Here is a 64,376-nt window from a genome sequence, read left to right as displayed (position 1 = left end):
GGTTTAGTATACGGGTTCGAATTACAGAACAGCACTCCCTCGGTTATCGCGGTTATTGGGAATTAAACCCCACGCAAAAAAGCTCCCAAGGGTCAGACTTACCTTGAGATTATGTTATCGCTGACTGAGAGTATACGACAAAATAACAACTGTATATCTACAAAAACACAGACGTGCAGTTGAATAATTGGTCTTTATTGTCATTGTACAAAAGTACACTAAAATTGAAGGGCGTTCCCTTTCAGTGCAAGAACAATAAAGAGATTCACAGAGTGGTTGGCAAGCTGCAAGCTAGCATTAGGTATCCTCAGATTGAGCCAGGTTTAAAATACTACCGTCTTGTATGTAGCGGTTTTCCACGTGTTGTAGCTTCAGGTCATCTGTTTCATTTAACACAGTAAACAATATTATACATGAGTAAGACATCCATCCATTAATTGCGCTGCTTATCCTCAGTAGGGTTGCGGGGGTGCTGGAGCCCATGCCAGCTATCTTTTGGCAGTGGGCAGGGGACACCCTAAACTGGTTGCCAGCTAGTCGCAGGGCACACAGAGACAAACAACCATTCAACCATTCACTCGCACCTAAGGACAATTTGAACCAGTCAATTAACTTGACAAGCATGTTTTTGCTAATCCCTTTGCTGTCCTGATCCGGCCATTTTCCCATTCCCTGTTGAAGAAAACCTCAGAGCATGATGCTGCCAGCACCATGTTAGACAGTGGGGATGGTGTTTTCAGGTTGATGTGCAGTGTTACTCTTACACCAAACATAACGCTTTGCAGTCAGCCCAAAAACTTCAAGTTTGGTCTCATCTGACCAGAGCATCTTTTTCCACGTGTTTTTTGTTACTACCAAACAGGCCTTTTAATGGTGTTCTTCCAAAAAGGACCTTTTCCCGACACTCTTCCATGAAGGGCATATTTATGCAGAGTATGACTAATAGTTGTCCTATGCACAGATTGTCCCACCTTAGCTCTGTCATCCAATGTGGTCGTGGGCCTCTTGGTTGCTTCTCTAATTTGTTTTCTCCTTGGTCTGTTTTCGTAGGTTGGCTGAGGTTTTATGCTCTCTTCATAATGATATTAACTGATACATGATAACACACAGGTGAACTCTGTCATCGTTAGTTATTTAGGTCGACATTGAATCACTCAGACACCATCGGGGAACTTCTGAAGTCAGTTGGCTGAGCTCAGGGAACAGGGGGGTTATACTTTGCCAAAACTTTCTTTTTATTTTCTTCCGGTGTAAATATAATATAAAAAGTGGAAATAATTTGGTTCCACTTCATGGTAGTGTCTCATATGTTGTTTATTCTTGGATAATATTTTCAGTTTATTTAGCTTTAAGTTTAAATCCAGAAATGTGGCAATATGACAAAAAGTTCTTGGGGGGCCTTAACTTTCGCAAGGCACTGTATTTTCTGCTGTCATGTGATGAGAATAAACGAGCCAAGACTTAAATTGTGGTTCTTATACCAGCTTCATGAAAGCCAAAACAACCTCAAAGGAACCCAAATTGCTGTTTTGGGGAAGGGGAGGTCTGGAGGAACATGAAGGGCGGATTTTCAAGCCTCGGGCTATTCAGTCTGCGGTGGCGTCCGATCCAGACATATGTGGCGATCTGCTTGAGATTAGTGCCAATATCTCTTCTGGTTTTCGATTTTGGGGGGAGATCCACGGCCTCCAACTTATGCTGGCGACTTAAAATTGATGCAGGTCAAAACTTAAAACCCTCAGACGACAATCAACCACACACTTAGAAGTTACCGTCTCTTTAGTCTGCGTTTGTGATGTTCCGAGTGACGGATTTCCCCGTCTGTGACTTTGAAGCATCAAGGACAGAGCCTCTTTGATGCTGTTTCCTTTGATTAGAAGGAAAGAACCTTCAGTAGGCATCTAAGGGGTTTTGGACTTTTTCGAAATGACCCCTACCCCCTTTGCCCCTGGCAACATTTACTTAATGAGTGTCGGAAGCAAGAGGACCTTTAGTTATGTAATGACAAGGCTCTCTGGACGCTGAGCCGGACGAGGGAAGCGGGCTCTATCTTTCAAGTTGAATAAGAAGTAGACCCTTGGGTTTTGTGGCCCCGAGCTTACGATATATTCACTCTGTTTTTTTGGCCCCTCGTTACAGCATTAGAGTTCAAACTTTGTAGTGTTTGTGCGCATGATTCCGCGAGTTACGTCTCTGAGATGCCTGTATGATATTCTGCTATTTTTCGCACACCACTGGTGCTTGAAATCTTTGAAAATGCTTGAATTTTAAGATTGTGTTTTCCAGCATTGAAAACTCCTTGAGTTTTGTGTGAAGTGCTGCCTGAAATTATTACCATGTGTCAGAACCAGAACAGGAGGAGGACCCAGATGGGTAACGTTTTCAAACAAGCTTCATTTTTCGGGAATGGAGCAGTCATGTGCGTGAACAAAAATGCCAGTGATTCGGCAATCGCTGGGCGGAAGAAGTAAGACAGAACCGGTGTGGAAAAACAGGAAGCCAGAGGCCAACGAGATCAATACCAGATACACAAGCAGATACCGGACAGACGGGGTCGATACCGGACAGGGCGGGACAGACAGGATCGATACCAGATACACGAGCAGATACCAGATAGACGGGACCAATACGGGACAGGACGGGACAGACAGGATCGATACCAGATACTGGAGACTGGAGTCAGATAACAGACAGGAAGAGACAGGTGGGATCGATTCCGGATACTGGAGACTGGCGCAAGATATCAGACAGAATGAGACGGACGGAGTTAATACCGGGTACCGTAGCAAGATATCAGACAGGACGAGACAGATGGGATCGATACCAGACACTGGGGACTGGAGTCAGATATCAAACAGGAAGAGATAGACGGGATTGATAACGGACAGGATACACAAGCAGGATACCGGACAGAGTCAAAACACGTCTTGCGGGTGCAGAAGTTCGTTGACGCACTGACAAGCGGTGAGTGAGAGCACTGAGCTTAAATAGGAGGGAAGTCAATCAGGCAACGATCCGCAGCTGGCGCCAAACGGGCGGGGGCAAGTGAGGGCAAGGGCAACCGTGACACCATGTTTCTCTAAGGTCTTCTTTAAAAGGAGGCCTACACTGCCGTTTGGAGGCTTCGCTTTGCCATAGCATTTCTTCTTCCCTGGTGACGAACTACTGCTGGCATTAGTTTGTATGGCATTGTCCTATGACGCTCGATCGCCCCCTACAGGTCAGACAGGTGCATGCTAGACCTAAACACGCCACTATGAAATGTGTATATGTGATAGGATTACGAATCAATTATGGACATTCATTATGGGCCATGCAAAAACAATTAATGTAGCGTATCCCAGAGGTACCTTTTTTGCAAAATGAACTTCCTGCCCCTGAAAATGCAAGTTACATATTACTGTCATTTTTACCCAACACCTATATGAGGAGAGATTTATCTCAAGAATGAATATATTCCCCATTTACTAAAGATAAAAAAAACATGTTTTTCATAAATACACATGCAAGATTAAAAATCACAGATATATTTGTGGCTTTGCAAAATACATGATTCACACTGGATTTTTCTTTGACTGGTACTGGAGAAATTGGAAAATTGGCTTTGAAAGTTCTTTAAAATGTCTTGAATTTGGCTATCAAAAAGTGTACAAACCCTGTAAAAGAAAGAAAAATATTCTCTACAGCAGGGGTCACCAACCTTTTTGAAACTGAGAGCTACTTCACGGTTACTGAATCATACGAAGGGCTACCAGTTTGATACGCTCTTCTGAAATAACAAATTTGCTCAGTTTGCCTTTAGTTATACATTATTTATAATGATTAGTAATACTCACCTATGTAAAGACACTGATCATGTTAATGATTTCTAACAATGATTATCAAAAATGACAACAAGGTGGGAAACAGATATCAATATTCAACACTTTATCTCTATTAATCACAGTATTTGTTACATTTTCAGATGATCACTTACATCACTACATTTTAGCAAAAAATATCCCATTTGCACAAGCCACTGACATGCCCTGTTAACAAATCATGAACTATGTTGCAACATGTTTCAAAAAGTTAACAATTATGTAATGTTAAACAAAATCAACTTACATATTTTTAAATATGTAATACATTTTTTATTTCACATTTTGAACTAATGGCCAAGTCTGTGTTATGTTTAACAAAATTATAACTTTTAAATGTCATGAACACACTTTTAAATTGAACACAATTCTTCAATATTTTAATTCAACTTTGCCATGGCACTACCATGTTGTCACTGACTACATCTGGTATCCGTCCTTGGTTAGTGGGAAGACTGGCATTGCATGCTGTTCACCAGTGTGTTGTAATCTGGTGTGTAACTTGACACTGCAACTGTGAGTGAGTCTCTCAGATGTGCATCAGTGAGGCGTGTTCTGTTTGTTTTTGATGAAGTTCATGTCAGAAAATGCTGATTCACAGAGATAGGTTGAGCCAAACAGGCTGGCAACCTTCATGGCTGCTGTGCATACTCCACTGTACTTCTCTGTGTCAACAAGGCGCCAAAAGTTTGGTGCAGCCTGGTAGGCTTTGAGATGGAGATCATTTTGCAATGTTATAATTTCAATCTCCACCTGTCCAGCATCCAAGTTGAACGTTGCACTTAACTGCTCAGCAAAGCATGTTGTGTCCCCATTCATGAAAGGGTTGGAAATGAAGAACACACATGGTTCAAGCTGATGAAGGTCACAAAACCTATTCTCAAACTCTTGCCCAAGTCTGTTTATTACTTCAATGTACTTTTCTGCCACTTTTTCAAATGTCTCAGATGCAGAAGCATTGTCTTTCAGCACTGACTGCACAGAGGGAAAGTGCAGAACTTTTTTTCTCTGTAAATCTGCAGAGAATGCATTCATTTTGGCTTTAAATGCATTTAAAGCACTTATCATATCGACAACAGTCTTACCTTTGCCTTGCAGCTGGCAGTTCAGGAGGTTTAATTTCCCAGTAATGTCCACCAAAAATGCAAGGTCAAGTGTCCACTCTGTGTCCTCTAGCAGTGAGACATCTTCGCCTTTGGACTGCATGAACTCTTTGATTTCACGCAAAAGAGACAAAAAACGATGCAAAACTCGTCCTCTGCTGAGCCATCTGATTTCTGTGTGTAGCAGTAGGTCCCCATATTCTGCTGACATCTCCTCTAATAGTACCTTGAAAATCCTGTGCTGCTTTGCTTTGGAGCGGATGTTGTTTATGATTTTCACAACGGGAGTCATCACGTGCCCAAAGCCGATCACTTTCGCACACAACGCCTGCTGGTGAATGATGCAATGGTAATGCAGAAATTTGGGGAAGTCTGGGTCACGTTTACAGTGAGCGATGAAACCTGTCTGTCGGCCGACCATAGCAGGAGCCCCGTCTGTTGTCACCGCTACCAGCTTTTCCAATGGCACCTTTTTCTGCACGAAAAACTCCTTCACCGTGTTATAAATGTCAACTCCTCTCGTAGTTGTCTTTAAGGGCAGTAGTGTCAGGAGTTCTTCTTTTGTGGAGAAATCATTAAACACCATCCGGATAAAAACCAATAACTGCGCTGTACTGCTGCTGTCCACGGACTCATCGCACTGGAGGCTAAACCACTTGCACTTCGCCAGATCCTGCTCCAACTGATCGACCAAGTTACTGGACATAGCTGATACTCGTCTTGCCATCGTAGATGCCCCCAGTTGGACGTCGGAAAGAGTGGAGATTAGGTCGCTTCCATTTTTCTCGTCTTTAAATACAGTGTTAGCAATTAATAACATCGCTTCTTTGACAACTTCTCCATCTGTAAATGCCTTTTTTTTCTTGATCAGAAAATGTGTAGCTCTAAACGAGGCTTCGGTTGCTTTTTGTGAGTTTTTGGCCGGCCTCGTAAAAAAAGACTGTTGCTTACCCAGAGCGGTCTTTAGCTCACGGGCTTTTTCTGCCCGTAGGGCGCTTGCAGGTGGATATTTATCATGGTAGCTTTTGTGACACGTATTGAAATGTCTCTCCACATTGTGCCGTTTTGCTGTCGCCACGGTCGTCCCGCAAATCAGACACACGCAGGTTTCTTTTACAGTCGTAAAAAAGAACTCCTCTTCCCATTCACTGTGAAAGAGATACGTTTTCTTTCTTTTTTCTGCCATGTTTTTGGGGTACGAAAGTGCATACAGCGCCCGCTAGCTTACTCTCCACATCCCACAAGCTCTACTTTACTGCCCATAGGTAAATATTGTGCGCGTTAACCTTAAAGTATTTTTAAGATAGTATTTTTTAAATCTATATACATACAAGTGTGATTAAAAAAATAATAGCAACAGAACAAAATTAATTTTTAGACGCAGCTCTCTATGAGATGTGCTATTTTTGGAACAGGCCCGCGGGCGACTCATGTGGTCCTTGCGGGCGACCGGGTGCCCGCGGGCACCGTGTTGGTGACACCTGCTCTACAGGGTAAGAATTTATTTTTTGTGGTGCGAAACTGGACACAAAAGTTTGATAAAGAAAAACTTTCTTCTCATCCTCAAAATATGAGGATTTGTCCTCTTTTTTTTTATAATCACACCTACAGGCTACAATCGTATCACCGCGAAGGCGAGGTAAGATCTTAAGCCCGAGCCTGCTGCCGGCCAGAATCACTCCTCCTCCTCACAAATGAAATATGAAAAATCGGGTTTTCTTCAGGCTCTGTCCCCCAAATCAAGGAAATTGATCTGGTTCGGGCTTTAATACCTGTGGGCCAGGGCAAGGTTGGGCTGGATTTTTTTATCCCCGATTTTACTTCCACTTCGAAGTATCGAGTTCTCTCTGACAAAAGCGTGCAAAACCTTGATCTCCCCCGCAGAGACTCGCATGCTGCAACTCGCCCCCTTCTTTAACTCGGCCAAAAAACCGGGAGCTCAAGACTTGTGATTTCCTCCCACATGTGCAGGTTAAAGTGCTTTCCCCCTCCCAGTATGAGGGCGTGCAAACTGGTCTTTTGGCGCCAGGGCTTGCCAAAATAAGAATTCCATCCTCCCCCGAGCACCAATATGTCCTTGGCTTGCTTTCAGTTTTTGAGATAACTCCTCTGCACAGTCCCTCCCCACCCCCCCTCTCTCGTCCTCCTCTTCACACGTAGATGTTATCTAAGCATTTTCAGCCCACAGTGCCTAGCGAAAGTATTGCCCAACCCAAGTCCTTTTTGCCCTTTTGCCACATTTTAACCTTCAGACTTAAAGCTAAAAAATACATTTTCTAGAAATCAACAACATGTAAGACACAATTGTGAAGTGGAATTGAAGTTCCCTGATGACTTCTCAGTGATCCAATGTCGACTTAAATGATTACAAAGGACTGACAAAGTGCACATGTCTGTCATCAAGTCTCCGTTTAAATGCACAAGGTCTTTGAAAGGGAACGGACAGCATTATGAAGACAAAAGATCACCCCAGGCAATTCCAGGAAAGTTGGGGAATAGTTCAAATCAAAATCGGGGTAGAAAATTTTGTAACACTTACACATCTTCCGGAGCACGGTGCAAGCAATAATATTAAAGCGGAGCGAGCATAAAATCACTGCAAACCTACCAAAACCTGGCTGTCCCTCAAAACCGTAATAGTAACACTGCACATCACCATGAAAACACCAAACATGGTGTTGGCAGTAGCATGCTCTAGAGTTGCTATTCTTCAGCAGGGACTGGGAAGATCATTGGAATCGATGGTAAGATGAATGGAACCAAATACCGGGCGACGATTCTGGCAGAAAATCTGCTGGAGTCTGTGAGAGACCTGAGAATGGGGCGCAGGTTCACCTCCAGACAGGACAACGACTCTAAACATAAATCTAAAACTAACACTCTAATGATGTTAGAATGGCCAAGCCAAAGTCCAGACCTCAATCCTACAGAGCATTGGTGAAACGAACTGAAAAGTTCAGTGGACAAAAAAACACCGTCCAACCTTAAGAAACTTGAGCTGCTTTGTTGGGAAGAAAGCCAGATATTTTTGTTTCAAGAGTGGAACACTTATAAAGATATACCCAAGAGACTTGAGGGTGTGATCGCAGCAAAAAAAGGTACTAACTGAAAGACTTTAGCCCTATATTTTTTTAGCACAATATAAAATGTTGAATACAATTTCTTATTTTTCACTATTGTGTCTCACATGTTGTTGATTCTTGGAAAATATGGCAATATGTCAAAAAGTTCTTGGGGGCCATTACTTTCGCAAGGCACTGTAACCTCTCCGTACAGTCCCCCCTCGTCCTCCTCTTCACACATAGATGTTATCTAAGCTTTTGCAGCCTAAGTGCTGCAGGACAGCCAAGAATGATGCTTGTATTTACTTTGTGTCTAAAACTTGCAGCAGTATGCGATTACAAGGCCTGTCAGAATGTTTTCGGGGGAGGGGGCACGGCTACAAAATGCAGTTCATGTCCGTGACGGGTCTTTTAATTCAATTGTGCGTACGTGCCGGACGAGTTGCAGTGTAATCGGAGCCGATCGGACAGAGTGTTCCGCCGACAGTCAGGTGACCCAAAGTTTATCACAAGAACGTTCTGATACTTTGCTGTGTTCGCGGACAAGTGTGTCCTCGCATGGGGTGAACAAAATGAGGTCAGGATTGTGGGGGCAAAGAAGTTCGCCATTTAAATAGAGCAGTGCTTCTCAACTGATCTGGCTTCGGGACCCACCTCGAAAACAAATGTCCTTTTCTCGATTGTATTGAATAAAAATGTTGTGCATTTTAAACCAGAGATAGTGTAAAATATTCACATTTTGTTGAAAAAAAAACCAAAATGTCCAGCAAAAACAGTGTCTGAAACAACGTCTGCTCTGACACCCGGGGCGTGTATCTTTTACGTCTCTGACCGGGTGGCCGACAACTTTTTCAAGAAAAAGAAATCTTTCGTTGTTTTTTTTTTGTTTGCAAACGTTTGCTTTATTCCGATTTCGGTTTGTAAATTTCGGAATTTGGGTTTGTTTTGCAATTTGCATACTCGGCAGCCAATTAGAAGCCTGCATCGAATAACTTGGTACTTCCGGACTTTCCTGAGCGTTTTAAGGTCGTGCATTTGCATGTCATTTTTCAAAGTTGACGCACAGAGAACACAAGAAAAAATGGAGAAGTGGTTAGGAATCAATCCAAAACCTCAGCCCCAGAAGAAAGATTCAAAAGAAGCTAACAAAATTAATGACGCTACAAAAAGTAAAGATACATTAAAAGCTTCGTGAAAAGAGGAGTTCATATGGCTTGTATCAGACGACGCAACGCAAACATTGCATGAATGAAGATGAGTAAATACAGGTACATACTGATGGCAGATGGAAAACAGTGATGTCATATACATGCAATGAATGTTCTAAGTAGATTTATAATAAACTTAATTTTAAAGTGTTGTTCTGTTATATACTCTGATTATCAATCCTTAATACTTTGCAACAATGTTTTTTTTTGCGATGAGTCGTCTTGTTGTGTTTCAAATTGTGAAAAATGGGGCAGGCAACTTTATGGCTGGGCAGGCAACTTTTCAGAATTGTTTGCCCTGGTGTCTAGTAACTTTTTTTTCATGAGTTTCAGACACTGAGCAAAAACCAAAACAACTTTAAGTACCATATATACTGACCTACATCACCTAAAAGCAACCACCTCAAATTGCTTTGAAATATTAAAAAGTATTCAAAATATTAAAACAACGTTTACGTAAACCACGATAATTATTCAATAATGTAGATGATAGGGATCAATATACTGGTAAAAAACATTTCAAAAAATATTTACTCTACATTCCAGCCGCGCTTTAATGGCACACATACTCCATTTGCTTATCATTTTCAAATAAAACGAGTTGTGGTCCCTCTCAAACCCAACGGCGCCGATTGACTGAACAGGAAGAAGAGATTGAGCAGCGCTTTATCACCACCTACTGTTAAGGAGTAAAATTGACCCTCTGTTTTATCTTCTTCTCAGCATTATTTTGCTACGCGAACCAATTTTAGTGGCTCGCGATCCACTTTTGGTTCCCGACCCACCAGTTGAGAAACACTCAAATAAAAAACCCTCGTTTATTGCGGGAATTATATTCCAAAGAAAATCTGTGATACGCAATATCCGCGAAGTAGAAGCCTCTATTATATTTGAAAGTTCCAGAATTCAGATTCAGATTCAGATTTAGATTCAGATATACTTTATTGTCATTCTTGTACACGTGTATACAGAACGAAATGTCGATACATCTGACCCACACAGTTTCCTTGAATGTACAGATATAAATAAAATGTTGTATTGAGTTGGAGTATTGAAGTACTAATAATATACTGCAATTACTGAAATGCCCTCTTATGTTTACTAAAGACCAGAACTCCCTGTGATATGTGAAAATCTCCTGCCATTTTCAAAAGGGGTTCTGCCAGCCTCTGCTTGCAGCAATAGTCAACCAAGGATAATGGATCGCGACCGCACAGTGCTGGCCATTTTGAAATGAGAGCGCCCCAAAAAAAGGTGCCTCAAAAAACACGAATTTTCACTCTTGACCTTTCGCTCTCCGCAATAGTAGACGGGGAATAATGGATCTTGGCAGTGTGGTTCATTTCAGGCAGGCCACAATGGTAGCTTCAGCGGCCTGATCCAAAAAGAAATACCCTATGTCGACCCCTGTTCCAGGCAATATCTGACTGGGGATAAAGGATTGCGGCACAACTTTCCTTTTTATTCTAGGTGGGCAAGAACTACACGCTTCTCGACAAAAGTGTGGTCTGGCAGTCCCTCCTTGTAGAAATAGTTGGTTCTTTTTAAGACCGGATAAACGGACACAAATTCTCGACCCCTGCTCTCAGCAATAGTCGACTGGGGGTAATGATCATGGTTAAAGAAATGCAGTCCGTTTAAGGTGGGCCACAACATTGAGTTTCAGCGGCCTGAACTCCCCAAAAACGGTAAACCTCCTGGAAAAAATGCCCTTTGCTGGCCCCCGCACCCAGCAATAGTCGACAGGGAATAATAGATTGCGGCCGCACAGTGCAGTTCATTTTAGGTGGATAGAATGGAAAAAAAGAGCCTCCATGCATGACACAAATTCGCCTTCTCGGCCCTCGCTCTCAGCGATAGTCAATAATAGATTCCGACCACAACCATGCATTTCATTTCAGGCGGGCTACAATGCTATGCCCCCCGGACTTGCTCGTAGCAATAGGGGATTGGTGATAAAAGATCTTGGCTGCACAAGGGGAGTCCTTCTTAGGTAGAAACAATTGCAAAAAAAATGGCAGCCAGGGCTCACAGAAAAGTGCTCTGTCAGTCCCTGCTTCCAACTGTATGGGATTGCGGATAATGGATCTTAGGTGCACGAGTGCAGTTCACTTTTCGGTAGACGGAATGGCAAAAAAGAGCATCCAGGCCCCACAAAAGTGTGCTTTACTTGTGCCCGCTTGCGATTAGGGATGATGGAACATGGTTACATGAGTGCAGTACCCTTTTTGCTGGACAGAATGGCAAAAAAGAGCCGACGGGCCTCACAAAAATGTGCTCTGGTTACAGCAATATGTGATTAGGGATAATGGCTTACATCCACATGAGTGCAGTTTTTTTTATTGACGTATTTTACACATAAGTAGTACTTACAATAAGCTATTTTGTTATTTGAAAGTTTTGACCTGGAGTACCTTTGGAACCCATTAGCTAATTACCACAGGTTTCCATCCCGCTTTACAGCAATTTCAGTTTGCGAGCCCCGACTTAAAATGGAGCAATTTTGGTGTTCTCTGTACTTTGTCAATGTGTCCTAGCAGCTAACCCCAATGTTTTATCTCGTGACCTCAAAAATATCTAAAAATGAGATAAAACTTTGACCTAGGTTTTAAATACTAAAATAAAAAGGTGAACTTTGGTTGCGGGCCCCACCAGGGGCCACCGTTTAATTGAAGGCTAAGCACTGGATTGTAATGAGTCGGCTTTCTCCGGCGGGGGGGCTCGAACTAGGAATTTGCAGACTGTAGGGCGTCGCCAGGCCTCCCGCTTCTTTTTAAATGCTGCTATTAACTTTGGAGCCGAGAGCAAGACTATATAATTGAATTGCCAAGTCGGGTTTTACTCGGGCTGCTAACCAGTCAGTGGCCTTGTTGTTGTTTTTAGTCAATTTCGGGCGGGGTTTATCTGCCGGTCAGGTTTTCGATTCCTGCAGCTGCCGACAAAACACTGCGTCAATTGTTCTCCATTATGTCTGAAGGTCGTGACATTGTTAACGACGCTTGAAAATTTTGTGACTTGGCCTAGTGTTACGGGATAAAACACTGGCAGTGTCGTTTTATCCATTTCTTGAAGGCGGCTACGAGGTTTCCAGAAATCAGGGTTCTTTCTCGTGGTTATTCAGCTTTACGCATGCAAAGAGAGAATGTTTCAGACATTGGGCAAGTGGTAGGGTTTTAGAGATAGGTATTAAATTAATTCAAGAGCTTCAAAAGCAGGAAATTTGTTCTTCAAACAACGGTTTTGATTTAGAAGGTGTATTAGGGTTTCAAATTAGGGTTTCAAACTAGGTTTACAATTTAAAGATAGGGTTTAAATCTTCCTTGTGTTTCGAATTGATGGTTTTGAACTTGGATTAGGGTCTCACAGTAGGGTTTCATATTAGTTTCAAGGTTTGAAAGGTCCTTTGAAACGGAAACATTTTAACTTGGGTGACAGTTTCAAAGTACGGTCTAACGCACCGCACCGCGAGTGAAGCTAGCGTAGCCGCTAAAGTGCGATGGTCACGTGAATGCCACGATTTTGGCATCTGTGGGTTTCGAAAAGAAAATAAAGCACGGAGTCAACGTCGCCGTTGACTCGGCGGATTTCTTTCGAAAACCAGTGCAGGAAGGAGGCTGATCCGTCCTGCTTTCCGAGATCGGCCATTGTTGACGCTGGCAAACATGGCGGCGCTGCTTTGTAAAGCGACCAAAGGCCGGGGAAACTAAATCCGGCAAAATAACAACCTGAGAGTCAGAGGGCGATCGGGTGAGGCAATCAGCGGACGATGCCGTAAGAGAAGCGTGGAATTTTCAAGATGCGGAGCAGGGATAAAGAACTCGAGGAAATTAAAAAGTCACTCTGCTTTTTAATGGACAAAATGGATATAGTCACTAAACAACAAGATACAATCATGAGTTTAATGGCTGAAATCAAAGACCTAAAAAACGAAAACATGGAGAAAGACAAGAGGATTATTGCGCTAGAAGGACGCGTAGCAGATCTGCAACAGTACACCAGGATCAATGACATTATTATCACCGGTCTGGACATCAAACCTCGGACCTCTGCCAAGGCTGTGGCAAATAAAAATATTGCAACGGATGTTGATCAAGATTCTGCTGAGCAACAGGTCATTGCTTTTATGAGCAAAAAGGGATATCCATTAATGCTGAGGACATAGAAGCATGCCATCAATTAACAAGAGGTGAGGACTGACCTAAGGCAACCATCGTGAGATTTGTCAACAGGAAACAAAAACATGAAATCCTTAAGCAAGGAAAGAAACTAAAAGGGACAAGTGTGTATTTAAATGAACACTTAAGCAAAAAAAAACTCTGACATTGCAAGACCCTGAAAAGACTGAAATGTTAGTTATTGGTCCTTCTAAGTCCCGTGACTTTTTCTCTAAAATCGCAGTGAACTTGGACAATTGCCACATCACACAGAGTGACTCACTTAAAAATGTAGGTGTCATTTTCGACCCTGATCTGTCCTTTCAAACACATGTGAAGAAAATTACTAGAACCGCTTTCTTCCATCTCCGTAACATTGCTAAAATTCGTCCTATACTTTCTCAGTCGGATGCGGAAATCATAATTCATGCGTTTGTTACCTCCCGTCTCGACTACTGTAATGCACTACTTTCCGGTCTTCCGATGACCAGACTCAAGAGTCTTCAGCTGGTACAAAATGCTGCAGCGAGGCTTTTAACAAGGACAAAAAAGTACGATCACATCACCCCAATTTTGGCTAACCTGCATTGGCTCCCTGTTAGCCTAAGATGCGATTTTAAGGTTCTCCTACTACTATACAAAATCATACATGGACTTTCCCCCTCATATCTTTCAGATGTGATCTCCCCCTATGTCCCGGCCCTAAGCCTTCGTTCCGAGAGCGCCGGTCTCCTGGTGATCCCAAGAGCCAAGAAGTGTTCCGCTGGTTCGAGAGCGTTCTCCATCCGGGCACCGGTGTTGTGGAATGCTCTTCCCCCTGAGATCCGATCTGCAACCTCGGTGGAAATGTTTAAATCTAGGCTTAAAACTCACTTCTACTCTATAGCATACGAGTAACCTAATCTTATATGTAATAACTTGTGAAGCCCTTAGAGACTAATTGTGATTAAGGGCTATACAAATAAAAATGACTTGACTTGACTTGACAAGACAGGCTCGATTTTTGAGGAAACCACACAAGATACAAGGAACTTGGACTTCAAACTGTAGAGTATACATAAAGTTAAACGGCACTCCAGAAGAAGCAAATACAATGGCATCCTGGACTGACAATAAGGACACCTTTATCACAGATCACAATAAAAAAATCCATCATAATATTTTAGGCCATGATCTACCGGAACTGAGCATTGTTGATCACACTGACTCCAATAATTCAAGATTAGATGACTTCGATCCTGATCACAAATTTCTATCAACTAGCTCAGACAATTGCAAATATTATACTGGAAATGAGTATAATACTTTTGTTAAATCTGAAGGGAAATTCTCAATAACACACTTTAACAGTAGAAGCATGTACACAAATTTTGACGACATCACTGAATGCTTACAGCAATTTGAGAACCCATTTAGTGTGATTGCAGTTTCTGAAACGTGGTTCAGTGAGGAAAGGGGTGTTAATTTGGAATTGAAAATTGTAATTTAAATCAAGTTGTGGAGAATTTCAATAGTTATTTTGTAAATGTTGGACCAGAGCTCGCTGCAAATATCCAGAGTGCAGTGGTAAACAATTTGAGTCACTGATAAAAATGAACTCCAAGACCATGTTTTTATCTGGGGTTACGGAATCAGAAATCTTAGATGTGGTTAACAACTGTAAAAACAAAACGTCTATGGATTTTTTTGACATCGATATGGTACTAGTTAAGCAAATTATAAATAGCATTGTGAAACCATTGACCTACATCTGTAATCTATCATTTCTAACAGGCAAATTTCCAAATTAAATGAAAATAGCAAAAGTTATACCAATATACAAAATTGGAAACAAGCACATTTTTACAAACTATAGACCGGTATCTCTGCTTCCTCAGTTCTCTAAAATATTAGAGAGACTTTACAATAATAGACTAGAACAATTTTTAGATAAACATAAATTGATTAATGAAAGTCAAAATGGTTTTAGAGCAAACAGATCAGCAACAATGGCAATTATTGATGCAGTAAAAGAAATCACCCATAGTATAGAAAAGAAGAGATACGCAGTCGGGGTATTTACTGACTTAAAAAAAGCATTTGATACCATTAATCATAATATACTATTAAAACAACTGGAAAGATATGGCATCAGGGAGGAAGTAATATGTAAAAATGGATGAGTTGTCATCTAAATACTTGGACATCTGTTGTGGAGTACCACAGGGTTCTATCCTGGGACCAAAGTTATTTAATTTATATATTAACGATATTTTTAATGTTTTAAAACTATTGAAAATAGTAATATTTGCAGACGACACATTTCAATTCAAATGATAACTGTATTGATTTGGTAACCTGTATTAATCGTGAACTAATTAACCTAAAAGTATGGATGGATATAAATAAAGTATCTTTAAATTATAAATAAAACCAAAGTAATATTCTTTGGTAATCGTAAGGCAAATCAAGATTTAGAAGTAAAAATGGATGGTGTTGCAATAAACATTGTATCAGAAATTAAGTTTTTAGGGGTCATAATAGACAATGAATTAAGTTGGAAAACACACATCAGACACATACAAACTAAGGTATCTAAAAGCATTTAAATAATTAATTAAGCCAAATGTATTTTAAATTACAATACATTGTATTTATTATATTGTTCTCTAGTTCTGCCATATTTAACATATTGTGCAGAAGTCTGGGGCAATGATTACAAAAGTTCACTATAGCCCCTTTTTATCCTTCAAAATTGTGCAATAAGAACCATACACAGGGTAGGATATCGGGATCATACCAATATTTTATTCATGCAGTCCAATAATAAAATGCTCACTTTACAACTGTTACTTAAGGTCAACAAAAACATAGTGCCAGAAAACATACAAAAATTATTCACTCGGAAAGAGGGAAATTATGACTTGACGGGCTGTAGTAAATTCAAAATCCCAAAGGTGAGAACCACCAGGAAAAGTATGTGTGTGTCTGTGTGTGGAGTCAAACTTTGGAATAATTTAAAATATGAGATCATTCAATGTCCAACTATCCATGTGTTCAAATTTAAATACAAAAAAGCATTACTGGCGAAATACAGGGATGAAGAAAATGGAATATGAGTGAGATTAGAAATACTGCGTTTAAAACTATGGTTAACTTGTTGTTATTGTTGCTATTATTATATCAGAACTGTTATTATAAATATTATGTTTATTTTTATTGTTGTTATTATCACTGGTGCCGCAGTGACATTATGCGCATTATGACGTTGAGGGATGGGTATTGCGAAAATTAGTGTATAAAATCTGTGATTATTGTAATTATTATAATTATTGATATCTGACCTATGTAATAAGTATATCCATGAGATTTTGTTATATTAGACATAAGAGAATTTGTAAAATGTATTTAATAGGGAAGATAAAGGAGTAGGAAAAATAAGCATCTCCTTCTGACTACCCCTTTTCGAACATGTTATGTGACATTATTTTGTTGTTGACTCATTGTTTTTGTCCTGTTTTTATTTTAATGTTCGAAATGAAAGTTTTCATTCATTCATTCATTCATTCATTCAATTACATTTTAGGGTTTGAACGGTTGTTTCAAAATGATGGATTATAACCTGTAAGTAGGGTTTCAAACTGGTTGTAGAATTTGAAAGTAGGGTTTGAACCTCCCTTGTGTTGCAAATGGATGGTTTTTACATCTGGTTAAGGTTTTATACTTGGTTTAAGAATTTGAAATTATGGTTTAATCCTACCTTGTGTTTCAGACTGATTGTTTCAAAGCAGGGTTTTAAAGAGTTATAAGAGTTATAACCTGCCCTATGTTTCAAATTGATGGTTTTAAACTTAAGTTTGGGTTTCAAACTTGGTTAAGGGTTGGAAAATAGCCTTTAAACCTGCCTTGTGTTTCAAATTGATGTTTCCTAATTTGGGTTAGGGTTGCAAACTAGGTTTTGGGTTTTAACTTGCCTTGCACCTGACATTTTTTACCCTTGGGTGGGGTTTCAAAGTTTGATAAGGATTTTGAATTAGGGGTTTGACTTTGGTTTAGTTTCAATGTTTTATTGTTTATAACTTTAATTAAGGTTTCAAACTCAGTTTAAGGTTTGGATACAGGGTTTGCAAACTAATCGTTTTAAGCTTAGGTTAGGCTTTCAAACAAGGTTAAGGGTTTGAACCTGCCTTGAACCTGATGGTTTTTCATTTGTGTTATGGTTTGTAAGTATAATTAGGATTTTAAAGTTGGGCTTCAACACATATTCAGTCTTTAGTAGTAGTATTTTATAGATTATAGTTGTACAAATGTGTTTTGGTTTAAGAAAAAAGCTTTAAACTCGAGGTAGGACTCAAAAGTAAGTCAAGTGTTTTGGCTTAAACTTTAACAAGGATTTCATAGGTAGGGTTTGTGGTGTGTTGTGATCTTAAGGTAGAATTTTATCATATATGGGATATGTTGTACTTCTAGGTGTATTTTTAAATCCGTATACTTTTACTTTTACTTGAATACATTTGTGAAGAAAAAAATTGTACTTTTACTCCGCTACATTAGGCAACAATTGAGTCGTTACTTTGTTACTTAATGAATCCCCTCCACATAAGTAGACGTCTGTCTGTCTAAGGCGCATTCATTTCAACGCAGACCTCCGCCAGGCTCTACCACGTTCAACCAATCAAACGTATAAGCCTCGTCATGATCATGTTTAACTTCAGTGGGAGAAAAAGTTATTTACGGAGGATACAGATTGAAAATGTCACTTAGCAATACTGACTATAAAACCCCTGGCCTCACATCAAAAGCATGTTCCCCTTCAAAAGAATGCAAAACACCAGCTTCAATATGTAATTTCTCCTTTGTTCGAGTTCATGGGCTAGCTTGTTATTCTGCTTACAAAGCCTGTTAAGTATTGGGGCTTTAAGTGTGCTATTTGGTGCTATATGTGCTTAATTTTTAGGGGATTTACACTATTTGTATTTTATTGTTTATTAAAGCACTTGAATTTACGTTTATTATTTTAATCTACTTTAAAATATAAAGTATTTTTTGTTTATTGGATAGACTTTGATTATTTGATGATCTGATTGGTAGTTTTAAACATTAATGTCAAGATCAGAACAGAGACGGGACACACTTGCGTACATTTCTCTCAGTTTTATTGGGAAGAAGGGAAAGGATGGCACACACTATCCAATGATCGCTGGTCACGGGGAGCAGGTCACTTTGAACGCGGAAGTGGCACTCCCGTGGGTAGCGATGGCGGTGTCGTGAGCGGAAAAAACAGGTCAATAGCCGGGACAGGAGAGCACAAAACGTGGTCGAGATCAGCATCGTGTCGAAAGCCAGGAGAGGAGAGTATACGTGGTCAAGATCAAAAACGGGTCGAAGCCTGGAAACAGACGGGAGCCAAAGCAGGAGTGAGTCAGGGTCGAAAAGCTTGCTTAGAGTAAACTGAAGTTTGCAGACGGACTGAGAACAGGTGACAGATAGACGAGGGTTTAAATAGTGACAGGGAGCCAATCAGAGTCCGAGGCAGTTGGCGCCACAGGAGCGGGCACAGGTGCCTCGCATCAGTAATCGTGACAATTAACAAATACATTGCTGCTAAAGTTACTCAGTACTTGAGTCATTTTTTTCACCAAGTACTTTTTACCTAAACCCAAGTAAGTATTTGGATGACTACCATATTTTCCGCATTATAAGGCTCACCGGGTTATAGGGCGCACCCCGAAAAAATAGTTTTTGGTCCTATATTTGACATACATAAGACGCACCGGATTATAAGGCGCTACAATGGGAACGTCGACAAAACAGTCAGATAGTTCAGTCAAACTTATTACCCCCTTAACATTCCCAAAGCTTGCAAAGAAGCAAATACGTGTCGTAGACACGTGCGGATGCGGTGTCCGTACGATGTCACTCAAATGCATCGTTCCAAATATCATTCGGAAGGTTAAAGTCTTGGTATTCAAGAAATGCCAACCATTCCTTAGTTTCCATTTTCTTTTTCGCTCGCAACTTTACTGTGCATATGACAATAAACACTTGGAATTGAGTTTAATTTAAAAATAGACACTCCATTCCATCCATTATCTGCACCGCTTATCACAGAAACATCGAGTTCAGTCTGAAACAAGATACTGGGAAAATATATAGCCGGACTAGCTCACCGAAGTCGTTGTGTTCAATAATAATGTGCAACCATGGTCCTCTTATATCCGTGAGTGTAGTTAATCCAGGAGAGTAAAATATTTACAAATACAGTACAGAATAGTAAAATACTGTCATCTCTATGGCGTAGTTCTACCCAACATGCTATTCACAGTCATCTTTTTTGGCCAATTGCAGGCTTTGTTTTGTTCCTTTAGCCTATGCGAGCCAGTAAATGATAAAAAGGATCCGCCCCCTTTACCTCTGAATAACTTTAGCCAATAGTGATTGATTCAACTGATGATTGACACATCTTTTTCGGCCAATTGCAGGCTTTGTTTTGCCCCTTTAGCCTATGCCAGCCTGTAAATGATAAAAAGGATCCGCCCCCTTTAGCTCTGAATAACTTTAGCCAATAGTGATCGATTCAAATGATGATTGACACATTGGTTAGCCAATGAAACACCGGAAAATAAATCCCAGCATACACCGCGGACTACTTTGCGTTCGGCGGTAAATCTAGTCGGCGGTTGCTGCATTAGTTGCAAAACTTTGCGACCTAATATTGATCCATAAATAAGGCGCACTGTATTATAAGGCGCATGGTCAGCTTTTGAAAAAAATAAAGGCTTTTAGGTGCGCCTTATAGTGCGGAAAATACGTTACTTTTACTTCTACTTGAGGAATATTTATCTGAAGTAACGGTACTATTACCTGAGTAAAATCTTTGACAAGTCTACCCACCTCTGCCAGAGGCCTTCTCCAGAAATAGCGCCGACTTTTCCGGGGTGTGTTTGAACGAGACGGCCGGCGCTAAAAGTGGAGGGTGGGCGGTTTGTGAGTCAAATCACGAGCTGAAAGTGCGGTTAATCTATTCTTAGCATAACGTTCCCTGTGTGGAGCTGCTTGTGTGCGATCTTACTTATGTGGACGTCTGGTAGATGGAGACAAGGGGATGCCTGTTTTTTTCCGCCCCCCTACCTATTAATTCTCTTGAGGCTGCCGGGGGGTTTTGGGCAAGCCGCAGCTAAATTGAGCTGTTTGTATATGCAAGCCCAGCAAGGAACCATCCCACATGCGTATGTGTTCATTGTGTGGGAGTGCGAGGGTGTCGAGTATGTGTTTAGGGGTCCAGGAAATACGTTTAAATTATGATAATGACCTTTAAAATACTGACTGTTTTTGTACTTGCAAGTGCGTCATACTACTTTTATGTGTGGGTCAATATTTATATACGAGTAGATATGTTGGTGCCCTGCAACTGGCTGGCAACCAGTTCAGGGTGCCCCCTGCCCACTGCCCGAAGATGGCTGGATGGGCTCCAGCGCCCCCGCGACCCTACTGAGGATAAGCGGTGCAGATAATGGATGGATGAATGGATGGATGGATGGATAGATATATTGGTCTGTAGAGGGGTGGGCGCCAGTAGGTGGTACTGGCCCAAGACACACCACAGGAAATGGGGCCCCTACAACCCTATTTGTTTAGAGATACACCCACCCAGAACGACTGATAATCCATTTTCAAGTAGTAGAAAAAATATATTTATGAAGTTAAATCACTCTGTATTATATAGCGAACCTTAGTAATGTAAGAATATTTCATTCATTAAATAATAACTGATCGATTAACTGTTTAAATTTGGTTGCCGTGGGAGTAGGGTTCCGCCAAGGCTGCCCCTTGTACCCGATTCCATTCATAATTTTTATGGACAGAATTTCTAAGCAGGGGTGGCAGAACCAGAACAAATGGTAGACCCAAACGTTTCACACAAAAGTTTATTGGGATATCAAGGAAACAACGAGCCGGTGCTCGCTGGACAGGGGGAGCAAGCAGCTCACAGGATCGGAGCGTGATCGGAATGCTGAAATGGGTTTGCCGGGGCGTGAGATCGGAGCGTGGTCAAATGGGCAAAACGTGTCGATAGCCGTAGCGGGAGATCAGAGCGTGGGCGGTGGTCAAAAACGGGTCGTTAGTCCGAGCGGGAGATCAGAACGTGGTCGGTGGTCAAAAACGGGTCAATAGCTGGAAACAAACGGGAAATCAAGAACAGAAGAGTAGGATACGGATGAAGACGGGACCGACGGGAGCCAGAGTCAAAGTGCATGCCTTGCGTATGAAGAGGTTCGCTGACGGACTGACAAGGAGTGACTGGCGTACTGGGTATAAATAGGAAGGGAATCAATCGGGCAACTAGCAGCGGCTGTTCACAGCTGAGCGTGAAGCGGCCATTATGCAAATCAACACTTCCAACGGACTATAGTTCTCAGCCGGAAAAGGGAAACATGCTCTTTACTTGTTGGGGATGGGAGTTAGAGGAAAGAACAGGAGATCGACAGCCAGATCAGTGCAGCGTCGTGGTGAAAAATGAGCTGAGCTCTCGATTTACCAGCCGTTCTACCTTTCTACCCGCACCTATGGTCACAAACTGTGGGTCATGACCAAAAGAACAAGCAGCTAAAATGAGGCTGGCTGGGCTTTCCTGTAGAGATAGGGTGAGACACTTGGTCAATCTTTTGCTGGTCTTTTCAGGGTATATCCTGCTCACCCCGTCTTCTGTTGTCGCTCGCGGGCATTAAGAGCAACGTTAATGTCCCGTTGCTGACTGAAATTCATCCTTGCTCACGGAAGAAAATACGGAAGTAGGCTTCTGACTTTTACAAAACAGTATCCTTCAAGCTGTAGTGTGTCCAATGCACATACTCCATTATAATCTTTAGTGATGAACCATTGCAGTGGTGAATCACTTTAATACGATTTGACTGTAAAATTAGGTTGTGGATGTGTTTTGTAAGTTAACAAGGAGTTTTATTGTACTCACTACCACACTCCTATAGCCATCATCAAGCTTTGAATAAGAGCTAAAAGGGATTTTATGAATAAGTCTTGTATACATCATGCGTGTTGATCCAAGTCTTGATTGATTCCACCATAAATGTGTGCAATCACGGTGGTCAACTGTTGTGCAAAGTGAGAATAGAATATCCAATGTCAAGCGCTCATTAGCGCCGCTATCAAATGACCGGCCTGTAGTGTTGCATTGTGCGACGCTGTGTTGTTTTCTCTTTTGAGACCAGGATTGTGGTTGCACATGACCATCTGATACTTAAATCTTTTCCTCAAACTGGTTTACTTGAGGAGAGACAATGACATTACCATCATGAAGGCACAGGTGTCAAAATCACAGCCTAAGGAAATTTACTATAAGTGATGTCACTAGGTTTGGAACACAAACAGGTTACAATTGGAACAAATCCTTTTCTAGAATCATACCAGTCAACCTCAACCAATTGCTTTTTAATGATTGTGATATCCCTTAATAAGCACAAATAAACTTTACAAACAAGACGGCACGTATTTACTCACAGCAAGAAGGACTTAGTGGAACACCACGATAATATGAGCAATCTATGATAATAATTCGGATTAGAGCCGAAACGGGCAAGAATAAATAGCTTTCCCAATGAACATCTTTTTCATTTTTTTTTTAAAAAAGAATCCCGTAAAAAAATGCTATATGCCGTAGACTGAATGATCAAAAGGCATTAGTTGGGAGGTATGAAAATAAATCCAGGTACAAATTGAATTGTTTTTATAATTTTTTTTTGAAGAAATATATGAGAAAGTTATTCCACATTTAATGTAAAATTAGGTTCATTCAGGTACAGTTGGCAAAGCGGAGGACTGTGATAGCTGATGCTGAGATCCTTAGGTCACTGGTTAGACTCCGGCTCGAAGGATGATTTTAAGAAGTCCATAGTTTGCTCAAGACTGAACTCATTCGACTAAATACTGTTTAAAATGTGGATATTTTTCGTGGTGATATGCACCAGTAATATAAGCAAGCAGTACACCCACGATAACTCATTTGGCAGTAGTGCTTGATGCTGACATCCTTAGGTCGCTGGTTCAACTTCGGCTTGAAGGATGCATTTTAGAAGTGTATTATTTTGCTCATGACTGCTTTCGTTCTACTATGCGCTGCATTAACATTTTGGCTATTACTAGTGCCCATAACTCTCAAAAAAATGAAGAGCATGCGCAGCCTTCGATAGCTCAGTTGGCAAAACGGAGGACTGTAGTGACTGATGCTGACATCCTTTGATTGCTGGTTCAGTTCCGACTCGAAGGATGATTTTTAGAAGTCCATAGTTGCTCACGACTGCTTTCGTTCCGCTAAATGCTGCATTTAAATTTTGGCTATTGCTAGTGCCCACAACTCACAGTAAAACGTAGAGAATGTATACCCTTTGATAGCTCAGTTGGCAGAGCAGAGGACTGCAGTGACAGATGCTGATATCCTTAGGTCGCTGGTTCAACTCTGGCTCGAAGGATGCATTTTAGAAGTCCAATATTTTGCTCTCGACTGCTTTTGTTCTGCGAAATGTTATATTTAAATTATGGCTATTACTAGTGCCCTTAAGTCCCAGTAAAACGAAAAGAATGCATACCCTTCGATAGCTCAGTTGGCAGAGCGGAGGACTATAGTGATTGATACTGACATTCTTAGGTCGCTGGTTCAAATCCGGCTCGAAGGATGCATTTTAGAAGTCAAATATTTTGCTCACGACTGCTTTTGTTCTGCTAAATGTTATATTTAAATTATGGCTATTACTAGTGCCCATAACTCCCAGAAAGACAAAATAAATGGTAAACCTTCGATACCTCAGTTGGCAGAACGGAGGACTGTAGTGACTGATGCAGACATCCTCGGGTCGCTGGTTCAATTCCGGCTCGAAGGATGCATTTTGAGAAGACCATAGTTTGCTCACGACTGCTTTTGTTCTTCTAAATGATATATTTAAATTTTAGCTATTAGTAGTGCCCATAACTCACAGTAAAACGAAAAGTATGCATACCCACTTTTCCACTTTCAACATGGCGGCGCATGGATGCATGCATGCGGCTAGTTGCTCTCCAGCTAATCCTCTATTTATTGCCGTTCTCTTGTCTTTTTTGCCTTCACTTTTGGACACATGTGTGGCCAAAAATACTTACAGTAGGGACGAACTTATTCGGTTGGGGTGGCGTCTAAATTTCGACTTTTCGGGCGCTTTTTATACCTCCTATGATATACCGAGCGAACTTCAAAGAGATCCGGCATCCTTGTGGACAGCTATTCCTCCTAATAAACGACGACAACGGCGCCGTAAGGACAGAAAACAGAAGCGTGGTTGCCGTGCAGGTAGATGTGTGAAGCGTGCGAAGTCTAAGCAGCAAGATGGACGCGAAGATGTAACTAATTTCACCATTCATTCCTCGCCGGACAACCGAAGCTTACACTCAGCGCACACGAACAGCCACAACGGCGGCATCTTTTGAAGATCTCTACAAAGACTACAAAGACTTCAGCTAAGTCAAAGGATTCAGCAAAGCTAAAATTTGGTCTTTTAAATATTAGATTGCTTGCTCCTAAAGCTTTACTTGTTGATAACATTATTCGTGATTATAAACTTAACTGTATGGGTCTTTGTGAAACTTGGTTACGCCCGGATGAGTATTTAGCACTAAATTATGCTTCACCCCCTCACTACGCGAGTAGCCATGTAGCACGCACGTTGAAAAAGGGTGGCGGTGTTGCGCTCATTTCTGAAAAATCGCTCAAATTTAATCCTCGTACCTCTAATAATTACAAGGTGTTTGAGGCCCTTGTGATGCGGTCCTCTCTGTTGTCAATTTATGTAATAACTATCTATCGCGCACCTGGGCCATACACAACTTTCTTAGACGAATTTGCTGAACTTTTGTCTGAACTAGTAACCTATGCAGACAAAATTATAATTATGGGGGACTTTAACATTCATATGAACTCCCCACTCAGTTCACTTACTATTGCGTTTAAGTCTCTAATTGATGCATTTGGTTTTAATCAACTGGTTGATTTGCCAACCCATAAAGATGGGAACACGCTAGACTTGATTCTGACTCGAGGAGTTTTAACCTCAAACATTATGTTGTTACCGTGTAGTACCGTTATCTCGGATCATTATTTAGTTACATTTGAGGTGCTAGCTAAATGTAGAGTTAAAAAAGCTGAAGGATTTAGCGGACGCAATATAAGCACTGGCACAGTTTCTGAGCTCTTTGAACTCCTTCCTGGAGCAGTTGCGTCCTTTCCTTCATACAATAGCTCGATTGACTCACTCATGAATGAGTTCAATACCACCCTGACTAGTGTCCTGGATTCAATAGCGCCCATAAAGCTAAAATCACATCCTAAAAGATGCACGCCTTGGTTTACTGATGAAACTAGAACCCTGAAACAAGAATGCAGGAAATTGGAAAGAAAATGGCGTGCTACCAAGCTTGAGGTTTTCCATTAAACCTGGTGTGACAGCTTGTTAAAGTAAAAAGCGGCCCTTGCCTCTGCAAAATCGGCCTACCTTTCGAAGGTGATTGCGTCTCAAAAGAACAATCCTAAAGCCCTTTTTGACACTGTAGCATCGCTTACAAGGCAACAGACTATCGCAGATAGTTCGACGCACTCTGCTCATGACTTAATGGTCTTCTTTACTAAGAAGATTCAATGCATACAGGAAGAAATTGCTAAAGAAATTATTAATACCACACATATTAAAGGGATGAAATCTACAGATGCACGACAGGGTGGCTGTCCTGGGAAATTGTACGGTTTTAGTGAACTGTCACTTGATGATCTCAAACAGGTGGTGAATGCGGCAAAACCGACAACTTGCCAGTTCGACCCGCTCCCAGGTTCACTTATTAAAAGTCTTTTTGGCGTCCTTGGACCTTCAGTTCTAAATATTATAAACATATCACTCTCCTCAGGTGTAGTTCCAGCAGCTTTTAAGTCCGCCGTTATTAAACCCACACTGAAACGACCCAACCTTGATCCAGAAATCTTAAGTAATTATAGACCTGTGCCAAACCTACCTTTCCTCTCTAAAGTACTTGAAAAAGTAGTGGCAGTCGCTGGTTCAACTCCGGCTCGAAGGATGCATTTTAGAAGTCCATAGTTTGCTCACGACTGCTTTTGTTCTGTTAAATGATATGTTTAAATTATGGCTATTACTGGTGCCCTTAAGACCCAGTAAAACGAAGAGAATGCATACTCTTCGATAGCTCAGTTGGCAGAGCGGAGGACTGTAGTGACTGATGCTGATATCCTTAGGTCGCTGGTTCAACTCCGGCTCGAAGGATGCATTTTAGAAGTCCATAGTTTGCTCACGACTGCTTTCGTTCTGCTAAATGCTGCATTTTAAATTTGGGCTATTACTAGTGCCCATAACTCACAGTAAAACGAAAAGAATGCATAGCCTTCGATAGCTCGGTTGGCAGAGCGGAGGACTGTAGTGACTGATGCTGATATCCTTAGGTGGCTGATTCAACTCCGGCTCGAAGGATTTTAGTTGAGAAGTCCAAAGTTTGCTTACAACTGCTTTCGTTCTGCTAAATCCTCTATTTAAAATTTTGGCTGTTACTAGTGCCCATAACTCACAGTAAAACAAAGAGAATACATAGCCTTCGATAGCTCAGTTGGCAGAGCGGAGGATTGTAGTGACTGATGCTGAGATCCTTAGGTCGCTGGTTCAACTCCAGCTCGAAGGATACATTTTAGAAGTCCATAGTTTGCTCACGACTGCTTTCGTTCTGCTAAATGCTGCATTTTAAATTTGGGCTATTACTAGTGCCCATAACTCACAGTAAAACGAAGAGAATGCATAGCCTTCGATAGCTCAGTTGGCAGAGCGGAGGACTGTAGTGACTGATGCTGATATCCTTAGGTCGCTGGTTCAACTCCGGTTCGAAGGATTTTTTTTTAGAAGTCCAAAGTTTGCTTACAACTGCTTTCGTTCTGCTAAATGCTGCATTTAAAATTTTGGCTGTTACTAGTGCCCATAACTCACATTAAAACAGAGAGAATGCATAGCCTTCGATAGCTCAGTTGGCAGGGCGGAGGACTGTAGTGACTGATGCTGATATCCTTAGGTCGCTGGTTCAACTCCGGTTCGAAGGATGCATTTTAGAAGTCCATAGTTTGCTCACGACTGCTTTCGTTCTGCTAAATGCTGCATTTTAAATTTGGGCTATTACTCGTGCCCATAACTCACAGTAAAACGATAAGAACGCATAGCCTTCAATAGCTCAGTTGGCAGAGCGGAGGACTGTAGTGACTGATGCTGATATCCTTAGGTCGCTGGTTCAACTCCGGCTCGAAGGATTCTTTTTTAGAAGTCCAAAGTTTGCTTACAACTGCTTTCGTTCTGCTAAATGCTGCATTTAAAATTTTGGCTGTTACTAGTGCCCATAACTTACATTAAAACAAAGAGAATGCATAGCCTTCGATAGCTCAGTTGGCAGAGCGGAGGACTGTAGTGACTGATGCTGATATCCTTAGGTCGCTGGTTCAACTCCGGCTCGAAGGATGCATTTTAGAAGTCCATAGTTTGCTCACGACTGCTTTCGTTCTGCTAAATGCTGTATTTTAAATTTGGGCTATTACTAGTGCCCATAACTCACAGTAAAACAAAGAGAATGCATAGCGTTCGATAGCTCAGTTGGCAGCGCGGAGGACTGTAGCGACTGATGTTGATATCCTTAGGTTGCTGGTTCAACTCCGGCTCGAAGGATTTTTTTTTAGAAGTCCAAAGTTTGCTTACAACTGCTTTCGTTCTGCTAAATGCTGCATTTAAAATTTTGCCTGTTACTAGTGCCCATAACTCACAGTAAAACAAGCAGAATGCATAGCCTTCGATAGCTCAGTTGGCAAAGCGGAGGACTGTAGTGACTGATGCAGATATCCTTAGGTCGCTGGTTCAACTCCGGCTCGAAGGATGCATTTTAGAAGTCCAAAGTTTGCTCACGACTGCTTTCATTCTGCTAAATGCTGCATTTTAAATTTGGGCTATTACTAGTGCCCATAACTCACAGTAAAACGAAATGAATGCATAGCCTTCGATAGCTCAGTTGGCAGAGCGGAGGACTGTAGTGACTGATGCTGATATCCTTAGGTCGCTGGTTACACTCCGGCTCCAAGGATGCATTTTAGAAGTCCATAGTTTGCTCACGACTGCTTTCGTTCTGCTAAATGCTGCATTTTAAATTTGGGCTATTACTAGTGCCCATAACTCCCAGAAAGACCAAACAAATGTTAAACCTTCGATAGCTCAGTTGGCAGAGTGGAGGACTGTAGTGACTGATGCTGATATCCTTAGGTCGCTGGTTCAACTCCGGCTCGAAGGATGCATTTTAGAAGTCCATAGTCTGCTCACGACTGCTTTCGTTCTGCTAAATGCTGCATTTTAAATTTGGGCTATTACTAGTGCCCATAACTCACAGTAAAACGAAAAGAATGCAAAGCCTTCGATAGCTCAGTTGGCACAGCAGAGGACTGTAGTGACTGATGCTGATATCCTTAGGTCGCTGGTTCAACTCCGGTTCGAAGGATTTTTTTTTAGAAGTCCAAAGTTTGCTCACGACTGCTTTCGTTCTGCTAAATGCTGCATTTTAAATTTGGGCTATTACTAGTGCCCATAACTCACAGTAAAACGAAAAGAATGCATAGCCTTCGATAGCTCAGTTGGCAGAGCGGAGGACTGTAGTGACTGATGCTGATATCCTTAGGTCGCTGGTTCAACTCCGGCTCCAAGGATGCATTTTAGAAGTCCATAGTTTGCTCACGACTGCTTTCGTTCTGCTAAATGCTGCATTTTAAATTTGGGCTATTACTAGTGCCCATAACTCCCAGAAAGACCAAGCAAATGTTAAACCTTCGATAGCTCAATTGGCAGAGCGGAGGACTGTAGTGACTGATGCTGATATCCTTAGGTCGCTGGTTCAACTCCGGCTCGAAGGATGCATTTTAGAAGTCCATAGTTTGCTCACGACTGCTTTCGTTCTGCTAAATGCTGCATTTTAAATTTGGGCTATTACTAGTGCCCATAACTCACAGTAAAACGAAGAGAATGCATAGCCTTCGATAGCTCAGTTGGCAGAGCGGAGGACTGTAGTGACTGATGCTGATATCCTTAGGTCGCTGGTTCAACTCCGGTTCGAAGGATTTTTTTTTAGAAGTCCAAAGTTTGCTTACAACTGCTTTCGTTCTGCTAAATGCTGCATTTAAAATTTTGGCTGTTACTAGTGCCCATAACTCACATTAAAACAGAGAGAATGCATAGCCTTCGATAGCTCAGTTGGCAGGGCGGAGGACTGTAGTGACTGATGCTGATATCCTTAGGTCGCTGGTTCAACTCCGGTTCGAAGGATGCATTTTAGAAGTCCATAGTTTGCTCACGACTGCTTTCGTTCTGCTAAATGCTGCATTTTAAATTTGGGCTATTACTCGTGCCCATAACTCACAGTAAAACGATAAGAACGCATAGCCTTCAATAGCTCAGTTGGCAGAGCGGAGGACTGTAGTGACTGATGCTGATATCCTTAGGTCGCTGGTTCAACTCCGGCTCGAAGGATTCTTTTTTAGAAGTCCAAAGTTTGCTTACAACTGCTTTCGTTCTGCTAAATGCTGCATTTAAAATTTTGGCTGTTACTAGTGCTCATAACTTACATTAAAACAAAGAGAATGCATAGCCTTCGATAGCTCAGTTGGCAGAGCGGAGGACTGTAGTGACTGATGCTGATATCCTTAGGTCGCTGGTTCAACTCCGGCTCGAAGGATGCATTTTAGAAGTCCATAGTTTGCTCACGACTGCTTTCGTTCTGCTAAATGCTGTATTTTAAATTTGGGCTATTACTAGTGCCCATAACTCACAGTAAAACAAAGAGAATGCATAGCGTTCGATAGCTCAGTTGGCAGCGCGGAGGACTGTAGCGACTGATGTTGATATCCTTAGGTTGCTGGTTCAACTCCGGCTCGAAGGATTTTTTTTTAGAAGTCCAAAGTTTGCTTACAACTGCTTTCGTTCTGCTAAATGCTGCATTTAAAATTTTGCCTGTTACTAGTGCCCATAACTCACAGTAAAACAAGCAGAATGCATAGCCTTCGATAGCTCAGTTGGCAAAGCGGAGGACTGTAGTGACTGATGCAGATATCCTTAGGTCGCTGGTTCAACTCCGGCTCGAAGGATGCATTTTAGAAGTCCAAAGTTTGCTCACGACTGCTTTCATTCTGCTAAATGCTGCATTTTAAATTTGGGCTATTACTAGTGCCCATAACTCACAGTAAAACGAAATGAATGCATAGCCTTCGATAGCTCAGTTGGCAGAGCGGAGGACTGTAGTGACTGATGCTGATATCCTTAGGTCGCTGGTTCAACTCCGGCTCGAAGGATGCATTTTAGAAGTCCATAGTTGGCTCACGACTGCTTTCGTTCTGCTAAATGCTGCATTTTAAATTTGGGCTATTACTAGTGCCCATAACTCACAGTAAAACGAAAAGAATGCATAGCCTTCGATAGCTCAGTTGGCAGAGCGGAGGACTGTAGTGACTGATGCTGATATCCTTAGGTCGCTGGTTACACTCCGGCTCCAAGGATGCATTTTAGAAGTCCATAGTTTGCTCACGACTGCTTTCGTTCTGCTAAATGCTGCATTTTAAATTTGGGCTATTACTAGTGCCCATAACTCCCAGAAAGACCAAACAAATGTTAAACCTTCGATAGCTCAGTTGGCAGAGTGGAGGACTGTAGTGACTGATGCTGATATCCTTAGGTCGCTGGTTCAACTCCGGCTCGAAGGATGCATTTTAGAAGTCCATAGTCTGCTCACGACTGCTTTCGTTCTGCTAAATGCTGCATTTTAAATTTGGGCTATTACTAGTGCCCATAACTCACAGTAAAACGAAAAGAATGCAAAGCCTTCGATAGCTCAGTTGGCACAGCAGAGGACTGTAGTGACTGATGCTGATATCCTTAGGTCGCTGGTTCAACTCCGGTTCGAAGGATTTTTTTTTAGAAGTCCAAAGTTTGCTCACGACTGCTTTCGTTCTGCTAAATGCTGCATTTTAAATTTGGGCTATTACTAGTGCCCATAACTCACAGTAAAACGAAAAGAATGCATAGCCTTCGATAGCTCAGTTGGCAGAGCGGAGGACTGTAGTGACTGATGCTGATATCCTTAGGTCGCTGGTTCAACTCCGGCTCCAAGGATGCATTTTAGAAGTCCATAGTTTGCTCACGACTGCTTTCGTTCTGCTAAATGCTGCATTTTAAATTTGGGCTATTACTAGTGCCCATAACTCCCAGAAAGACCAAGCAAATGTTAAACCTTCGATAGCTCAATTGGCAGAGCGGAGGACTGTAGTGACTGATGCTGATATCCTTAGGTCGCTGGTTCAACTCCGGCTCGAAGGATGCATTTTAGAAGTCCATAGTTTGCTCACGACTGCTTTCGTTCTGCTAAATGCTGTATTTTAAATTTGGGCTATTACTAGTGCCCATAACTCACAGTAAAACAAAGAGAATGCATAGCGTTCGATAGCTCAGTTGGCAGCGCGGAGGACTGTAGCGACTGATGTTGATATCCTTAGGTTGCTGGTTCAACTCCGACTCGAAGGATTTTTTTTTAGAAGTCCAAAGTTTGCTTACAACTACTTTCGTTCTGCTAAATGCTGCATTTAAAATTTTGCCTGTTACTAGTGCCCATAACGCACAGTAAAACAAGCAGAATGCATAGCCTTCGATAGCTCAGTTGGCAAAGCGGAGGACTGTAGTGACTGATGCAGATATCCTTAGGTCGCTGGTTCAAATCCGGCTCGAAGGATGCATTTTAGAAGTCCAAAGTTTGCTCACGACTGCTTTCATTCTGCTAAATGCTGCATTTTAAATTTGGGCTATTACTAGTGCCCATAACTCACAGTAAAACGAAATGAATGCATAGCCTTCGATAGCTGAGTTGGCAGAGCGGAGGACTGTAGTGACTGATGCTGATATCCTTAGGTCGCTGGTTCAACTCCGGCTCGAAGGATGCATTTTAGAAGTCCATAGTTGGCTCACGACTGCTTTCGTTCTGCTAAATGCTGCATTTTAAATTTGGGCTATTACTAGTGCCCATAACTCACAGTAAAACAAAGAGAATGCATAGCCTTCGATAGCTCAGTTGGCAGCGCGGAGGACTGTAGCGACTGATGTTGATATCCTTCGGTCGCTGTTGCAACTCTGGCTCGAAGGATTTTTTTTTAGAAGTCCAAAGTTTGCTTACAACTGCTTTCGTTCTGCTAAATGCTGCATTTAAAATTTTGCCTGTTACTAGTGCCCATAACTCACAGTAAAACAAGCAGAATGCATAGCCTTCGATAGCTCAGTTGGCAGAGCGGAGGACTGTAGTGACTGATGCAGACATCCTTAGGTCGCTGGTTCAACTCCGGCTCGAAGGATGCATTTTAGAAGTCCAAAGTTTGCTCACGACTGCTTTCATTCTGCTAAATGCTGCATTTTAAATTTGGGCTATTACTAGTGCCCATAACTCACAGTAATACGAAAAGAATGCATAGCCTTCGATAGCTCAGTTGGCAGAGCGGAGGACTGTAGTGACTGATGCTGATATCCTTAGGTCACTGGTTCAACTCCGGCTCGAAGGATGCATTTTAGAAGTCCAAAGTTTGCTCACGACTGCTTTCGTTCTGCTAAATGCTGCATTTTAAATTTGGGCTATTACTAGTGCCCATAACTCACAGTAAAACGAAGAGAATGCATAGCCTTCGATAGCTCAGTTGGCAGAGCGGAGGACTGTAGTGACTGATGCTGATATCCTTAGGTCGCTGGTTCAACTCCGGCTCGAAGGACGCATTTTAGAAGTCCATAGTTTGCTCACGACTGCTTTCGTTCTGCTAAATGCTGCATTTTAAATTTGGGCTATTACTAGTGCCCATAACTCCCAGAAAGACCAAACAAATGTTAAACCTTCGATAGCTCAGTTGGCAGAGCGGAGGACTGTAGTGACTGATGCTGATATCCTTAGGTCGCTGGTTCAACTCCGGCTCGAAGGATGCATTTTAGAAGTCCAAAGTTTGCTCACGACTGCTTTCGTTCTGCTAAATGCTGCATTTTAAATTTGGGCTATTACTAGTGCCCATAACTCACAGTAAAACGAAGAGAATGCATAGCCTTCGATAGCTCAGTTGGCAGAGCGGAGGACTGTAGTGACTGATGCTGATATCCTTAGGTCGCTGGTTCAACTCCGGCTCGAAGGATGCATTTTAGAAGTCCATAGTTTGCTCACGACTGCTTTCGTTCTGCTAAATGCTGCATTTTAAATTTGGGCTATTACTAGTGCCCATAACTCCCAGAAAGACCAAACAAATGTTAAACCTTCGATAGCTCAGTTGGCAGAGCGGAGGACTGTAGGGACTGATGCTGATATCCTTAGGTCGCTGGTTCAACTCCGGCTCGAAGGATGCATTTTAGAAGTCCATAGTTTGCTCACGACTGCTTTCGTTCTGCTAAATGCTGCATTTTAAATTTGGGCTATTACTAGTGCCCATAACTCCCAGAAAAACCAAACAAATGTTAAACCTTCGATAGCTCAGTTGGCAGAGTGGAGGACTGTAGTGACTGATGCTGATATCCTTAGGTCGCTGGTTACACTCCGGCTCCAAGGATGCATTTTAGAAGTCCATAGTTTGCTCACGACTGCTTTCGTTCTGCTAAATGCTGCATTTTAAATTTGGGCTATTACTAGTGCCCATAACTCCCAGAAAAACCAAACAAATGTTAAACCTTCGATAGCTCAGTTGGCAGAGTGGAGGACTGTAGTGACTGATGCTGATATCCTTAGGTCGTTGGTTCAACTCCGGCTCGAAGGATGCATTTTAGAAGTCCATAGTTTGCTCACGACTGCTTTCGTTCTGCTAAATGCTGCATTTTAAATTTGGGTTATTACTAGTGCCCATAACTCACAGTAAAACGAAAAGAATGCATAGCCTTTGATAGCTCAGTGGGCAGAGCGGAGTACTGTAGTGACTGATGCTGATATCCTTAGGTCGCTGGTTCAACTCCGGCTCGAAAGATATTTTTTAGAAGTCCAAAGTTTGCTTACAACTGCTTTCGTTCTGCTAAATGCTCTATTTAAAATTTTGGCTGTTACTAGTGCCCATAACTCACAGTAAAACAAAGAGAATGCATAGCCTTCGATAGCTCAGTTGGCAGAGCGGAGGACTGTAGTGACTGATGCTGATATCCTTAGGTCGTTGGTTCAACTCCGGCTCGAAGGATGCATTTTAGAAGTCCATAGTTTGCTCACGACTGCTTTCGTTCTGCTAAATGCTGCATTTTAAATTTGGGCTATTACTAGTGCCCATAACTCCCAAAAAAAACAAACAAATGTTAAACCTTCGATAGCTCAGTTGGCAGAGTGGAGGACTGTAGTGACTGATGCTGATATCCTTAGGTCGCTGGTTACACTCCGGCTCCAAGGATGCAATTTAGAAGTCCATAGTTTGCTCACGACTGCTTTCGTTCTGCTAAATGCTGCATTTTAAATTTGGGCTATTACTAGTGCCCATAACTCCCAGAAAAACCAAACAAATGTTAAACCTTCGATAGCTCAGTTGGCAGAGTGGAGGACTGTAGTGACTGATGCTGATATCCTTAGGTCGTTGGTTCAACTCCGGTTCGAAGGATGCATTTTAGAAGTCCATAGTTTGCTCACGACTGCTTTCGTTCTGCTAAATGCTGCATTTTAAATTTGGGTTATTACTAGTGCCCATAACTCACAGTAAAACGAGAAGAATGCATAGCCTTCGATAGCTCAGTGGGCAGAGCGGAGGACTGTAGTGACTGATGCTGATATCCTTAGGTCGCTGGTTCAACTCCGGCTCGAAAGATTTTTTTTAGAAGTCCAAAGTTTGCTTACAACTGCTTTCGTTCTGCTAAATGCTCTATTTAAAATTTTGGCTGTTACTAGTGCCCATAACTCACAGTAAAACAAAGAGAATGCATAGCCTTCGATAGCTCAGTTGGCAGAGCGGAGGACTGTAGTGACTGATGCTGATATCCTTAGGTCGCTGGTTCAACTCCGGTTCGAAGGATTTTTTTTAGAAGTCCAAAGTTTGCTTACTACTGCTTTCGTTCTGCTAAATGCTCTATTTAAAATTTTGGCTGTTACTAGTGCCCATAACTCACAGTAAAACAAAGAGAATGCATAGCCTTCGATAGCTCAGTTGGCAGAGCGGAGGACTGTAGTGACTGATGCAGATATCCTTAGGTCGCTGGTTCAACTCCGGCTCGAAGGATGCATTTTAGAAGTCCATAGTTTGCTCACGACTGCTTTCGTTCTGCTAAATGCTGCATTTTAAATTTGGGCTATTACTAGTGCCCATAACTCACATTAAAACAAAGAGAATGCATAGCCTTCGATAGCTCAGTTGGCAGAGCGGAGGACTGTAGTGACTGATGCTGATATCCTTAGGTCGCTGATTCAACTCCGGCTCGAAGGATTTCTTTTAGAAGTCCATAGTTTGCTCACGACTGCTTTCGTTCTGCTAAATGCTGCATTTTAAATTTGGGCTATTACTAGTGCCCATAACTCCCAGAAAGACCAAACAAATGTTAAACCTTCGATAGCTCAGTTGGCAGAGCGGAGGACTGTAGTGACTGATGCTGATATCCTTAGGTCGCTGGTTCAACTCCGGCTCGAAGGATGCATTTTAGAAGTCCAAAGTTTGCTCACGACTGCTTTCGTTCTGCTAAATGCTGCATTTTAAATTTGGGCTATTACTAGTGCCCATAACTGACAGTAAAACGAAGAGAATGCATAGCCTTCGATAGCTCAGTTGGCAGAGCGGAGGACTGTAGTGACTGATGCTGATATCCTTAGGTCGCTGGTTCAACTCCGGCTCAAAGGATGCATTTTAGAAGTCCATAGTTTGCTCACGACTGCTTTCGTTCTGCTAAATGCTGCATTTTAAATTTGGGCTATTACTAGTGCCCATAACTCCCAGAAAGACCAAACAAATGTTAAACCTTCGATAGCTCAGTTGGCAGAGCGGAGGACTGTAGTGACTGATGCTGATATCCTTAGGTCGCTGGTTCAACTCCGGCTCGAAGGATGCATTTTAGAAGTCCAAAGTTTGCTCACGACTGCTTTCGTTCTGCTAAATGCTGCATTTTAAATTTGGGCTATTACTAGTGCCCATAACTCCCAGAAAAACCAAACAAATGTTAAACCTTCGATAGCTCAGTTGGCAGAGTGGAGGACTGTAGTGACTGATGCTGATATCCTTAGGTCGCTGGTTACACTCCGGCTCCAAGGATGCATTTTAGAAGTCCATAGTTTGCTCACGACTGCTTTCGTTCTGCTAAATGCTGCATTTTAAATTTGGGCTATTACTAGTGCCCATAACTCCCAGAAAAACCAAACAAATGTTAAACCTTCGATAGCTCAGTTGGCAGAGTGGAGGACTGTAGTGACTGATGTTGATAACCTTAGGTCGTTGGTTCAACTCCAGCTCGAAGGATGCGTTTTAGAAGTCCATAGTTTGCTCACGACTGCTTTCGTTCTGCTAAATGCTGCATTTTAAATTTGGGTTATTACTAGTGCCCATAACTCACAGTAAAACGAAAAGAATGCATAGCCTTCGATAGCTCAGTGGGCAGAGCGGAGGACTGTAGTGACTGATGCTGATATCCTTAGGTCGCTGGTTCAACTCCGGCTCGAAAGGTTTTTTTTAGAAGTCCAAAGTTTGCTTACAACTGCTTTCGTTCTGCTAAATGCTCTATTTAAAATTTTGGCTGTTACTAGTGCCCGTAACTCACAGTAAAACAAAGAGAATGCATAGCCTTCGATAGCTCAGTTGGCAGAGCGGAGGACTGTAGTGACTGATGCTGATATCCTTAGGTCGCTGGTTCAACTCCGGTTCGAAGGATTTTTTTTAGAAGTCCAAAGTTTGCTTACTACTGCTTTCGTTCTGCTAAATACTCTATTTAAAATTTTGGCTGTTACTAGTGCCCATAACTCACAGTAAAACAAAGAGAATGCATAGCCTTCGATAGCTCAGTTGGCAGAGCGGAGGACTGTAGTGACTGATGCTGATATCCTCAGGTCGCTGGTTCAACTCCGGTTCGAAGGATTTTTTTTAGAAGTCCAAAGTTTGCTTACTACTGCTTTCGTTCTGCTAAATGCTCTATTTAAAATTTTGGCTGTTACTAGTGCCCATAACTCACAGTAAAACAAGCAGAATGCATAGCCTTCGATAGCTCAGTTGGCAGAGCGGAGGACTGTAGTGACTGATGCAGATATCCTTAGGTCGCTGGTTCAACTCCGGCTCGAAGGATGCATTTTAGAAGTCCATAGTTTGCTCACGACTGCTTTCGTTCTGCTAAATGCTGCATTTTAAATTTGGGCTATTACTAGTGCCCATAACTCCCAGAAAAAACAAACAAATGTTAAACCTTCGATAGCTCAGTTGGCAGAGTGGAGGACTGTAGTGACTGATGCTGATATCCTTAGGTCGCTGGTTACACTCCGGCTCCAAGGATGCATTTTAGAAGTCCATAGTTTGCTCACGACTGCTTTCGTTCTGCTAAATGCTGCATTTTAAATTTGGGCTATTACTAGTGCCCATAACTCACATTAAAACAAAGAGAATGCATAGCCTTCGATAGCTCAGTTGGCAGAGCGGAGGACTGTAGTGACTGATGCTGATATCCTTAGGTCGCTGATTCAACTCCGGTTCGAAGGATTTCTTTTTAGAAGTCCAAAGTTTGCTTACAACTGCTTTCGTTCTGCTAAATGCTGCATTTAAAATTTTGGCTTTTATTAGTGCCCATAACTCACATTAAAACAAAGAGAATGCATAGCCTTCGATAGCTCAGTTGGCAGAGCGGAGGACTGTAGTGACTGATGCTGATATCCTTAGGTCGCTGATTCAACTCCGGCTCGAAGGATGCATTTTAGAAGTCCATAGTTTGCTCACGACTGCTTTCGTTCTGCTAAATGCTGCATTTTAAATTTGGGCTATTACTAGTGCCCATAACTCACAGTAAAACGAAGAGAATGCATAGCGTTTGATACCTCAGTTGGCAGAGCGGAGGACTGTAGTGACTGATGCTGATATCCTTAGGTCGCTGGTTCAACTCCGGCTCGAAGGATGCATTTTAGAAGTCCAAAGTTTGCTTACAACTGCTTTCGTTCTGCTAAATGCTGCATTTAAAATTTTGGCTGTTACTAGTGCCCATAACTCACATTAAAACAAAGAGAATACATAGCCTTCGATAGCTCAGTTGGCAGAGCGGAGGATTGTAGTGACTGATGCTGAGATCCTTAGGTCGCTGGTTCAACTCCAGCTCGAAGGATACATTTTAGAAGTCCATAGTCTGCTCACGACTGCTTTTGTTCTGCTAAATGCTGCATTTTAAATTTGGGCTATTACTAGTGCCCATAACTCACAGTAAAACGCAAACAATGCATAGCCTTCGATAGCTCAGTTGGCAGAGCGGAGGACTGTAGTGACTGATGCTGATATCCTTAGGTCGCTGGTTCAACTCCGGCTCAAAGGATTCTTTTTGGAAGTTTATATTTTGCTCACGACTGCTCTCGTCCTAGGAAATACTGCATTTCTTAAATTTGGGCTATTACTGGTGCCGATACCTCCCAGTAAAGTATCGATACCTACCGGGCTTAAAATTTAACCTTCGGGAATCACACTCTTTAACTTTACAGGTCCTGGAGGAACATGGATCCATAATGTTGGTCTTAGGAATAGAAAACTGTTCAAAACCGTCCATTTTTCTACCTCCCCTTCCATTGTTCAGGTGGTGACTGTAGTGGCAAATACTGAGACCCTTACGCTGCTTGAAGAATCTGGCTGTTTTTAAAGTCCATAGTTTACTGCTCTCTTTCAAGTTGATGTTGCATTTAATTATAGGCAGTTTATTCTTCCATTCCCGAACCCACACCTGTTCTTGATAATGCTGAATTGCTTATACACAAAGTTTTTCATTCCCCTCAATAGATCAGTACCTAGAATGATGGACTGGAGTCATCAGCACAGAAACATTTAGGTTGCAGTTTGGAAACCAAGCCAAAGGATTTATGAAGCCATCACAAAATCTCTCCGTCACAGTTGCCATGGCGCCCAATTCCCCCCCGCCGTGTGGCGCCAGTTTCTGTCACGGTTGACATGGCGTCCAATTGGTCCCGCCCATGGACACCAGCTGAAGCTTGTTGACAGATTGGCTCTCTGTCAATATTTAAACGCTGTCCTGTCATTAGCCATTTGTCGGTGCTTCTGAGAATCTCAGTTTTTCCTTTGTTTTTGCTCCTGTTTTGCTCCCGCCACGATCCGTTTGATTTCGTCTTTTTCCGTTCCCGACACCGTAATCGCTAGCCACGGAATTCCCACTTCTACAGATCGAGTGTGCTCCTTTCTCCTTTCCTAATAAAACTGTGAGTGACGTTACGCGAGTGGGTCCTGTTTCCTGTTCTGGCTCTGACGCTCTCGATAATTATGTAGACACAACTATCTTACCCAGTGTTTTGAATGAATATTCAATTCAAGTATTAGCATCTTATTCTTCTTCTAATACCTATTGCACCCATGCTATCAGTGTTCTTAAAACCTTAATACATTTTTTATATGTTGGTAATCTTGTTTTCCACGTTGTAATGGGAAAACATAGTAAAGTACGAACGTCGTAACCTGGGTGTTTACTGTAAGGGAATAAAGAATTGAAAAACAAAACAAAAAACAAGCAATTAAAAAGGGAGTTAGATCATTCCAATGTGTTACTTCATTACGGCAGCGCTTAAAAACAAAGGGAGCTGCCATCGTGCTTTCCTTGTCGTAAGGACAAAATGTTCTAGGTCAGAGCAGTTGGCCTAAAGCCAAACCTCTGGACTTGGAACCGTCTCGCTTTCACTGCCAAGAGCACACGTGATATACGCATATTTATACGAACGGCAAAACAATTCCCGTGTTCTAAAATCAAGATGAGCTTGTTTTCAGACTTGAGTCATTGAAACCGTATGACTTGAAATCATTTTTGGCAATGACACTCCTTAACATAAGATAATGTATTGATCGTTCTCTTCTTCCTGTTCAGTCAATCGGAGCAGTCCCGATTGTGTTTGAGAGGGACCACAACTCTTATTATGGTGATTTTGTTGGTTTTATTTCCCTTTTCTTTTAGCTGCTGGCTGTTTTAATGCAGTTTTAGGATTTGGCTTATATGCGGTGTAGGCCTTTTTTCGCCAGTGCATACGGTACTCGAAGTACTTTTGATTTGCTAGTCATTTTGTTTTTTTCTAAGAAAAGGTGAATTTATCGTTGTCAAGACGGGAACGAAAACAGGACCCACTTGCGTGCGTTTCTCTTAGCTTTATTAGGGAAAAGGGAAAGGGTATCATACACGATCCGTAGATCGTTGATTGTGGGAAGCAGGTTACTCAGACGCGGAGGTGGTATTTCCGTGGCGAGCGAAGATAATGTCGAGAGCGATTGATGGCCGGTACGGGGGAGCAAAAGTCAAGTCATGTTTATTTGTATAGCCCTTAATCAGAAAGAGTCTGCACGGATCAAAGACTATTGCAAACTATTATTACAGACTATTATGACACCATCCCCTCATCTAAAACCTACATGAGGGCAAATAATACATCAAGTTCAGAAAAGGGGTAGGACCCAGGAATCAAACAGGAATCAGGACAGGACAGGACAGAGTCAGGGTCGAAAGGGCTTGCCTAGCGGGAGCTGACGTACGCAGATGGACCGACAAAAAGTGTCTGACTGGACAGAGTTTAAATACTGACAGGGAGCCAATCTGTCAACAAACTCCAGCTGGCGCCAATTGGGGTGAGGGAATTGGGCGCCATGGCAACCGTGACTGAAGATGGCGCCACATGGCAGGGGCTAATTGGGCGCCATGGCGACTGTGACAATATCTGTTTCAAACTATTCATTCTTTAAAATTAAGGAGTTGAATTTTTTTCTTTATTTTTGTCGCGGCTTGTAATTAATAGATCCGACAGTGCTTGTTCTTAGCCAATCAGAACGTGAGGATGATGGCAGCCGGTGGCTACCGATTTAGGTCATCCATCTTTATATCACACACTTGTACATTGTTATGAGACAAAATCACAAAATCACAGCATCCGCCCTCGTTTTTAATAACACCAGCCGATTTTTTTACGACCCGGACAACTTCCGATTCATAAAATGATTCGGCAGGCAAGAAGGCGTTTCTTCGTTTTTTTCGTGTTTATCACGACGGCAAACTTCGCCCCCAGATGAGACACGGGTCTCCCAAACCCTGCGGGAAGACATTTTCCTTTTCGTTCTTTTCAAAGTCTTCTGGGTGGTCGTCGCCATGCGGACTGCCGATGTTTCAACATACGTGCGAGGGACTTTACCTTTTGCCCACGCGGCTCCTTTTTATTTGAGGTCTAATTAGCCTATGCGACTGTTTAGGGGGCGCTAATCCGAAGCGGCCGCAGGAGCTTATGACATAAACCCAGCGCAGCTGGAACCGACTCTGTTGCTTTCCCCTGTTCGGAGTAAAAATATCCACAGGAAGGGACATGAAATCACAGGTGCAGGGAGTTCAGCTTTTTTGTGCGGTTACCATGATAGAAGGAGGGCTGCGAGTCCGTCCTTTCGAGGGTCCTTAACGCTCCGGGTTCGATTCATATGATTTGTGATTGAGATTTGTGTGGTAGAAAATCACCGATATGTGGACCCTTGCGATATGACATTAATCTGCTCTGAGGTGAAATTGCAGTAGATTGGGGGTTAGGAACTTCTGCTAATTAGCTCATGTAAGCCTCAGTGCTGTATATATATATATATATATATATATATATATATATATATATATATATATATATATATATTGTCACGGTTGCCATGGCGCCCGATTGGCCCCGCCCGTGTGGCGCCAGCTGCGGCTCATTGACAGATTGGCCTTCCGTCTTTGTAAGCTCAGTGCGCTCTTTCTTACTTTGTCAGTCCATCAACGAACTGCTGCCCCGCAAGACGTGGGTTTCGACTCGGTCCTGTTCCTGTTGGTATTTCCTTTCTGGTATTGTTCCTGTTTATTTTGTCCTGTTTAATTTCTGTTTCCAGTTTGGATTCCGGCTATTTTTGTCCTGTTGATTATTTTCTCCAGTTTTCCTTCCCGTCTAGTTTGTCCTGTTTAATTTCGATATCCTGTTTTGATATTAATCCTGTCTGTCCCGTCCTGCCCTGTATCAACCCATCTGTCCGACATCAACTCGGGCAATCACTATCGATTTCGTCGGCCTCTGGCTTCCTGTCATTCCACGCCAGACTGCTTCCTAACGTGCATGACTCCCCATTTTCCGTAAAATAAAAGGCTTGTGTGAGAAAAGTCACGCATTTGGGTTCTCCTCTTGTTCTGGTTCATGACATCGTTTCACGGCAGACTTCTGCCTAACGTGCATGACTCCCCATTTCCCGTAAAATAAAAGGCATGTGTGAGAAAGTCAAGCTTTTGGGTCCTGATCCAGTTCCGGTTCCTCTTTAAAATCTGGGGTTTTTTTTAACTGTCCTAGAATATAGTGCAATTGCACCCTTACTACATCAAGGGGCAGCAGATATATATATATATATATATATATATATATATATATATATCATTTTATTTCATATAAATAAATATAGATAGCTATCTTTGGGCAACCTGATAAAAATAAACAAGTTTTTCTTTATTCCTCTTTTTTTTCTCCTTCTCCCCATCCCTGTTTGTTTCTCCTTGTCTTTCCCTCTTTTTCTCTCTCTCTTTTCTTCTTTTGTTCTCCCTCATTCTCTCTCCCCCCTCTCTCTTTCTCTTCTCTTCTGTCTTTCTCTTTTGATTTATATCCCCTCTGTACTTTTTTCTTAATACGCATGCCAACACGCTAACACTCATTCACTTTGACTCATTCGACATCAAAAATTTGCAGAGGTTAAAAACAAGTGTGGACTCATCCTGCCGCTCACCTTCATTACCTGTTTTATCTTTTTCTCTATTTCCCTTCTTACCTTGTTTCCCTTTTCTTTTCCTCTTTTTTCCTTTTTTCCTGTTCCTCTTTTTTCTCTTTTTTAATCTGTCTTTCCTCTCTTTTTTTTCCTCTTTGTTCAGTGGTTGTCACGACCAGGATGGAATCAGGATCCAAATGCGTAGCGTTAACCACAAGTTTATTGATAAAAAGAGGAGGGGCAGCACCCGCGATCCGGTGCTCGCTGGACGGGAGAAGCAAGCCGCTTAGGCAATCGGATCGTGGATCTTCCGTAGCGGGAGCTAGCCGTGTCAAGGACAGAAAAACAGGTCGATAGCCGAGGCAGGAGAGCAAAAACGTGGTCGGGATCAAAACAGGTCGTAAGCCGGAACGGGAGATCTGAAATGGTCGGGATCAAATTCTGGTCGTAGCCGAAGAAAAACGGGGAGATCAGGAACGGACAGGTGGAAAAACGGGTGCAAAAACGAGACAGGGCGGAGTCAGGGTCAAAATGCTTGCTTTGTAACAACACAGGTTCGCTGACGGACTGACAACTGGAGAGAAACAGGACTGGGCTTAAAAAAGCAACGGGGAACCAATCAGGTAGTGCCAAATGAGCGATCACAGGTGATGCAAATCAGTAATCATGACAGTGGTCCCAATTAAAAATACCAATAAGCCAATCGTTGCCTGCGGGCCGTAGTTTGCCCACCCCCGATGAAGGTCACTTCAAAGAGTGCTTTTTGATAAACAGAAACTGGTTTACGTTCCCATTCGGAAGTGAATGAGACAAAAATACTGTTTAACTAACTAAATGAGAAGTACACACCGATGTGGAACTGCGGTTTATCTTCCGAGAAAGAATACTCGCATGTACAAATAGTATAATTTCTTTGTCATCCTGCATTGTTGCAGGTGTGGTCATTTAGAAAATCGGGAGTAAAACATTCTTCTTTTTTTCTTTTCTTTTTTTAGTGCATCTTCAAACAAGCTAGCACAAAAGACAGCAAACAAGCAAACACAGCGCCAGCTAGCTAGCAGCTGTGCAAGGAAAAAAATAGAACGAACATGCTGATAAAGGCAGTTTTGTGCCTTGGCCCACTTTTTTTTTTAAGTGCACTTATTCCTTTTTTTTCTTTTTTTTTTACTGTCTGCTAACTCAGCACAGACAGATGTGTTTACACTGCACCTTTATTGAAGCTCATTATTGAGCTGTGCAGCAGAACAATGGGAGGGTCTCACTGGAGACGGGTGGGACCCATGATCATTTGATTTTCTTTGTTTTACTATTTTCTTTTCTTTTTTTTTCTTCTCCCCTTTTTGTTTATTTGTTTTCTTTTTTCTTCCTTTATTTTTTTCTTTTCTGCTTTTACCCTTCATATTTGTTTATTCATTTATGTATTTATTCCTTCCTTTTTTCCTTTTTTGTTTGCCTTTTATTTTGTGTTTTTTCTATTTTTCCCCTTTTTGTTCCTTTTTTCTTTTTCCTTATTTCCTCTTTTCCCTTTTTTTGTTTTCTCCTTTATATATATATTTTTTATTATTTCCCCGTTTTATCCTGATTTTGCTTTCCTGCTTTTTTCTCTTTTTTCTTTTTTAGTTTTGTTTCACCCTTTTTCTTACGTTTTACACTTTTGCCTCTTTTCCCACTTTTTGTCTTTTTTTCTTTTAACAACGTTTCAACTTTTTTTTACAAGTGTACTGGGCCGCCTTTTCCCTTTTTTGGCAATGCTGACAGATGTGTTTACACTAAACCTTTAAGCTTATTATTAAGCTTATCATTGAGCTGTGCAGCAAAACAATGGGAGGTTCTCACTAGAGAAGGGTGAGACCATGATCTTTTAATCTTCTGTTTTTATTATTTTTTATTGTTTTCCTGTTTTTTTGCTTCTTTTTTTTCCTTTTTTCTTCTTTCCCCTTTTTTGTTTTTGTTTTTTGCCCATTCATTTTTCTTTTTCTTTTCCTCTTTATTTGATTCCAGCTTTTTTACCTTTTTTTCAGTTTTGTTCCCCCTCTTTCCTTATTTTTCTTTTTTTCATCTTTCCATTGCTTTTTTCACAGCGGTGACTATCTTCTCCCCCGACCTGGGCCCCCCTCGTTTCGCTTCTCTGTTTAAATGAAATAGTTTGTGATTACATTGCAAAAAATGATGAATCCAATCAGCTCATTTGTGGAAACTCTTTGCATGTGATGTGTGTAAACTGCCATTGGTCAAACCAGGATGTAGCCACCCAATCATATTGCAGGGAAATCACATTGATCTCATAGAGCGATCTGTGAAGTTTGAGGCCCGCGTAATTCATTTACACGGAGGTAATTATCAATATTAATATCAAAATCCTAATGCTGAGCTTTCATGTAAAGACTGGTGCCTCAAACTATCATTCAGCTGAGCAAAATTGCCCCCATCCCCCTCCCCCCTGCCCCTCGGCCGCGACTTTGAGACCCCTGCTCTAATCTGTGTTTTCTTTGGTCTGGATCATTTCAGTTCACAATGTTAATTGCTCTTTGGCCTCTCCCTGAACATTTTCTCAAGTGTGTGAAATTTTAACACAGACAGGCTGATAATTCCCACGCTTTCGGGAGATGTCGACAGAAAGAACACCACGTGTTTGTCTCTATAATGATCATTGACATCGCCTTGCAAAAGTATTAGCCCTTCGAGAGCTTTTTGACATATTGCCATATCCCAGCTTTGAACTTATAGATTAAAAACTCTAGGAATCAACAACATGTGAGACACAATCGTGACAAGAAACCAAACATTTTATAGTGTGCTAACAAATAAAACATTAAAAAAGGCGTTGAAAAACTATTGGCCCCATTTGAGTAGCAGATCTTTTCACAAATGCTATATAAGATTGAGGTCTGTACTTTGGGTGTTCTAACACCGGTTCGAAGGTGAACCTGTGCCCAATTCTCAGCTCTCTTGTAGGCTCCAATAGATTTTCTGTGGCTCCCTTCATCTTCCCATCAACTCTAATGATCTTCCCAGTGTCTCACCTCAGAGCATGATGCTGCCAACACCATGTTTGACAGTGGGGTTTGTGTTTTCAGTGTGATTTGCAGTGTTACTTTTGCGCCAAACGATATGCTTTTTATTCAGCCCAAAAAGTTCAATCTTCTTTTCATCTGACCGGTGACCCTTTTTTCACATGTTATTTTTGTCTCCCACGTAGCTTCTTGCAAATGCCAAACAGACCGTTTCATGGTATTTTTTCAGAAAGGGCTTTTTTCTTCCCATCCTTACATAAAGGGCAAAATATGTCTAATGGTTGACTTGCACAGATTGTCCCGCCTCAGCTGTGTATGCCTGAAGGTCATCCAACGTGATAATTTCCTCTTGGTTGCTTCTCTGATAAGTTTTCTCCTCCTTTGGGATGAAAATTGAGTGGGACGACCAGGTCTTGGTAGGCTTACAGTGGTTTTATGTTGTCTCCGTTTTGTTTTTATTACTCAGACAGTGCTCCAAAAGACGTGTCAATGTTGCCAAATCTTCTTGTATCCCATTCCTGCTTTGAACATTTCCACAATTTTATTCTGGATCTCACTGCTGAGTTCTTTGGTCTTCATAAGGATGTCTGTTCTCCAGTGTCACCTTTCACCGACCTCCGAGCCCATCACAGAGCGGGTGCATTTTAACTGAAAACTAATGGGACACAAATGCACTTTGTCATTGTCAGTCATTTAGGTCGACTTTGGATCATTTGGAAGTTATCAGGGAATTTCTGAGGTCAGTTGGCTTACCTGAGAGCACAAGGGTCAGTATATTTGCAACACCTATTTTTCAGTTTTTCCGTTTATGAATATAATATAAAATGCGGTATACTGTTATTTGGTTCGCTCGTGTTGTTGATTCTTCTTCAGATTTTTAACTTCAAGTTGGAAGCCTGAAATGTAGCGATAAGCCAAAAAGTTCTCGAGGGGGGCAACACTTTTGCAAGGCACTGTAAGTTTTCTAACATCTCCCAATACCACTCCAACTTTTCTCAATTTTTCCCATAAAGTCCAAACTGGAATGGCCTATATGGCGCCTCTTTTAGTCGGGCAACAGGAAAACCATTTGGAGGATTAACGAGAGGAAGGAAGCAGATAGAAGACGCGCTTCCAGGAACAAAGTTGTAAACATTTGAACTCGATTTGGCTAACGTCCATAATGACAAACGTCTGATCGTTGCGTCTTATCGCTACGAGTCGTGTAAGCTCCCTTGAGGGAAGATCGTTTTAAGTATCGGGCAACAAAGTCGAGCGTTTGTGTGTCTTGACAAAAGAAAAATAAACAACACCAGCGTCTCGTCTCAGAGGGTTTCGTTTTGCACAAAATCTAAATTGTAAAAAGAAGCACAGATAAAACATCATGGAGTAAACATGAATCGGACTCGAATCAAGTTTGTGTGTTGCAGATCGTAGCGGAAGAATGTCTTAAGGTGGGGGAAAGAAAGCTATGGTAATTAGCTTTGTGTTCCTAGCCCCCTCTTGTCCAGGTAAAAGTATTGAAATAACAAAATAGTCTATGATAAGTACTACTTATATGTAATATATGTTTATAGGATGAAATACAATTGAATATGAATGTAAATTAAAAATAACCTTTCGGTTAATATGTCATGACTTGGTACGGTGGAGTTAGTGGATGGATGCAGAGGGCAGAGGAGATGGCAAATTAAAACTGATTTTAAGACTTACACCTGCATGGATTGTCATGCCCTTTAGTGTTTTTGCTTTAACTGCCTCATTGTTCTTAATAAAAGGTTTCAATCAAGCTGTTGACTTGATTGGGCCAAACAGGATAATTAACTTTCCATAATACTTGTACACTTTATTAACATTTTTAAGAAATATCCTTCAAACTGGATTTGAACCAGAGACCTCTGTCTTAACCTATCAATACATAGGAAAAACTAAAACAGACTAAAAAAGACAGAAAAGTGACACAAGCACTGACTAAAAAAAACGACACAAAAATGACTAAAAAACTGACCAAAACGACTACTAAATGATGAAAAAAAATGACGGAAAAAATGCCAATAGAAACAAAACAAATCTAAAAATAAATAACAACCAAAAAATGACCTCTTTAGTAACATGTTCCAAAAGTTTTCACACTGCATACACCTTCTTCGTATTCCTTTATGACATCAAGCTTAATTTCCATGGTTGTCATGAATTTGCTTCTCCTCTGAGCATCCCTACAAAACTTAGGACCCAATGTGAATAAAGATAGTACAAAAATATTGACATTTCTTTATTACCTCAAGCCTATTTTCCATGGTTATCAGGAATTTGTGTCTCTTCAGCATCCCTACTAGTCTTGAGACCCGTAGTGAATAAATACAGTACAAGAATATTGTATTTTTTAAAAATCTCGAGCTTATTTTCCATGAATATCATGAATTTGCTTCTTCTTTGAGCGTCCCTACAAGTTTTGGGACCCATAGTGAATAAATACGGTGCAACAATATTGTACTAAGGGCTTTACAAATAAATGTGACTCGACTTTAATACATCAAGTGTTTACAGGGAATGATCACTTAATATGTAGTAACATGTCCGCCCTTGACAGACCTTTGAGTCTGTGATTAGGCACTGTAAAATAATTTGTGACTCAGCCAAAAAGATTCAATCCTTCGAGCCGGATTTGAACCAGCGACCTAAGGATCTCTGCATCAGCCTCTACAGTCCTCCGCTCTACCAACTGAGCTATCGAAGGGGATGTTGACACACTGTTTATGTTGGCACAGTGACAAGTTAAAGTAAGAGTTGTTTTTTTTTTTGTCATCCAGCTTACTTGAAAAAATAGATTGTGTTCAACACTGCAATGTAAAAGAAATACATCAAACTCTCACAACCTGGGTGAACTGGTCATGTAGAAATAGGCAACTGGACATTTAAATTTTTGGGATTTTCTTGTATGAGTAGCCTTGATACATGATATCTGGATCAAACAAATACAAACCTCATACCAGAAAATGACACAAAAATGATAACTAAAAGACGTTGAAAAACAAAAACAAATGAGCAGCACTTGGAGTTGATCTACGCCATCATCTGGATCCTGCTGTATTGGTCAAGATTTTGAAACAGGAAGCTGTGATTCAAGGAAACTGTGCGGGTCAGATGTATTGACATTTCGTTCTGTATACACGTGTACATGAATGACAATAAAGTATCCTGGAGAATCTGAATCTGTTGACTTGATTGAACCTACAGGAAAATTAACTTGTGTTTTCATAATACTTGTCCACTTTGGTACCATTTTTAAGAAATATCCTTCAAACTGTATTTGAACCAGCGACCTCTGTCTTAACCTACCAACCAATACATTAAAAGGATTTTATACATTTAACTATCAAGGATTTTATACGATTCACTACTAATTATCCAGTTTAATGCGATACTGTGCTTTAGGTCAATGTACAAGGTCAGGACATGCTGGTGGAAGATGTTGTTTACAGGAACGGGACGTACTGCGGATAGCACATCAGCACATCCAGACATTGTTGACGCAGAAAGGCCCGGCGTTGTTTTGAGAAGCCAGACATCTCGTGGATGAGATTGTGAAGCCCAGGGGGCTTCCTTGGCACGCCCATGGGAGGAGCCGGCACACCATTATGCGGGGAGAAGATGGCCAATAGGAAAAAGCTAAAGGACTTTAGAAAAACGCTTCCCAGAGACTCCAACTTCACTACTTTGGTCGTCTTCGATGGAGTTCACTTAGTTCTTCTGTACCAGCACCCGCTATTTGACAATGATGCAAAATCAGAAAGAACCACAGTCAAGAAGAAATCCGCAGCTCCGAGAATGCTTTATCCCTTGCAACCTCAGTGGAAGTGTTATGACACACTTATATGCAATAGCTTATGAGTGTAGTTGACCTCATCTTGTTTTCTTTATAAGGATTACTAACTGGTGTTTTAATGATTTTCATCCACTTGAATAACAAGCGACCTAAGGATCTCTGTTTTAATTTTCTACAGTCCTCGGCTCTACCAACTGAGCTATCGAAGGGGATGTTGACATACTGGTTATGTTGGTACTACATTCACTATAAGTTAAAGTAAGAGTTTTTTTTTTTTTTTGTCATCCAGCTTACTTGAAAAAATAGTTCCCCCCAAAAGAGTACTATATATACAGTGCTGAAATCTAGCGGAATATTTTTTAATCATTTAAATTTTATTCTAAGAGACAAAATAAGAAGGAGAAATGTTTATAGGACAAAGGAGGCTTGATGAAGACTCGAGCGACACTAATTCGACTAATTCGGCTAATTCGATGGAGTTCACTTAATTAAATACTTTAAGAAATTAAACCTGCCCATGTGTGGAAATGCCGGTCTCTTGTCCGTCTTTTCACAAAAAGAAACGAGCACGCATTGTTAGGACAGAATGTATGTTGTGTTCGGTCAATGGAGTCAGATAACTAATTTGAACAATTTGGTAAATGATACATTTTAGTATATTTAATCCCTAACAATTTCGAATCAGGAAGCTTTTGTTGACTTGATTTGATCAAAAAGGATTATAAGCTGGAGTTTACATCATTTTCAGTAACATGTTCCAAAAATGTTCCTTCAAGATGGATTTGAACCAGCGATCTAAAGATCTCTGTATTTTTCCTCTACAGTTCTCCGCTCTACCAAATGAGCTATCAAAGGACCAACAGTGCTAAAATCTGTATCAATCCCATGAATGCAATGAATTTCCACTATAGTATCGGCACCCACTATTGAATAATAATGCAAGATCAGAAACAACCAGAGCCAAGAAGAAATCCGCAGGTCCGAGTATGCTTTATCCCTTGCAACCCCAGTGGAAATTTTATGACACACTTACAGTGTTCTCGTTTGCCCGCGTCCTAGACGCATCATTTTTGCTGGGGACGCATAGTGTCAAATCAACGTGCGTCCCAGAGACGCAACTTTTTTGACACGAAATTTACATTATCACCCGATTACTTTTTTTTCACAAAGATTTATTGCATTCCAAACTTTTCGTCAGGCAGATCCGCCATTGTTGTTTTGGTCTCGTGGTTCGAGATTTCGTCTGCACGCCGATCTCGGCAAACAAGATTTCGTTGTTTCGAGATTACGTCATTGTTGTGGTGCTTGTCGTCGAGTGAAGGTTAAGTATGCCTCGGTAAAAACAGTATTAGGTAAAAATCAACGCAAAATTGGTCATTTATCAGTGTCAGTAATAAGTCGAAACATAATGCAGAGAGTGATAACAACGGCAATAATTCTGGCAAGAAAAGCCGTGTGTTGTAGCGAACGATTCGACAAAAGAAAGTAAACAAAAGAATACTCCTAGCAAGAAAAGGACTTTTCTGCCAAAATGGACTCAATTATATACCTGGTTACGCTATGAGGAGGATGACAATGGAGGCTACATGTTCTGTGATGTGTGTACCCAGCGTGACAAACAAAAACTGGATTGCATGAATCATTTCGCAATCGGAACTTTCAAAAGAGCACATTGGATCGGCACAACGACAATGAAAACCACAAATTAGCGATGGAAATTCCGTTGCTGCAATTGGACCTTGAGAAGGCATTACAACTGTGGCGGGACAGCAAACCACGAAGAATATATGAACTGAAAACCTGAAGCAATTAACTGTGACGATTAAAACTGCATGAATTGTGCGGCACAGTTCATGTCATGGGAACCTGTCGTGGGTTCAAATCCAGCTCCAGACTTTCTGTGCGGAGTTTGTATGTTCTCCCCGTGCTTGTGTGGGTTTCCTCCGGGCACTCCGGTTTCCTCCCACATTCCAAAAACATGCATTTCAGGTGAATTGGCCGGTCCAAATTGTCCCTAGGTGTGAATGAGCGAATGAGTTGTCTGTCCCTGTGTGCCCTGCGATTGGCTGGGAACCAGTTCAGGGTGTCCCCTGCCCACTGCCCGAAGATGGCTGGGATGGGCTCCAGCCCCCCCGCGACCCTAATGAGGATAAGCGGTACGGCTAATGAGATGAGATGAGATGAATATATAAACTAATATTTCAGCAATATTATTTTGTATAATGTACAATATTTTTGTGATCTGAAAACTAAGGAAGTGATAACTGATTTGTATTACCAATAAACGGTGATGATTAAAACTAAATGAATATATAGATTTATTTTATATATTTGTCGCAGATTTACAATTTCAATATAACACTAAATTTTGGGGACCCCTAGATATCTGTCGGCACCCATACATTTTTGAACATGCGAGTTCCCAGGACCCATTACTTTTCACTGGTAAAATGAACACTACACTTACTGTATATGCAATGGCTTGACTTGATGTACGCCCTCTTCTAGAAACTGCTGTATTGGTCAAGATTTTGAAACAGGAAGCTTTAGACTTGATTTGACCAAAAATAATTGCAAATTTTAGAAACATGTTGCAAAAACACTTCCTTCGAGCCGGATTTGAACCAGCGACCTAAGGATTCCCGCATTTTGCCTCTACAGTCCTCCGCTCTACCAACTGAGCTATCGAAGGGGATGCTCCGTTATGTCTGGCTTTTCTTTATTAAGCCTACAACCCCGGTACATCTGTTAATCTTTAGCCAGTTGATCAGTGACTGGTTAATATTTAGCGAGTTATCATGGTTTCAGGCAACAAACGCACGAGGGCACACTCAAACCGCCGTGCTGTTGCAAAATACACGCATGCTAACGCGTCAGCGCACGTTCACACGCTTCCATTGACTGGGGGAGGGCGCTAGCCCACCCCCTCTTTTGTAAATCCACAATTGCCTTTCACCATGTAAAACATACACAATTGTGCTTGAACACACACACGCATAAATCCAGTGGCAAAACCAGCTAAAATATTCATCTTTCCAAGTCCAATTGAAAAGAGAAAACGATATTTGTGTGATATACAAGGTTTGTACGGATGCTTGAAATCCTTAAAATGCTTGAACGTTAATGTGGTTTTCTAACCAGGTTTGAAAAGTACTTGACTATGGGTGTAGTGCTTATAACTGCTTGACATTTTCTTAACAAGTCTGCCCAAAGGTGTGGTTCTCAGTTTGAGGTGTCCTTAAAAAGTATGTGCCCAACTGAGTTCACACAGCTTATATGTGTTTTTGTCCACCGTGCCTATCTGTTTTTATCTTACTTTTAGCATTGGTTTGCCAGCGCATTAGACTAAACGGAAAGGAGGTGGGAGTATGAGGGGGGAGAGTGATTTCACACGTGTGCTGGTTGTTTTCATTTTTTCTCGGATGAAAATGGTGAAAGTAAGAAAAAGACTGTTCAAAATGCAGTCCAAATGCCAACCCAAACCTCCAAGAAGTTGAAAAAGAAAAGTTTATTCAAGAGAGACATGCACGTGACACACAGGGAGCTCGCCAGAGGCTGCATTTATAATTCCAGCCTGAAGACGGCGACAGTGAGTAGAATATTTTGAATTTATGGAGACATTATGCCAACATTGCACCCTGTTGCATTGGCTTAGCCTGTTAGGGTCTTATACTCCTACCACCAGAGGGCCCCAACTGGCGGTTTGAACTGGGCACAGGTGGGCCCAATCGCCACTCACTTGTGTCCAATTATCCGGAACCCTTTAAAAGGATATTTCGATCAGCAAACTCTGTTTGGTCATAGTTATTTTTCACTACTTCTGCCATTGATATCCTGTTCTTTGCCAGATTTATATCCACCTTCATGTCAGGTTAGTTGGTTAGTTTGTTTCCAGTTTCTTTGTTCATTGCGTTATTCCATTTCCAGTTTTAGTGTTTCTAGTTTTTTCGGATTTCTTGTTTGAAGCTTTTATTTGCCTTTTTGTTGCTACTTTGATCCTGCTTTTGTACATACAAAGCTTTTTGTGCACCCCTGCCTCTAAATCTTTGACTTCCTGAGCCAGTTACCCTATTGGTTTACATGTTAACTACTCGAAAAGATTTTGAGTGTTTTAAGCCAAGTTTTGGTAGCTTTGTGGAGAATGGTTATGTGTTGTGCCACAGATGGGTGCAGCGACGGTAGAACAAATAGGCCAACAGCCCAAATTGGGCGAACAGGCATAAATAACACACACTGAGCTAAAAGAGGCTGAGCCAGCTGGGACACGGCTGCCATAGAAAATGAACCAGGATCGATCAGCAAAAAAAAAAAAAACGGAAGGCTAGCTGACCGAAAACATGCAGTAAGCAGTCAGGATAACCACGAGCCAATAGCAAAACACTACCACGGTAACAAACAGCAACCCAGGTGGGAGAAAAAAATATTGGTAACTGCAGTTTGGCCAGCTACCCAACTGCTAACGGTGCTAACCTAGACCAAACAGAATGGGAAGCCTCCGGCTGGCTGAACCTCTCTTGGAGCTAAAATAAGGCAAAGTCATAAAAGGCATGCTGTACACCTTAGCAGGTAAATATCGGACAAAAAAACGACACGGTCAGCAAAGTTCCAATTACTCCAAGCGGGAATGATTGTGGGGAGGAACACGACACGTTCTGTGCCAAATAGAAAAAAAAAAGCGTCTTTCATAATCCCTTTAAAAGGTGCTTGAACTTGGCCACAAAAAAGGGTTCAAACCCTTAATTTGTCATGGTTGCCATGGCGTCCAATTGGCCGCGCCCGTGTGTGTCACAGTTGCCTTTGGGCCCAAATGGCCCCCGCCCGTGGCTGGTTGAGGGATTGGATTTCTTTCTATATTAAGCTCAGCACGCTCTTGCTGTTTTGTCAGCCCGTCAAACAAACTCTTGCCCCACAAGATGTGGGTTCTGACTCGGTCCTGTTTTTCTGTGATATCTCCAGTCCGGTATTGTTCCCGTTTATTGTTGTCCTGTTTAATTTCGGGTTCCAGTTTAGTTTCCCTCTGTTTTTGTCCTGTTTATTATTTTCTCAAGTTTTCGTTCCCGTCTAGTTTCTCCTGTTACTTTTCGATATCCTGATCCGTTATCTATCCTGTTTGTCCCTTCCTGTCTGGAATCGACCCAATCTGTCCAATATCATCTCGGGCAATTGGAATCGGTCTCGTCGGTCTCTGGCTCCCGCTCTTTCCACGCCAGACCGGCTGCATAACGTGCTTGACTCCCCATTTCCGTAAAATAAAGGCTTGTGTTTGAACTTCACGCGATTGGGTCCTGTATCTGTTCTGGTTCTGACAGAATATAGTTCTACTTGAAATTATTTCACCTCATTCAACTGGTTTGGAGGTGAATTCCCTTAAAACTTCGTTAAATTAAATACACAAAATCAGAAAAGTATTTAAAAGAGAGCATTAATTTTTTTCACCCTCTCTGACCTTTAACCCGCCCAATGGGTTGGGGGCACAGTCGACATTTGGGGTGATACGCTTTTGGGTGTGCAAGCAGATGGCTCGCTTGTCCCTCTCGTGTCTTTTGGGGGGGACATCCTTTGGGAATTGGGGATCCCTTTCAGCATTCCTATACAAGTGAATGAGTTATGCAGTTGGCTGCCATCTGACCACTTCTTCTGTCTCTGTCAGGTGCCGACTAATCTTCCACTTGATTATCATGCCCAAAAAAAGATTTCCTTGCTTTAATAATCTCCTTATTTTCCGTTATTTTCCTGATAGTTGATTGGTTACAGCCATTTAATTTAGAGAGGGTAGCAATTCGCGTGCCTTCTTGTTAATAATTGTAAGCTTAATTTCCATGGTATCATGTTTTTGCCTTCTCCCTTTTGCGCAGTGGTTCTCAAATCGTGGGGCGGGCCCCCCTTGGGGGGGTGCAAAGTTCAGCCAAGGGGTCGTGTTTGACATTGGGAACTTTTTTTTTATTTCTCACTGTCTGTCCTTGAATAAAGTGCATTGCACCTCCACTACTTTAGGGGGCAGCAGCGCTCTCATTGGCAGAAAGTAATTGAGAAGCACTGCTTTCGCGTTACTACCAGGCTTTGAAACCATTTTAAATAAATACAGTACAAAAAATATAGTATCACCAACTCGCTTGAAATTTAGCAAAGTGGTTGTAAATGCTTGAAATTGTTGCCATGTTTCTTGGCAGTCTCACTCGATAGACCATGGGTTAAATCAATTAAAATAAAATGATCAATCATTATTATTAATAACACAATGATAATGTTTTTTTTTAATTGTATTAAAGTCTTGTGAAAATTGGCTTGGAAACTAACTACCGTATTTTCCGCACTATAGGGCACACCGGGTTATAGTTTTTGGTCCTATATCTTCCATAGATAAGGCGCACCGGATTATAAGGCGCTACAATGGGAACATCGACAAAACAGTCAGATGATTCAGTCCAACTGATTACCCCCTTAACATTCCCAAAGCTTGCAAAGAAGCAAATAGGTGTCGTAGACACGTGCGGATGCGGTGTCCGTACGATGTCACTTAAATGCGTCATTTCAAATATCATTCGGAAGGTTAAAGTCTTGGAACTCAAGAAATGGCAACCATTCCTTAGTTTCTATTTTCTTTTTCGCTCGCAACTTTACTGTGCATATGACAATAAACACTTGGAATTGAGTTTAATTCACTCAACTCATCACAGCAACATCAAGATCGTTCTAAAACAAGATACCGGGAAAATATAAAGCCGCATAACTCACCTAATTTCTCACGTTCAATAATGATACGCAATCATGGTCTTCTTACAACCGTGAGTGTAGTAAATCCAGGAGAGTAAAATAACTACAGATACAAACTAATGAAACATGTTTCTCTATGGCGTTGTTTAGCAAGCTTGCTATTCAGTCATCTTTTTCGGCCAATTGCTGGGTTTGTTTTGGCCCTCTAGCGTATCCGAAGCTCCGAATAACTTCAGCCAATAGCAATCGATGTAACGGATAATTGACACATCGTTTTCGGCCAATTGCAGGGTTTGTTTTGGCCCTCTAGCGTATCCGAGGCTCCGAAAAACTTTAGCCAATAGCGATCGATTCAAATAATGATTGACACATTGGTTAGCCAATGAAACACCGGTATATAAATCCCAGCATACACCGCGGACTACTCCACGTTCGGGGGAAAATCGAGTCGGCGGCTGTTGCGTAAGTTGCGAGACCTTGCGAATTTAATATTGAGCCATATATAAGGCGCACTGTATTATAAGGCGCATGGTCAGCTTTTGAAAAAAATTAAGACTTTTAGGTGCGCCTTATAGTGCGGAAAATACGGTATTTACGTTTCTATTTTAACCCATTTAGACACAGATCTTCTGAAAAACACGAAAAAAAATATAAATTAAAATTTTCATGATTACTGATTTGACTCACCTGTCCCTGCTCCTTTGGCGCCAACTGCCTCGGACTTTGATTTGCTCCCTGTCCTTATTTAAACCAACTCCTATCTGTCCCCTTTTGTCAGTCCGTCTGCGAACCTGAGTGAACACATGGCAAGCCTTTTTTCGACCCTGACTCCCACCTGTTTTTGCTCCCGTCTGTCCCCCGGCTTCGACCCGTTTGTGATCCTGACCACGTCTACTCTCCCGTCCCGGCTTTCGACCTCTTTTGTCCTCGACCACGTCTACTCTCCTTTCCTGGCTTACGACTCGCTTACAACCTCGAACACGTTTTTGCTCTGCTGTCCCGGCTACTGACCCGTTTTTCCGTTCCCAACACCGCCATCACTCGCCACAGAAGATCCACTTCCGCCTTTGGAGCTACCTGCTTCCACCTCCAGCAATCCCCGGATCATGGGAGCAACCCTTTCCCTTTCTTCTAATAAAACTTGTGAGAAACGTAACGCAAGTGGGTCCTGTCTCCGTTCTGGTCCTGACAAAAATAAGTAAAACAAAAAGCAAAAGATCAGCAGTCTTTAAGTTTGAAACATTAAATGCACTCTGCTTCAGAGCAATCAATATCATTAAATTGAGTCCAAATTTGGTTTAGTTTTCTGCTTTTAATACTTACAGTACTCTCTTTTTTGCCTTCCGTATTGAATTCCACTATTATCCAACACCTATCGAGCCCTTTCCGTGTTTGTAAACAAGTGTGATGTAGCCAAGCTGCGCGTTGATTGTTGACGCAGAACGGCAGAATTCAAGTCAGTTTATAGCAGCCCATTGACACTATAGATTACAGCTCAATACGGCACAAAGTATGTGTTTGCAGTCATCATAGTCAACAATAAAAAACAACATTTTTATGAGTAATGGATTTCTCCCTTTGGAGTTACTGTAAAAATGTAAAAATCGGCTTTGAATGTGCTTGACAAGTGCTTGAATTTGGCCATGAAAAATGTCTATGAATGCTGTATTTACAGTGTCTACTAAATGTATTAGATGCAAAATAAAGAGAATCCATTCTTTAATCTGAACGTCCGGTCCCTGTCTCACGTTTATTGCTGACTAACTAAGACGAAGGATTTGTTTGCGTTTGTGTTTGCACAACAAGCAGCTCTTCGTATACGAAACCCCCCCTTCGAGAAAACCTTGACACTTTTTATGGCCACTCGCAGTTGAAGGTTACGTGTCAAACTAAATGTTGAACAGCACACACAAACACCAGACAAAGGGAAGAAGATCTTGAGTGGAGTTTACAAAACACACATACAACTTGCCGCTTTTCTAGCTTATAAACGTGTCGGGCTGAAAAAAAACAAATTTGGTATTTTGGTTCGTTTTAGTCAAAGTTAATATTCAGTTTTGATTTTTTTTTTTTATATAGATGTTGTTAGCATGGACTCCCTTCTGTGTGCCGATTAGTTACGGCCTCAGTCCTTATGGAGGGTAACAATACATGTGCCTTCTTCGTGTTTCTTTATAATATCAAGCTTCGTTTCCATGGTTATTGTCACAAGCCAGAAACGGAGACAGGACCCAATAGCGTTCGCTTTTACTCAGTTTTATTGAGAAAGAGAGCAGTGCTTGCTTCCCCGATCCGATGATCGTGGGACACGGGTAGCTGATGGCAGGACCGCGGAAGTGGCACTTCCGTGTCGAGCGAGGATAGGCGTAGGCAGCAGGAAAGCTGGTGGATAGCCGGGACGGGGGAGCAAGGTCGGCAACAGGTATCAGGCAGGAAATAGGGCAAAACAGGTCGATGGCCGGGACGGAGGAGCAAGGCAGAAACGGGTCCAGAAACAGGTCGGCAACAGGTATCAGGCAGTAGAAAACAGGGCAGGAGAATGTCGGAGAGTGCAGAGCTTGCCTAGCTGAAAGCATAGGTTCGCAGACGGTCTGACGGCCTCCTCTTGGAAGACGGGGGTTTAAAAAGAGTCAGGAAGCCAATTAGCGACCAGGGTTGTTGGCGCCAACGGGGCAGTCACAGGTGCCCCGAATCAGCAATCATGACAGTTATTATGTTTTTGCTTCTCCCTTTAGCATCAGTAGAAGCCTTGGGACCCATAGCTAAACAAATTAAACTTTGTTACACGAGAATCTGAACCGAATAAAGAGAGCGAGAGTATTGTGGGACATAGTTTAGCTATTAGCATATCAGCATCTTCATAATGCAATGATGCAAACCAATAGGAGACCAGCATCTTTTATGTTGTCGACCAATAGCAGACAGGCATCTTAGAGATGTATGAAGCATGTAACCTTTATTTAAAAAAAACAAGTGAAATTGAATTAAATTGTCTTTATTGTCAGTAGGAAACATTGTATGCAATGAGATTAGACATGGCACTCCATGGTAAAAACATAAGAAATATTTTCAAGGTGAAAACAGAATAGACTGCCGGGATAAATAGGCAAAAATATTAACATAGTTCTTTCAGACTGGCCTAAGTTAGAATAATAATAATAATTTGTGGTAGGGATAATGCTTTGAACCTAAATTCTGGGATTCAAGATATAACTAGAACAGGGAGTTTAAAAATGTACTCATGACAGAAACATCACAATAAGTCTGAAACAAAATATCCGAAAACTATAAAGCCGGTATAGCTTACCAATAGAGTGCTCTGGTAGTCCACTCACGACACAATTCTCCATAGAAATGTTTACTCCAAAACACATAATAATGCCGACGGATAAAAAAAAGATCAGCCTAAAAGCATTTCTGCATCGTTTGACAATCCGTGTTGTAATCCGTCCGTTTTGCCTGATAACTCCTTCTTACAAGTAAAGTAACTCTAACAAGGATCTAATTTTTTAAACTGCTCCACATCAAGGTTGCGGTAGGATTTGGATTATTCCTTTGGTATTGACTGTGGAATACTAATAGAATCAACGTGTGCTTTCAGCACATACCCATTGATTTTGGATACCCTAAATTGGAGAACGTCTAAGTTGTGTGTGTGTTTTTTTTTCTTTTTTTGCTGAACTCTCTTGTCAGTCATCTGAATTGTGTTGGTCTAATAATAGTCTGGAATTTGTATAGCCCTTTGAGACTTCTTGTGATTAACGGCTATACAAATAAACATGACTTAAATTGACTTAAACAACAACGTAACGTGAATACAGTTTAAAGTAGGGATGCTGTAATTTGGAGGTCTACTGCACTCAGTTGATTTTGTGTTTTTTCACCATATTTACATTTTTTTCAAGTCGTTTTTGTCACGGTTGCCATAGCCCCCGATCGGCCCGCCCGTGTGGCGCCAGCTGCGGCTCGTTGACGGATTGGCTTCCCTTCTATTTAAGTTCAGTGTTCTTACTCTCCATTTGTCAGTCCGTCAACGAACCTCTGCCCCGTAAGACGTGGGTTCTGACTCATGTTGCCTGTTGGTATTTCCTGTCCGGTATTGTTTCCATTTATTTTGTCCTGTTTAATATTGGTTTCCAGTTTTGTTCCCGTCTATTTTTGACCTATTTATTATTCTCTCCAGTTTTCGTTTCTGTCTAGTTTGTTCGGTTTAATTTCGATATCCTGTTTCTATATCAATCCTGTCCATCCGGTATGGACCCCATCCGTCCGATATCTGCTTGGGCAATTGGTGTCAATGTCGTCGGTCTCTGGCTTCCTGTCTTTCCACGCCAGACCGCTGCCTAACGTGCATAACTCCCCATTTCCCGTAAAATAAAAGCTTGTGTGAGAACATTACGCATTTGGGTCCTGATCCTGTTCCGGTTCATGAATGTCAGTTGGCCAAAACTTTTGGCTCCATTTCCATCTCTTTATCTTGGCCTGGCTTTTTTGTCCCCCGTCGCGGACAAATTTGGTGGCATTCTTGCGCAGCTGACGGTGTCTTAATGGAACGCGGCATCTGTTGTGTAACAATGGCCGGGCGGCCGAAACCTTTGCCAATTTCCCCTTTTCCCATCGCCGGGGGGCTTTGTGCGGCGCTCGGCCACGCTGCCAATTCCGGACCTCGCTTGACTCGCCGCGTTATCTGCTTGTTTTGTGGCTTTTGTCAGCACGTGTGTGTACAGTTGGAGAAGACACGGCTTCCTATTCACCGCCCGGCCACTCTGCATCTGTGCTCGGCTCAAAGTAATTGTTGCAGTGGTGCGAGATAGGCGCTGTTCATAACCGTAAGGCCTTGCCAATATGAGGAGTCTGCCGCGTTTGCTGCCAACCAAATGTGTTGTGAATGGGCAGCAGGTGTGCTGAGGAAAGTCTGTCCCGTTCTCTAATTCGGGGGTCAGCAACCTTTTTGAAGATGCGAGCTACTATTTTGTTACTGATTAGATAGATAGATAGATAGATAGATAGATAGATAGATAGATAGATACTTTATTCATCCCCGTAGGGAAATTCACACTTCCAGCAGGATCCTTGTGTTGAAAAATAAAATAATAAAATAAAAGATATAGCATACAAAAGTACCCAATATAACGTGTTGATAAAGAGCATTTAACTAGTGTTACGGAAAATACACACTGTCATAAAAATAGGGGTAATATGCAAATGTGGGGGTGGGGTTTAATGTGGGCTTTTACTCCTCCGGGTGGGGTTAAAGAGCCTCATGGCATGAGGAGGAAATTATCTCCTCAGTCTGTCCATGGAACAAGACTGTGACAGCAGTCTGTCACCGAAGCTGCTCCTCTGCCTGGAGATGATGCTGTATAGTGAATGTGATGAATTGTCCATGATTGACCGCAGCTTGTGCAGTGCCCGTTTCTCAGCTACAGTTGTCAAGCTGTCCAGCTCTGTCCAGATTAGCAAGAGGGGCTAGCGGTTTGATGTCCATTTCTAGAAAAAAAAACACTCAAACATGTTATTACTATGTTACAACAATTTTCAGTGTTAAAGTTTGGTGGTAGATGATGTACCCATGCGGAGGGAGGCAGGAACTGTGTGCTCAAGAAGAATGATTGTATTTAATAACAAAAGAAGGCAAACAAACATGGTTTCCATAAACAAGGAAGTGTCCGAACTGGAAACAAGGACCAAAACCCAAACTGGAAAATACATGGAGAAATGTGACAAAGAAAACCAGAAACAAACAAACCTGGCGTGGTGGTGGAAGAGAAAATGACACAATGACCCAACCACATGTGACGGTCAAAATGTCCTTTTAAAAGGTTCTGGAAAGTTGATCTCTCACTTTACCGTTTACTACTGATTGTTATTTTAGTATATTTTGTACTGTTTAGTTTTGTTACACTTCAAGTGTAGGACACATGTGCTCAGTTCAAACCCCAGTTGGGGCCTTCTGGTGGGAGGAGGTATGGCAGTCATGACAACAGTTTGGGCTACTGGTGCTTAAAATCCTTGAAAAATGCTCGAGTTTTAATGTTGTGTTTTCAAGGTTTAAAAGTCTTTGTAAACGCTTGAAAGTTATGCCATGTTTCATTCCGGTATATTCTGTTCAGTTACAGCTTTTCAGTGTACCTTCATTATGTTTCACTGTCTCAGCATCCTGGCACTCCTGTTATTGTTGTGTCCTCGTAATGAATGTTTACGTGGTCTGTAGGATGCTCTGCAGCACACAGGAAAGCCCTACAGAGGATAACAAAAACGGCCCAAAGATCAGTAGTGGCCCCTGCCCAGCCTGGAGGATATTGCCAGCGTTCACTACCTCAGCAGAGCTAAACACATCCTGAAAGACTTATTACACCGCGGCAACCATCTTTTAGAATTGCTACCATCGGGTCAGACTGAGGGATAGCATCCTCAAAGCTATTAGCACACTAAAGTTTTAAAGTGCAATCTCCCTGTTCTAAGTGCAATACCCAAGTTTTTAGTGCTACACCCTGGTTTTTAAATACAATATCACAGTTAATTGCAATATTCTGGTTATGTAGGTATTTTTTAGAGGTTTCTTGATTCCAAAAAGAAGAAGTATTTTATTGTAGAAGACGTCATGATTTGCCCATCGCTCTCACCTGTGCCCGCTCGTCTGGCCCCAGCTGCTGCTCGTTTCCTGATTGGTTCCCCTCCTATTTAAACTCAGTACGCTCAGTCACTCCTGGTCAGTCCGTCAGCAAACCTCCGCACTCGCAAGGCAAACATTTTTTGACACTGGCTCCTGTTTTGTTACCGACCTGTTCTGTATCCTGTACCCTGTATCCTGATTCTGTTTCCTGTATCTTATCCCGATCCAAGCTTCGTTCTCCATTCCCAGCTCCCCGTATCCTGTTTCCATTTCCTGTATCGATCCCTGATCCCAGCTCCGTTCTCCTGTCACAGCTCCCCGTATCCTGATTCCGGTTCCTGTATCGATCCCCGATCCAAGCTCCGTTCTCCTGTCCCAGCTACCCATATCCTGATTCTGTTTCCTGTATCGATCCCTTAATTAAGCATTGTATGAAACGTTACGCATTTGGGCCCCCTGCTAGTACCGGTCGTGACAGAAGAAGCATTTCATTCTATTTGGGGATTTTTTGGGGTATTGTTTATTTACGTTGTACTGTTAACGTTATTTACACTTGACTTCATTTTTATAATCTTATGCAAATGGAGGATTTTTCATTTGTGATTTCTTGGGTCATCTGCTTTTCATGTTTTGTTCTTTTGGAGGTAGTCAGTTACTGTGTAATTGAGCCTCTGTCTTTTTTTCTTCTTAGAATTATTTTGTTAGGGTAAAGGTCGGAGTGTCATGATTGCCCTATTTGGAATGCCTGTGGCAGTTTGATTGGCGCCAACCGCCCAGACAAGCTGATTGGTGGCCACACCCTTCTCAAGCCCCCGACTTCAGTTCAAACATTGTCAGATCGTTGCGAGCTGTTGTGCCTCACTCAATGAGCGTTCCCGTCC

General features: G+C 41.7%; 1 protein-coding gene and 50 non-coding genes across 51 annotated transcripts; 48 read left to right on the top strand and 3 right to left on the bottom strand.

Annotated features, from left to right (window-relative positions):
- Positions 1–4,400: 4,400 nt before the first annotated feature.
- On the bottom strand, positions 4,401–6,439 carry LOC148363116 (general transcription factor II-I repeat domain-containing protein 2A-like). The gene is made up of 2 exons (XM_088340577.1): positions 5,915–6,439; positions 4,401–5,752 (listed from the first exon to the last, which is right to left on the bottom strand). Exons 1-2 carry the CDS (start codon positions 6,147–6,149, stop codon positions 4,401–4,403), a joined length of 1,587 nt encoding a protein of 528 aa, XP_088196703.1. The 5' UTR covers positions 6,150–6,439.
- A 17,528-nt stretch (positions 6,440–23,967) lies between these two features.
- trnay-aua (transfer RNA tyrosine (anticodon AUA)) lies at positions 23,968–24,054 on the top strand. Its single transcript is given in 2 exon segments — positions 23,968–24,004; positions 24,019–24,054. It is a non-coding gene; the product is annotated as a tRNA-Tyr (tRNA).
- Positions 24,055–26,589: 2,535 nt separating this feature from the next.
- trnay-gua (transfer RNA tyrosine (anticodon GUA)) lies at positions 26,590–26,676 on the top strand. Its single transcript is given in 2 exon segments — positions 26,590–26,626; positions 26,641–26,676. It is a non-coding gene; the product is annotated as a tRNA-Tyr (tRNA).
- Positions 26,677–26,998: 322 nt separating this feature from the next.
- On the top strand, positions 26,999–27,085 carry trnay-gua (transfer RNA tyrosine (anticodon GUA)). Its single transcript is given in 2 exon segments — positions 26,999–27,035; positions 27,050–27,085. It is a non-coding gene; the product is annotated as a tRNA-Tyr (tRNA).
- Positions 27,086–27,202: 117 nt separating this feature from the next.
- Positions 27,203–27,289, top strand: trnay-gua (transfer RNA tyrosine (anticodon GUA)). Its single transcript is given in 2 exon segments — positions 27,203–27,239; positions 27,254–27,289. It is a non-coding gene; the product is annotated as a tRNA-Tyr (tRNA).
- A 118-nt stretch (positions 27,290–27,407) lies between these two features.
- On the top strand, positions 27,408–27,494 carry trnay-gua (transfer RNA tyrosine (anticodon GUA)). Its single transcript is given in 2 exon segments — positions 27,408–27,444; positions 27,459–27,494. It is a non-coding gene; the product is annotated as a tRNA-Tyr (tRNA).
- Positions 27,495–27,611: 117 nt separating this feature from the next.
- On the top strand, positions 27,612–27,698 carry trnay-gua (transfer RNA tyrosine (anticodon GUA)). The gene is given in 2 exon segments: positions 27,612–27,648; positions 27,663–27,698. It is a non-coding gene; the product is annotated as a tRNA-Tyr (tRNA).
- Positions 27,699–27,816: 118 nt separating this feature from the next.
- Positions 27,817–27,903, top strand: trnay-gua (transfer RNA tyrosine (anticodon GUA)). Its single transcript is given in 2 exon segments — positions 27,817–27,853; positions 27,868–27,903. It is a non-coding gene; the product is annotated as a tRNA-Tyr (tRNA).
- Positions 27,904–28,225: 322 nt separating this feature from the next.
- trnay-gua (transfer RNA tyrosine (anticodon GUA)) lies at positions 28,226–28,312 on the top strand. The gene is given in 2 exon segments: positions 28,226–28,262; positions 28,277–28,312. It is a non-coding gene; the product is annotated as a tRNA-Tyr (tRNA).
- Positions 28,313–28,633: 321 nt separating this feature from the next.
- trnay-gua (transfer RNA tyrosine (anticodon GUA)) lies at positions 28,634–28,720 on the top strand. The gene is given in 2 exon segments: positions 28,634–28,670; positions 28,685–28,720. It is a non-coding gene; the product is annotated as a tRNA-Tyr (tRNA).
- A 117-nt stretch (positions 28,721–28,837) lies between these two features.
- Positions 28,838–28,924, top strand: trnay-gua (transfer RNA tyrosine (anticodon GUA)). The gene is given in 2 exon segments: positions 28,838–28,874; positions 28,889–28,924. It is a non-coding gene; the product is annotated as a tRNA-Tyr (tRNA).
- Positions 28,925–29,042: 118 nt separating this feature from the next.
- trnay-gua (transfer RNA tyrosine (anticodon GUA)) lies at positions 29,043–29,129 on the top strand. Its single transcript is given in 2 exon segments — positions 29,043–29,079; positions 29,094–29,129. It is a non-coding gene; the product is annotated as a tRNA-Tyr (tRNA).
- Positions 29,130–29,246: 117 nt separating this feature from the next.
- Positions 29,247–29,333, top strand: trnay-gua (transfer RNA tyrosine (anticodon GUA)). Its single transcript is given in 2 exon segments — positions 29,247–29,283; positions 29,298–29,333. It is a non-coding gene; the product is annotated as a tRNA-Tyr (tRNA).
- Positions 29,334–29,450: 117 nt separating this feature from the next.
- On the top strand, positions 29,451–29,537 carry trnay-gua (transfer RNA tyrosine (anticodon GUA)). The gene is given in 2 exon segments: positions 29,451–29,487; positions 29,502–29,537. It is a non-coding gene; the product is annotated as a tRNA-Tyr (tRNA).
- Positions 29,538–29,655: 118 nt separating this feature from the next.
- Positions 29,656–29,742, top strand: trnay-gua (transfer RNA tyrosine (anticodon GUA)). The gene is given in 2 exon segments: positions 29,656–29,692; positions 29,707–29,742. It is a non-coding gene; the product is annotated as a tRNA-Tyr (tRNA).
- A 117-nt stretch (positions 29,743–29,859) lies between these two features.
- trnay-gua (transfer RNA tyrosine (anticodon GUA)) lies at positions 29,860–29,946 on the top strand. Its single transcript is given in 2 exon segments — positions 29,860–29,896; positions 29,911–29,946. It is a non-coding gene; the product is annotated as a tRNA-Tyr (tRNA).
- Positions 29,947–30,064: 118 nt separating this feature from the next.
- On the top strand, positions 30,065–30,151 carry trnay-gua (transfer RNA tyrosine (anticodon GUA)). Its single transcript is given in 2 exon segments — positions 30,065–30,101; positions 30,116–30,151. It is a non-coding gene; the product is annotated as a tRNA-Tyr (tRNA).
- A 322-nt stretch (positions 30,152–30,473) lies between these two features.
- On the top strand, positions 30,474–30,560 carry trnay-gua (transfer RNA tyrosine (anticodon GUA)). Its single transcript is given in 2 exon segments — positions 30,474–30,510; positions 30,525–30,560. It is a non-coding gene; the product is annotated as a tRNA-Tyr (tRNA).
- Positions 30,561–30,677: 117 nt separating this feature from the next.
- Positions 30,678–30,764, top strand: trnay-gua (transfer RNA tyrosine (anticodon GUA)). Its single transcript is given in 2 exon segments — positions 30,678–30,714; positions 30,729–30,764. It is a non-coding gene; the product is annotated as a tRNA-Tyr (tRNA).
- A 321-nt stretch (positions 30,765–31,085) lies between these two features.
- Positions 31,086–31,172, top strand: trnay-gua (transfer RNA tyrosine (anticodon GUA)). The gene is given in 2 exon segments: positions 31,086–31,122; positions 31,137–31,172. It is a non-coding gene; the product is annotated as a tRNA-Tyr (tRNA).
- Positions 31,173–31,289: 117 nt separating this feature from the next.
- trnay-gua (transfer RNA tyrosine (anticodon GUA)) lies at positions 31,290–31,376 on the top strand. The gene is given in 2 exon segments: positions 31,290–31,326; positions 31,341–31,376. It is a non-coding gene; the product is annotated as a tRNA-Tyr (tRNA).
- A 118-nt stretch (positions 31,377–31,494) lies between these two features.
- Positions 31,495–31,581, top strand: trnay-gua (transfer RNA tyrosine (anticodon GUA)). The gene is given in 2 exon segments: positions 31,495–31,531; positions 31,546–31,581. It is a non-coding gene; the product is annotated as a tRNA-Tyr (tRNA).
- A 117-nt stretch (positions 31,582–31,698) lies between these two features.
- trnay-gua (transfer RNA tyrosine (anticodon GUA)) lies at positions 31,699–31,785 on the top strand. Its single transcript is given in 2 exon segments — positions 31,699–31,735; positions 31,750–31,785. It is a non-coding gene; the product is annotated as a tRNA-Tyr (tRNA).
- A 322-nt stretch (positions 31,786–32,107) lies between these two features.
- On the top strand, positions 32,108–32,194 carry trnay-gua (transfer RNA tyrosine (anticodon GUA)). The gene is given in 2 exon segments: positions 32,108–32,144; positions 32,159–32,194. It is a non-coding gene; the product is annotated as a tRNA-Tyr (tRNA).
- Positions 32,195–32,311: 117 nt separating this feature from the next.
- Positions 32,312–32,398, top strand: trnay-gua (transfer RNA tyrosine (anticodon GUA)). The gene is given in 2 exon segments: positions 32,312–32,348; positions 32,363–32,398. It is a non-coding gene; the product is annotated as a tRNA-Tyr (tRNA).
- Positions 32,399–32,720: 322 nt separating this feature from the next.
- Positions 32,721–32,807, top strand: trnay-gua (transfer RNA tyrosine (anticodon GUA)). Its single transcript is given in 2 exon segments — positions 32,721–32,757; positions 32,772–32,807. It is a non-coding gene; the product is annotated as a tRNA-Tyr (tRNA).
- Positions 32,808–32,924: 117 nt separating this feature from the next.
- On the top strand, positions 32,925–33,011 carry trnay-gua (transfer RNA tyrosine (anticodon GUA)). Its single transcript is given in 2 exon segments — positions 32,925–32,961; positions 32,976–33,011. It is a non-coding gene; the product is annotated as a tRNA-Tyr (tRNA).
- A 117-nt stretch (positions 33,012–33,128) lies between these two features.
- On the top strand, positions 33,129–33,215 carry trnay-gua (transfer RNA tyrosine (anticodon GUA)). The gene is given in 2 exon segments: positions 33,129–33,165; positions 33,180–33,215. It is a non-coding gene; the product is annotated as a tRNA-Tyr (tRNA).
- Positions 33,216–33,332: 117 nt separating this feature from the next.
- trnay-gua (transfer RNA tyrosine (anticodon GUA)) lies at positions 33,333–33,419 on the top strand. Its single transcript is given in 2 exon segments — positions 33,333–33,369; positions 33,384–33,419. It is a non-coding gene; the product is annotated as a tRNA-Tyr (tRNA).
- A 117-nt stretch (positions 33,420–33,536) lies between these two features.
- On the top strand, positions 33,537–33,623 carry trnay-gua (transfer RNA tyrosine (anticodon GUA)). Its single transcript is given in 2 exon segments — positions 33,537–33,573; positions 33,588–33,623. It is a non-coding gene; the product is annotated as a tRNA-Tyr (tRNA).
- Positions 33,624–33,740: 117 nt separating this feature from the next.
- Positions 33,741–33,827, top strand: trnay-gua (transfer RNA tyrosine (anticodon GUA)). The gene is given in 2 exon segments: positions 33,741–33,777; positions 33,792–33,827. It is a non-coding gene; the product is annotated as a tRNA-Tyr (tRNA).
- A 321-nt stretch (positions 33,828–34,148) lies between these two features.
- On the top strand, positions 34,149–34,235 carry trnay-gua (transfer RNA tyrosine (anticodon GUA)). The gene is given in 2 exon segments: positions 34,149–34,185; positions 34,200–34,235. It is a non-coding gene; the product is annotated as a tRNA-Tyr (tRNA).
- Positions 34,236–34,556: 321 nt separating this feature from the next.
- Positions 34,557–34,643, top strand: trnay-gua (transfer RNA tyrosine (anticodon GUA)). The gene is given in 2 exon segments: positions 34,557–34,593; positions 34,608–34,643. It is a non-coding gene; the product is annotated as a tRNA-Tyr (tRNA).
- A 321-nt stretch (positions 34,644–34,964) lies between these two features.
- trnay-gua (transfer RNA tyrosine (anticodon GUA)) lies at positions 34,965–35,051 on the top strand. Its single transcript is given in 2 exon segments — positions 34,965–35,001; positions 35,016–35,051. It is a non-coding gene; the product is annotated as a tRNA-Tyr (tRNA).
- Positions 35,052–35,168: 117 nt separating this feature from the next.
- Positions 35,169–35,255, top strand: trnay-gua (transfer RNA tyrosine (anticodon GUA)). Its single transcript is given in 2 exon segments — positions 35,169–35,205; positions 35,220–35,255. It is a non-coding gene; the product is annotated as a tRNA-Tyr (tRNA).
- Positions 35,256–35,372: 117 nt separating this feature from the next.
- trnay-gua (transfer RNA tyrosine (anticodon GUA)) lies at positions 35,373–35,459 on the top strand. The gene is given in 2 exon segments: positions 35,373–35,409; positions 35,424–35,459. It is a non-coding gene; the product is annotated as a tRNA-Tyr (tRNA).
- Positions 35,460–35,576: 117 nt separating this feature from the next.
- On the top strand, positions 35,577–35,663 carry trnay-gua (transfer RNA tyrosine (anticodon GUA)). The gene is given in 2 exon segments: positions 35,577–35,613; positions 35,628–35,663. It is a non-coding gene; the product is annotated as a tRNA-Tyr (tRNA).
- Positions 35,664–35,780: 117 nt separating this feature from the next.
- Positions 35,781–35,867, top strand: trnay-gua (transfer RNA tyrosine (anticodon GUA)). The gene is given in 2 exon segments: positions 35,781–35,817; positions 35,832–35,867. It is a non-coding gene; the product is annotated as a tRNA-Tyr (tRNA).
- Positions 35,868–35,984: 117 nt separating this feature from the next.
- On the top strand, positions 35,985–36,071 carry trnay-gua (transfer RNA tyrosine (anticodon GUA)). The gene is given in 2 exon segments: positions 35,985–36,021; positions 36,036–36,071. It is a non-coding gene; the product is annotated as a tRNA-Tyr (tRNA).
- Positions 36,072–36,188: 117 nt separating this feature from the next.
- Positions 36,189–36,275, top strand: trnay-gua (transfer RNA tyrosine (anticodon GUA)). Its single transcript is given in 2 exon segments — positions 36,189–36,225; positions 36,240–36,275. It is a non-coding gene; the product is annotated as a tRNA-Tyr (tRNA).
- A 117-nt stretch (positions 36,276–36,392) lies between these two features.
- Positions 36,393–36,479, top strand: trnay-gua (transfer RNA tyrosine (anticodon GUA)). Its single transcript is given in 2 exon segments — positions 36,393–36,429; positions 36,444–36,479. It is a non-coding gene; the product is annotated as a tRNA-Tyr (tRNA).
- Positions 36,480–37,004: 525 nt separating this feature from the next.
- trnay-gua (transfer RNA tyrosine (anticodon GUA)) lies at positions 37,005–37,091 on the top strand. The gene is given in 2 exon segments: positions 37,005–37,041; positions 37,056–37,091. It is a non-coding gene; the product is annotated as a tRNA-Tyr (tRNA).
- A 117-nt stretch (positions 37,092–37,208) lies between these two features.
- trnay-gua (transfer RNA tyrosine (anticodon GUA)) lies at positions 37,209–37,295 on the top strand. Its single transcript is given in 2 exon segments — positions 37,209–37,245; positions 37,260–37,295. It is a non-coding gene; the product is annotated as a tRNA-Tyr (tRNA).
- A 117-nt stretch (positions 37,296–37,412) lies between these two features.
- trnay-gua (transfer RNA tyrosine (anticodon GUA)) lies at positions 37,413–37,499 on the top strand. The gene is given in 2 exon segments: positions 37,413–37,449; positions 37,464–37,499. It is a non-coding gene; the product is annotated as a tRNA-Tyr (tRNA).
- Positions 37,500–37,616: 117 nt separating this feature from the next.
- On the top strand, positions 37,617–37,703 carry trnay-gua (transfer RNA tyrosine (anticodon GUA)). The gene is given in 2 exon segments: positions 37,617–37,653; positions 37,668–37,703. It is a non-coding gene; the product is annotated as a tRNA-Tyr (tRNA).
- Positions 37,704–38,024: 321 nt separating this feature from the next.
- On the top strand, positions 38,025–38,111 carry trnay-gua (transfer RNA tyrosine (anticodon GUA)). The gene is given in 2 exon segments: positions 38,025–38,061; positions 38,076–38,111. It is a non-coding gene; the product is annotated as a tRNA-Tyr (tRNA).
- A 118-nt stretch (positions 38,112–38,229) lies between these two features.
- Positions 38,230–38,316, top strand: trnay-gua (transfer RNA tyrosine (anticodon GUA)). The gene is given in 2 exon segments: positions 38,230–38,266; positions 38,281–38,316. It is a non-coding gene; the product is annotated as a tRNA-Tyr (tRNA).
- A 321-nt stretch (positions 38,317–38,637) lies between these two features.
- trnay-gua (transfer RNA tyrosine (anticodon GUA)) lies at positions 38,638–38,724 on the top strand. The gene is given in 2 exon segments: positions 38,638–38,674; positions 38,689–38,724. It is a non-coding gene; the product is annotated as a tRNA-Tyr (tRNA).
- A 117-nt stretch (positions 38,725–38,841) lies between these two features.
- trnay-gua (transfer RNA tyrosine (anticodon GUA)) lies at positions 38,842–38,928 on the top strand. The gene is given in 2 exon segments: positions 38,842–38,878; positions 38,893–38,928. It is a non-coding gene; the product is annotated as a tRNA-Tyr (tRNA).
- Positions 38,929–48,989: 10,061 nt separating this feature from the next.
- trnay-gua (transfer RNA tyrosine (anticodon GUA)) lies at positions 48,990–49,076 on the bottom strand. The gene is given in 2 exon segments: positions 48,990–49,025; positions 49,040–49,076. It is a non-coding gene; the product is annotated as a tRNA-Tyr (tRNA).
- Positions 49,077–52,769: 3,693 nt separating this feature from the next.
- On the bottom strand, positions 52,770–52,857 carry trnay-gua (transfer RNA tyrosine (anticodon GUA)). Its single transcript is given in 2 exon segments — positions 52,770–52,805; positions 52,821–52,857. It is a non-coding gene; the product is annotated as a tRNA-Tyr (tRNA).
- Between the last annotated feature and the right edge of the window lie 11,519 nt (positions 52,858–64,376).

The sequence above is a fragment of the Urocampus carinirostris genome, chromosome 7 (genome assembly GCF_059441175.1).
Source record: "Urocampus carinirostris isolate Australia breed hairy pipefish chromosome 7, RoL_Ucar_1.0, whole genome shotgun sequence".
In the NCBI taxonomy this organism is placed as follows: domain Eukaryota; kingdom Metazoa; phylum Chordata; class Actinopteri; order Syngnathiformes; family Syngnathidae; genus Urocampus; species Urocampus carinirostris.
This window is presented reverse-complemented; position numbering and strand designations above follow the sequence as displayed.

Bases quoted from the DNA above. Each gene is read 5' to 3' on its own strand.
- LOC148363116 (XM_088340577.1), bottom strand. From the start codon at position 6,149: ATGGCAGAAAAAAGAAAGAAAACGTATCTCTTTCACAGTGAATGGGAA. The intron at 5,753-5,914 runs GTAAGCAACAGT...CTGTATTTAAAG, and splicing joins TGAGCTAAAGACCGCTCTGG to ACGAGAAAAATGGAAGCGAC.